This window comes from Pistacia vera, unplaced genomic scaffold (genome assembly GCF_008641045.1).
Source record: "Pistacia vera cultivar Batoury unplaced genomic scaffold, PisVer_v2 Contig400, whole genome shotgun sequence".
NCBI lineage: Eukaryota > Viridiplantae > Streptophyta > Magnoliopsida > Sapindales > Anacardiaceae > Pistacia > Pistacia vera.
This window is the reverse complement of record NW_022196225.1, coordinates 1,733,854-1,805,942: the sequence shown is the minus strand read 5'-3', so window position 1 is coordinate 1,805,942 and position 72,089 is coordinate 1,733,854. Positions and strand designations below refer to the sequence as shown.

Here is a 72,089-nt window from a genome sequence, read left to right as displayed (position 1 = left end):
ATAGTGGGAGCTTCATTTAATAAAAGACCATATTAAACAATAATAATGAGCATGGTAATAATAGTTATTTTTCTACACTTGTAGATTCACTTAAATTTAAGCAAAATGATCCCAACATCACTGCGACAAATCATCGAACTGGGAGAGAAATAGAATGGTGAAAATTTTGTTGACTGGTATAGTATAAATATAATAATTCAATCAAGCGATAGATTATACACCATTGAGCAAGCTCTATCACCAGAGCCTGCTGATAGTTCTATCCATGAGTCTGGGTATATATATGTGAAGCATACACATGAGCAAAAGCCGAAATGACATATACATTGTGCTTGCATCAATGGCACCATTACTGCGACAACAGTGCCAGAAAATGGATTTAGCTTTCATTTTTATTTTTCTCGAAGAAATGAGAAGCATATGGGTCTCGGTCGTTATTCGATGTAGGATGGAAGAGGGTACCAAAATTGGCGATCATATACTCCAGTGGATCGAGTATATGAACAACCCGAGATTTTGGGATATGGACTTAATGAAGGTTTAGCGAAAACCTAATATTACGTCTTTGCATTCTATTCGCCTATGATTTATTGAGGAAGATAAGAAGAATACCCTTTCCGAGCTTCTGGATTTGTGAAAGGCTACTAAGTCAGGCATGAAAATGTCAGAAACATTGAGTTGGTTGAAGCCAACTCAAGTGAAAGGAAAGGGCTCAGAAGTGATTGGAAAGAACAGTTGTAGAAAGGAAAGGCATTGTCTTCACTGTGGGAATCCCAACCATGGAGGAAACATTGCAAGGCTTTCTAGCAAAAGGGAAGAGAAATGTTACTTATTCGTCAGGTACATTCTGAGATTAACTTCTCCGTAAACATCTAGTTGACAAGATGTGGTTCTCAATTTGATTGATGTGTAGGAACTACGATAGAGTAGATTGCTCGTCGAGGAGAGGGGAACCTACCAATTGGAAATGAAGCAGTGTTGCTGCATTCCTGTAGGATCTTATCGTTGATTTAGCCGATGGACTTGTTTCTTGGAACTTGTGGATTATTATGGTTTTCTTCAGTTTCTAGAAATTATATTTGTGTCCACTAGGACAAATGAGAATATTAGTTTACTTATGGATTAATGCTTGAGTAAAATAATATTCTTATGGAGCTATTTCATAATAATATGTTCTTAAGAAAGACAACAAGGATAATCTCAAAATGACAACTATGCTAACTTTGGCAGTTGGCTAGACATAACTGAAGTACCTGAAGGAATGTGGGATAGTATCACAACTCGGCCCTCCTTATACACCCCAACACAAAGGAGTGTCAGAAATGAGGAATAGGACCTTACTTGACATGGTTAGGTCCATGATGAGTTTTAGTGATTACCTGCATCATTCTGGGGTTATGCCCTAGAGACTGCGACTCACGTTTTGAACCGTGTGCCCTCAAAGTCTGTAGATAAGACTCCATATGAGCTATGAGTGGGTGAAAGCCCAACTTGTCTTAACTAAGGATTTGGGGTTGCAAAGCTTATGTTAAGAAATTGACTTCTAATAAGTTGGGCCCAAAATCTTGTAAATGTATATTTGTGGGTATCCAAAGGAGACCAAAGGATACTACTTCTACCACCCGGAAGAGCGCAAAATTTTATTGCTCGTTCTGGTGTTTTCTTAGAAAAGGAATATTTTCTAAGAAGTACTAGTGGGAGAAAAGTAGAACTCGTGAAGTTCTAGAACCACAAGATTACTAGACGAAGGACGGGATGATGTGCCACATGAAGTGGTTGAACATCATGAAGAGGTTACTCCCTAACTTGTGGATCAAATGAACCACCTCAAGTAGCACGGAGCTACGTAGATCTGGGAGAGTACGCCATGAGCCCGAGAGATACGGTTACTTGTGACTCAATATGGTGACGTACTAGTCTACCAAGACGATGAACCCATAACCTACGAGGACGCATATAGGATCCAAATTCCGTAAATGGCTCAAGTCATGAATCTAAGATGGACTCCATGTACCAGAACCAATTTGATCTCTAGTGGAACCACCTGAAGGGTAAAACCCATAGGGTGTAAATGGGTCTTCAAGAAGAAGACTAGCATGGATGGCAACATGCATACTATAAAGCACGTCTGGTTGCCAAAGGTTTCAAACAAATTCATGGCATTGACTATGAAGAAACCTTTTCACTGGTTGCCATGATTAAATCCATCGGATGATGCTTGCAATTGCTGCATATCAGACTATGAGTTTTGGCAAATGGATGTCAAAACTGCTTTCCTGAACTGAAACCTTGAGGAGGTGTGTATATGACACAACCTGATGGTTTCTTTTTGATAGTCAAGCTAATAAGGTATGCAAGTAGCAGAGATCCATTTATGGACTCAAGCAAACTTCAAGGAGCTGAAACATTCGTTGATAAAGCCATAAAAGAATTTGGTTTTATCAAGAACGAAGGTGAGCCCTGTGTTACAAGAAGTGAGTGGGAGCGCAGTCAGCATTCCCATGTGTGTATATCAATGACATACTTCTGATCGAGAATGATATATCGAACTTGCAGTCGGTAAAGACTTGGTTATCCAAGTACTTTCCATGAAGGACTTAGGGGAAGCAGCCTATCTTGGAATAAAGATCTATCATGATATCGTGTAGGTTGCTCAAACTAAGTCAGAGTACATAAACAAGGACTAAACACATCAGTTAGAAAAATCCAAGAAGGGATTTCTTCTGAGGCATATGGTGTCTATCTCTGTAAGGATTGTCCTTAACCACACAATGAGAGAGATAGTATGAAGAGGATCCCACATGCTTTAGCAAGTGGATCCATCTTCTAGCTAAGATGATATCTAATGTGCATTCAACACTTGTAGTGGATACATCAGGCTCAAGTGAGCAATTGTTATGTACTTAGATTGATGTTTATGTGCATTCAGCACTAGTAGAAGATATCAACTAAATCCAAGTGAATGACACGGGTGAGTGTCAATGGACATTCTTAAGTACTTGAAAAGGGCTTAAGAATATATATTCTTGGATTATGGAGGAAAGATGAGCTCACTGTAAGAGAATACAGTGATGCATTTCCAAACGGGAAAAGGGATTATAGTTCGCAATTTGGGATTACACAATTTGTCTCAATGTAACTGCAGTGAGCTGGAAGACCTCGAATTAGGTACTGCAGCGAATTCTACAATTGATGCTAAGGTGATCGCATTTTATGCTATCGGTAGGGGGTTTGGATCAAGAAGTTCATTTGAAATTGATTTGATTTCAAGCATTGCTAATCCAGTATAGTTGTACACAATAACAATGGACGCATTGTTGTGGCTAAGAAATCACGGTCTCACCAATAATCAAACACTTACTTAGTTGATTCAATATGATCTCAAGGATCGTAAGAAAGGGAATGTGCAGATTTTCAAATACTACCAACCCACTATTAAAGTTTCTGTTGTAGCAGAAGCACGATGGGCACTTGGGTCATTCAATGTTGAGTGCATGAATGACTGGCTATAATGCAGGCACTTAGGTCATTCAATGTTGAGTGCATGAACGACTGGCTATAGTGTAGGCGCTTGGGTCATTCAATGTTGAGTGCATGAATGATGACTAAGTGCAAGTGGGAGATTTGGAGTAGGTGCCCTAGAGCCAATCAATTATTTGGAATTGACTCTTTGTAATAATGTTCATTAATCAATAAAAGGAATTTTATTCTATATCACGTAAATCATTATTATTGCAATATGTATTGATATATGTCCTTATAATGGTAGAACCGTGACAAGGGTATCAAGTGTTTCAAATCTGATAATGAGAACCCTATGAGCCATATGGTGCCCATTCTAGAATGTCCATAGCCATAGTATTATTCTGAAGTAAGGGCACAGATAATACGGTAAGGCTATCATGGTGTTGAACTGTCGAAAGGCAGTGATGATCTCACTTGTCAAGGTTGTTTGGTGACAACCTAGTGCAACACATGGGTGCTTGCTGTAGGCGATTACACCACAGCAAGTTCACTAGACTGACTCACCAGAGGATTCCATATGGATGGTAACCCTAGTGTCTATGGAATAATCCTCTACGAATGGTGGTGATGTCATCCTTAGACTTGAGATCACCGGAGCGCCTTGTGGACGATTGATGTAGTTTGACACTAGCAACGCAGTTCTTTTCAGAGCGTCAATACGGTGGTGATTGGCGCATCAAGAAGTGTATCAAGACTATGGTGGAATGACAGAGGATTCATCACTCCCGGGTATGGGAGAAGTTATCTCACGGCGCAATTCAGTATATGGCAATGACGTTAAAACTGTGGCCACAGTGGGATTGAGTTGTTGCTCTATCCAGTTTATAATACGGGTCATTGGTCCAGAAACTGAATACAATACGAGAGAACCAAAGGTTGACATTTCTATGCCTTGTCTCGTCGAGATAACATATGATGAAAGGATCGAATTGCATGGTAACCATATCATGACAGGTAGCTCTTTGCTGAATCGAATCTGAATCTATGGGTGGCCATGATGCATTGCTAGGGGCTAATCTTGGTCTGTGATAGTAAGACGATTAATTGGTGTTAATCGCGATACTTACACTGCCGATATGATGAGAGCTATGGGTCACACACATAGAAGATAATTTAAGATCCAGAAGAAGAAAGAGGGTGTTTTCGTCTTTTAAGGCGAAAGGGATTTTGCTAATTTCACAGTGCAATTAAATTTGCTAAGGTTGTAGCTTTATTAATTTGTTAGAAAAATTAAAAGTGAAATTACGTTTAAATGTGTGTGCACACATATTAAATATATTATCATTATTGTTAATGTAATATATATTTAAATATATATTAATTGATTTTAATTGAAATAATGATGGAAAAAAATAAAAATATTAAATTGGGAGTGTTTGGCAACATGGGGCGTTTGGGTTGGAGCCCAAGCCTATTCCATATGGGATTAGGGCAACTTGATTATTTTACTATAAAAAGAAAAGTGTGTGATTATTCAATTAATTGATTTTCTCTTTTAAAAGAAAACACACACAACAACCCCTCTCAATACACTCCCACGGCATAATCAATATTGCCCAAAATCAATTCATTTGATTTGTCTTCTTGATTCTTAAGGCTAAGGAGGATCTAGCAAATCCCTCCTTAGTTCTTTTGAGATTGTCTTCATGTAGACTACGTGGGTTCGATCCTACACTTGGATCGGTAGCAAAACATTCGTTGACAAATTTGGAGGAGCCTCCAACGTGCGTTTGTTTTCTTTAAACTCTGATTTATTTTTCTGCAGATTTTGATTTAATATGAATTGTAAAATTGTACCCTTGATCTTGGCTCATGTAAACGATCTCTATATTATCTTTGTTTTATTTCTGCTGCGTATATAGGACCGTTTACTAACACACTATAGCCAATCATTCATGTATTTAATACCAAATGACCTCAAGTGTTGTTCATGCTTCTGCTGTGACAGAGCCTTTGTCAGTGGATCGGCGAGATTGTCATCAGTATGCACTTTATTGATAGCACATCTTTTCTCTCAACCATTTCTCTGATGAGATGAAATTGTCTAAGTATGTGTCTGGACTTCTGGTAAGATCGTGGCTGCTTAGCTTGAGCTATTGCTCCATTGTTGTCACAATAGACATCTATTGGATCAACAATCGTGGAGACCACACCAAGTTTGGTGATGAACTTCTTAATTCAGACTACCTCTTTGGTCACATCGGATAATGCAATATACTTAGCCTACATTGTAGAATCTGCTACAATGCTTTGCTTGGAGCTCTTTCAGCGCACTACACCCCCATTGAGACAAAATACAAACCCGGATTGTGAACGATAATCATTTTTGTCTGTTTGGAAACTAGCATCATTGTATCCTTGTACAGTGAGCTCATCTTCCCCTCCATAAACCAAGAACATATCCTTAGTCCTCTTCAAGTACTTAAGAAAGTTCTTGACAGCCATCCAGTGACACTCACCTGGATCTGATCGATATCTGCTACAAGTGCTCAAAGCACATGAGACATTAATTTGAGTACATAACATGACATACATAATGGATCCAATTGCTGATGCATATATGATCCTCTTCATCCTATCTCTTTCATCTTATGTTCCAGGACATATATCCTTAGAGAGAAACGTCATATGACATCAGAAGAAATCCCTTCTTGGATTCTTCCAGACTGAATCTTTTCAGTACCTTGTCAATGTATGTATTCTGACTTAGGCCAAGCAACCTACGCGATCTACCATGATATATCTTTATTCCGAGGATGTAGGCTGTTTCTCCTAAGTCCTTCATGGAGGAGCACTTGGATAACCAAGTCTTTACCGGCTGGAAGTTCGGTATGTCATTCCCGATCAGAAGTATGTCATCGACATACAACACTAGGAATGCCACTGCGCTCCCACTCACTTTCTTTTAAACGCAGGGCTCATCTTCATTCTTGATGAAACCGAATTCTTTTATGGCTTCATCGAAACGAATGTTCCAGCTCATTGAAGCTTGCTTGAGTCCGTAAATGGATCTCTGCAACTTGCATACCTTGTCATCTTGCTCATCAAGAATGAAACCATCGGGTTGTGTCATATACACATCTTCTTCAAGGTTTCCATTCAGGAAAGCTATTTTGACATCCATTTGCCAAATCTCATAGTCATGATATACAGCAATCGCAAGCATAATCTGGATGGATTTAATCATGGCAACTAGCGAAAAGGTTTCTTCATAGTCAAGACCATGAATTTGTTTGAAAACTTTGGCAACCAATTGTGCCTTATATGTATGCACCTTGCCATCCATGTCAGCCTTCTTCTTGAAGACCTATTTACACCCTATGGGTTTTACCCCTTCAGGTGGATCCACCAGAGACCACACTTGGTTCTGGTACATGGAGTGCATCTCAGATTTTATGGCTTCTAGCCATTTAATGGAATATGGATTCGATATAGCGTCTTCGTAGGTTCTAGGCTCATTGTCTTGGTAGACCAGTACATCACCATGTTGAGTCACGAGATAACCATATCTCCGGGGTCACGACATACTCTCCTAGATCTACGTAGCTCCTGTGCTACCTAAGGTAGTTCACTTTTATCTACAAATTGTGGAGTAACCTCCTCGCTATGTTTAACCACCTCTTATGGCACATCTTCCCGTCCTTCGTCTAATGTATCTTGTGGTACTAGAACTTCATCGAGTTCTACTTTTCTCCCACTAGAACTTCTTAAAAGAAATTCCTTTTCTAGGAAGACACCAGTACAAGCAACAAAAATTCTACGCTCTTTTGGGTGTTAGAAATAATATCCCTTGGTCTCCTTAGGATACCCCACAAATATACATTTGCAGGATTTCGAGCCTAGGTTGTTCGAAGTCAATTTCTTGACATAAGCTTCACAACCCCAAATCCTTAGATAAGACAAGTTGGGCTTTCGCCCATTCCATAATTCAAATGGAGTCTTATCTACAGACTTTGACGGCACATGGTTCAAAACATGAGTCGCGGTCTCTAGGGTACAACCCCAGAATGATGCAGGTAGATCACTAAAACTCATCATGGACCTAACCATATCAAATAAGGTCATATTCCTCATTTCAAACACTCCATTGTGTTGGGGTGTATACGGAGGAGTGAATTGTGATACTACCCACATTCCTTCAAGTATTCAAAAAACCTTGAGCTTAAGTATTCACCTCCTCGATCTGACTGAAGAGCTTTAATATTTTGCCTAACATATTTTGTACTTCATTCTTGAATTCTTTGAATTTATCAAAGACTTTAGATTTATGTCTCATAAGATAGACATAACCATATCTACTGAAATCATTAGTAAATATGATGAAGTATGAATATCCATCTCTGGCTTCAATTGTTAGTGGACCACATACATCACTATGGATGATGTCTAACAGTTTAGTAGCCCTTTCACCTTGTCCCTTTATCATTAGTAAATATGATGAAGTATGAATATCCATCTTTGGCTTCAACTGTTAGTAGACCACATACATCACTATGGATGATGCCTAACAGTTCAGTAGCCCTTTCACCTTGTCCCTTTATCATTAGTAAATATGATGAAGTATGAATATCCATCTCTAGCTTCAACTATTAGTGGACCACATACATCACTATGGATGATGCCTAACAGTTCAGTAGCCCTTTCACATTGTCCCGTGAAAGGAGACTTGGTCATCTTGCCTAAAAGGCATAATTCGCATACCTCAAATGACTAGAAGTCAAAAGAGTCCAAAACTCCATCCCTTTAAAGTTTTGCAATGCGAGTCTGGTTAATGTGACCCAATCTACAATGCCAGAGGTATGTCCAGTTTCGATCGCTATGTTTAGCTTTCTTGGTTTCAACATTGAGAATATCCTTATTGTTTAAATCAAGAACATATAACCCGCTATATAATCTTGCAATTCCAAATAGCATATCATTCAAACTAAAGGATAACAATCCATTAGAAATCTCAAAATGATATCCTATATCATCCAAATCGGATATTGAAATAATATTTTTGGAAATAGAAGGTACATAATAACAGTTATGAAGTTTCAATAAAAAGCCTGAAGGCAAAGATAAACAGTAAGTTCCTACAGCCAATGCAGCCACATGTGCTCCATTTCTAACTTGTAGGTCCACTTCTCCCTTGGCGAGAAATCTACTCTACCTTAGTCCCTGCACATCAATGCAAATGTGAGTACCATATCCTATGTCAATGACCCAAGATGTTGAAGGAGAGAAATTAATCTCAATCATGAACATACCTGAAGTCGAAGCCTCCGACTTCTTCTTGCTAGCAAGGAAATCCTTGCAATGCTTCCTCCAGTGACTAAGCTTGCCACAATAGAAGCAGGTTACTTTCCCGCCTTTCCCAACACCACTCTCAGGCCCAAGAGCACCCTATCCTTTGGGTTTGGCCTTGGCCTTTCCCTTGCCCTTACCCTTCCCTTTACCAACACCCACCAATAAAACAAGTTTGGACCTGTTCATGTCCTGCTCTACAGTCCTTAGCATGTTCAGAAGCTTTGACAGGGACTTCACCATTGTGTTCATAATGAAGTTCATTATGAAAAGCGAAAAAAAATCAGGTAAAGATTGTAGAATTAAATCCACTTTTAATTCTGTATACAACCCAAACCCCAAACCCCAAAGTCTCAAGCCTCTCCATGTACTCGATCATTTTGAGCACATGAGGGCCAATTTTGGCTCCCTCAGTCATGCAACTTCCAAACAGTGCTTTCAACACCTTATCTCTCATGTTGAGCATTTCCTTCAAAAAGCTCCATGAGGTGTAGAATAATGGCAGCAACGTCCATACTTTCATGCTGCTTTTGTAGCCCAAGTGTCATTCATGCTAACATCATTCATTGAACGCCATCAGCATCATTTAGCAACTTTTGATAAGTATCCTTCACTTCCTGAGTGGCATCAGGACCAAGTTCAGCCATATATGGCTTATCAAGGATATACAATTTCTATTTGGACTTTAATATAATCCGAAGATTACGATACCAGTCCGAGAAATTGGATCCATCCAGCCTGTATTCTTTCTCGATTATCGGTCGCAGGTTCATAAAGCTCATTTTGGTGAATCTACAATTGCAGAAAAGTAAAAGTCATTATAATGTTCATTAACATTTAATATGGTCTTTTATTAAACAACGCACCCACTATTTTCCTCAAGTCAATAGACTTTCACTATTAACTCGGGAAAGCCCGCTGGCTTTCCTAGTGGACTGAGATCTCAACTGGCCTATTTCAAACCTTTGCTGTGGCGAACAAGCCAAAATGGGTTGATTAGGTAGGCCAACAAACTTAATCCACACCAATTGATAGCTCCTACTATCAACTTCAAATGTGAAACAAGCAACAAGCCAATCACACAATCCAACGGCCTAGCCATCATCCTCAAGTGTGATTCCTAGTATCAGTAGAGTGGACATTACATGTCGCCACGTACACAACATGTGTACTTCTTTACTATGCCTATGAAGTGTTTATTAACCTTTGTTGTGGCAAGCTAGCAAAACTGTCATTTTAAGTCGACTCATCACCGTTAAGGAAACTCCAATGAAATTTAGCCTCCCACTGGTATAAGTGTGCCCTTTGCTGCGGCAAATAAGGTTCCGACGAACAGTGGTTTGATTAAACCCATGGTGATGGAAGGCATACATATGACTTAATATACTTTATTTGAGGGTTTTTATTTTATGTCTCACGATATTATTATCTTTGTTAGAATGACATTTATTGGCATGTTATTGAACATTCAACCTTAGCATGCATTCGAAACAAAAATATAAACATGCCGATACATGGCCCAACTAAAAATTGATTTCCTCGAGCCTAGAGGAATCAGTGGGTCACTTAAGGGTCCTGTAAAAACATCTTAAGTCTTCAAGTATGATTGCCTCGTCCTCACTCCGTCTTCAATTACATTACAAAAGATATCATGCTAAATTTACAGTGAAATTAATTACACAATAATTTTACATCAATAAATTTAGAAACCTCGATTTACATTCGAGGAGAATGAGATGAAAAGAGAATGTACATCGAGAAGGCAAGAGAAAGGCAGGGCGCGCAGGCCCTATTTAAAATTACAATCATACATACCAAAAAAATACTTTAAAACATTCACCATAGGTCCAAGGTTCATGTACCGAGCACCATGTAATTTTTCAAACCAGTACATTGCATACATTAAAAAACAATCAATTTTTGAATTGGGTGGGTGAATTATCAATTACCCTCTGACAATTTCCAAATCAATTTTCAAATCTACATTTGGTCCAAAAGTTTTGAAACTTTTCACTTTGGCCCCTATGTACTTGAAAGTATGCTCGCTAAGGCGATGGGTTATATCGCCACGGTGTGCACTGGTTATCGTCAAGCACACGTACCATGTGTTATCGCCGCGCGATGTGTTATATTGATGCAGCGAGTGCGCATTTTCGTCAGCGCCTTCTTTACACCACGATTGTTGCGATGATGGGTTATATCGTCGTGGCGAGCGCTGATATTCAATCAGTGATCGTACTAAAGAACGATTACCATGGCGATTGTTATATAGCCACAACTAGCACTAATTCCCAATCAAAGAGTACGTGAGACAACGATTGCCATGGCGATGGGTTATATCGTCGCGACGAGCATGCACCGATCTGTAATAGATCAATTCAACCAGCAACAAAAAACGCCAAACGGATTTTTGTAATCAATCTAATCATCAGATATCAACAAAAATCCAGATCTCAATATACCAATCTTACAGATCATCAACAAATTAAATTAATAGAGTAAATTAATTTCTTAAAACATGCTCTCAATGTAGGATTTATTCAGATTTAACAAAGTAACTTGTTATCAATCAAATACATGTCATCAAACATACATTAATCTGTAAAATCTAATACCCTAGGCTCTGATACCACTGTTGGGAAACGATCTAACTCATGATAGCAGAAAACAAAAATAAAAACAACGATCAATTCCTTTTTAGGCCAAGATTAGGGTACAGATATTACAGATAATATGTTAAATAAAAAAATATGCAGTAATATGAACGATCAGAGCAAAGATTAGAGTTTATACACACGTTTAGAGGGTCTTTCAAACTTGTCTCTGACTGGGTTCACTGCCGATTCAAAATAGAATCAAATCAGCAGTAATCCACACAAAGATAACCCAAAGAGTTGAAAAGGGATTTGCTATATCCTCTTTAGCTTCAAGAACCAAAACAAAATCAAAGAGACTTTGATTCAATGACCAAGGGTGGCATGAGATGTAGAAAGAAAAGAGGTTGTTTTTCTTTTAATAAAAATGAATTATCCATCTTTAAAATCACAAAACACATGCACTTATATAGTGCATGCATGTGAAACCCTATACCAATGAGGAATAGACTTAGGCTCTAACCCAAACAGCCCTTATGTCCAAACACTCCCAATCATGATATTTTATTTTAATTATTATTATTCCAATTAAACTCAATTAATATATTTATAAAATATATTAACATTTAATAATAATAATAATTCATCTAAATATATGCGTACATATATTTAAATATAATCTCACTTAGTTAATTTTAACATCAAACTAAATATAGGCAACAACCTCAGCAAATTTAATTGCATTGTGAGATTACCAAAATACCTTTTTGCCCTAAAAGACGATAACGCCCCTTGCACAAACTGATCTTAAATTATCTTCTATGTGTGTGACTCGTAGGCTCCTCATCATACTAGTAGTGTGTAGTATCGCAACTAACACCAATTAATCATCTCACTACACACAAATCAAGATTGGCCCCTAGCAAAGCATCATGACCACGAGTCGGATTCAGTAAAGTAGCTACCTATCAATGATATGGTTACCGTGCAATCAAATCTTTTCATCATCTGTTATGTCATCAAGACTGAGGTATAGAAATAGTGTCAACCTTAGTTACTCTCGATATGTTTGTATTCAGTTACTAGACCAATGACCAGAATAATAAATTAGATTGAGCAACAACTCAATCCCACTGTGGCCACAATTTTAGTGTCATTGTCATTTACTAAATTGCAATGTGAGATAACTTTTCCCGTACCTAGGAGTGATGAATCCTCTATCGATCTACCATAGTCTTGATACACTTCTCGATTTAGCCAATCGCTACCGTATTGACAGTTTTGAATAGAACTGTGTTGGGCTAGTGTCAAACTACACTAATCGATGCTCAAGGCGCTCCGGTGATCTCAAGTCTAAGGATCACATGCACCATCATTCGTTAGAGGATTTATTCCATATACACTAAGGTTGCCATCTATATGGACTCATCTGGTGGGTTAGTCTAATGAACTTGCCTACAACAAGCACTCATGTGTAGCACCAGGTTGTCAGCAAACAACATTGATAAGTGAGATTAGTCATTACCTTTTGATAGGTTCATTCAACACTATGATAGTCTTACTGTATTATTGGTGCCCTTGGTCAGAACAATTCTAGGGCTATGGACGTTTCTAGAATGGCCACCATATGTGCTCATAAGGTTCTCACTATTAAGATTTAAAGCACTTGATACCCTCGTTACGGTTCTACCATTCTAAGGACATATATCAATACATATACATATGATTTACACGATATAGAATAAATTTTTTTTTATTGATCAATGAATATTATTACTCTAACAGATCTTGTCACATTCATGAGTGATAGACAAAAGGTTATTTTAAATGCATTAGAAGAACATTGGCCGAAAGCAAGGATGAGGTATTGTGCTAGCCATGTGTATGCCAATTTCAGGCAAAAATTCTCGAGTATCCACTTAAGAAATTTATTTTGGGTAGTGAGTAAAGCTTCAAATAAGGCTGATTTTGTTGCAACAATGGGTAAAGTGAGGGAAGTTGACAAAGCTACATACAAGTGGCTACTAGACAATGAACCTGACAAATGGTTAGTCTAAGCCTTTGATCCAACAACCAAGACAGACCATGTAACCAACAATATGAGTGAGGTTTTTAATGCATGGTTAGTTGACAATAGAGAGCTTCCCATTATGAGTTTATTGGAGCTATATAGAATGAAGGTAATGAAGAGGATGCAATGTCGGTTCCAAGATGGTAATGGTTGGGTAACTCCTCTTCCACCTATGGTGCATAGAAAAATTAACAAATTGATTGAGGCAGTTAGGTCTGTTGAGGCTCTTTACCCTGGATCTGATGAATATGAGGTAATGGATAGATTTTGGGTAATGGTGTGCCTAGAAAACATACTCTTGTTCTAGGGAACCAATGATGTGATTGTGGAGTATAGAAGATCTCTAGTGTTCCTTGTGTGCACATTGCTAATTATCTGTTATGTAGGAATGTGACAAACTTTTAAGATCATGTGGATGAGAAGCTGAGAATTCCAATATGCAGGCAAACCTATGCAAACATGATCCATCCAGTTCCAGACAAGTGCACTTGACCAGATGTGACTGACGAAAAATTATGGCCCTTGATAATCCGTGGATTATACTGTTTTTATTAGACTTTTTAGTCGGATTTTAGATACTTTTTAGTTCATTTTTTCCTGAATTGCTACTTAATTCTTTATATTTTGTGTTTCAGGCTAAAATGGACATTTTATGCAAATAATGAATGAATTGGAGTTTTTGGACTCAGAAGTGAGTGGATCTCAGAAGTTGGGGAAGTTCTGAAGCAGAGTGGAGCACTATGAAGCTTGTTTCCATGAGGAGAGCGTCGAAGATCGAAGATTTAAGCAAAGAAACAAGTGGAGAGCAATTATGTAAACTCAGAATTCCATATGAAGGTTCGCCGCAGCAAGAGAGTTACGCACGAGAGCTTTATTTCACTTCGTCGCCGCGGCGAAGTCTACGAATTCCAAAACGCACAGTTTCATTTTTTATGCATTTTCTTAGGGTTTTAGAGAGGTATAAAAGAGAAACTTAGTCATTTTTTGACGGGTTCGTTTTGTTTGAGAGAGAGAGCAACTATTTTTCATTTCTTAGGTTTATTTTGGGTGAACTATGATTGAAAAAGGGTGAAGATTCGAGATTAAAACCAGTGGATTCGTCATTTGGGGAAATCTCTTGTCCTTTCTCTTATTTTCATTATGTTGAACATTGGGTTTTTCGTTTCTTTTATTTCTGTTGTTGATTTAGCTATGAACTAACCCATTTTGGGTTAGGGTTTTGAGGTAGTTCAGATTCTAATGGGTTAAAGAATTGATGATTATTATTTTCATATGATTTTGCTTTGATTGTGTGATTATTTTGTATTTATTGTTTTTATGTGATGAACATGATGAGATTGAGAAATAATTCATGTTAAGCTTCTTGGGTAATCACCATTGTAGTATTAAATGCTAGAAATAGATTTAAGAATCAATGAATTCAATCTAGGATTCTTTGTGCTTAATGAGCTTTGAATTATTACTCTTCAATTTGTTGGGTGCGGAAGTCTAATAGGGAAGAGTAAGGAAATATAGCCTGAGAAGGTATATTTTACACTTTAGAAAGTTCGATTTACAATCGATGCATGTAAATATGGAATTAGTATAATCCTTAGGTTTAACCCATGGAGTCCGAATAAAGTCAAAACCCTGCCTGTTTGTTTGAATTGATTATATCCTTGTTTTTGATCTTGCTTTCATAATTTAGTTTTGAATATTTAGAAATTTTGTTTAAGTTTAATTTTCCTCCCTTCAATCTAAACAACTCGATTGCTCCAACTTGAAAACAATAGAAAAACTTAGCGCTTAGCAACCAATTCTCGTGGGAATGATACTCACTCATCACTTTATTACTTGTGCGACTAGTACACTTGCTACATTTACATGTTTATGAAAATACGCATCAGCCCCCTTACAAGCATGTCAAGCCGGACAAACCAACAAAGGTAAGAAAGCGAGATCCAAAAGAGGAACCCAAGAATAAAAGGGTTTCCACGCATGGGTGTACTATTTGCAATGCCCTAGGCCATAACAAAGGGTCTTGCAAGGATAATCCAGCTAGAGTAAATAACAAGGCAAACCAGAAGGTATTATTAATTAATTCATTTTATCTATTTTTATGTTGCTGATTTTCTAACTAATATTGTTTCACTTTTCTGATGTTGTAGAGAACATTTGTAACAACTATGACTACATCATCCTCAAGGGCTAGGTTTCCATCTTCTTCACCTCAAAACAATGCTCAACAATCTCACAATATATGTGACAACAAGATTTAAACATTCTACTTTGTCTAAATTAATTTTTAAATAGTCATGACTCTATAAGTTTTAAACATTCTACTTTGTGTAAATTAAGTTATAGTTTAATCTGCATGTTCATAGCCTCTTTAAGTAATGTGAGTTTGAACTTCCAAATGCATCGCAAGAAAAGGTAGTTTTTGCAAAGGCAACTATGTGTGTTAAGGTTTATTTAGATTATATTTCCTCTCTTTCTAGTTTTGGTCACAACCTCTTTGGAAATTGTTGATTTGTTTTGGTATGATGTTGATTGGTTCTTATTGTGGCTGAAGCCTAAACTGATTTTTTTTATTCTTCTTCATTGTCATTGTCACTAGTTTGTGGAAATTGTTGCTCTGTTTTGGTTTGATGTTGATTTCTTATTCTTGTGGCTACACAAGTTTTTTTTTTCTTTATTGTCATTGTCACAAGTTGTTTGTGGAAATTGTTGCCCTGTTTTGGTCTGATGTTGATTACTCATTCTTGTGGTTGCACCCTAAACTGTTTTTTTTTTTTTTTTTTTCCCTTCTTTCTTATCATTGTCAGAAGTTGTTTGTGGAATTTGTTGCTCTGCTTTGGTCTGACGTTGATTACTTCTTATTGTGGTTGCACCCTAAATTGATTTTTTTTTTTTTTCCTCTTCTTTGTCATTGTCACAGGTTTTTTGTGGAAATTTTAAACAGCAGCATAACCATCTTTGCCAACGATGGCAAATCTTTAACCGATCGCATTTTGCTCATTTTTTATGTTGTACACTGGAGAATGAATTTGTTTTGATGATATTGAATCAAGATTCTTATGTTTAAAATATAAGTTATTTTTACCCAAACTTTCTATTCTCCTTTTTTAAAAACATCTATAAGGTGCGTTTGTTTCAGTATTTTTGCATTATCATATCCCTATCCTGTCCAAAATACACATTTATTTTCCTATTATGAAAATCCTATTATATTTTATTCAATTTTTTTAAACCCCTTAGGTTTGTTAATTTAACTAAACACCCTAAAAAAAGTTTAGAAATTGACAAAAACACCCCCATCCACCCACATTTACCAAATTTCGGCCACCACTACCGGAAAGTGGCCAAAATATAGTATAATAGCACACTACTGACCGGATTTGGTCGGTAGTGCGTCGATCTAGCATTTTCCAACCAGATCTACAGCCAAAGATCTAGTCGTAGCTAATTGTCAACAACGGCCAAGATATGGCTGTCGTTGACGACCAAACGCGGCCAGATCTGGTTGTCAACTACTAAATCTAGCCGTAGATTTGGCATTTTCTTGGAAAAGGCCATATCCAGCACGACAGACCGGATCCAACCGGTTGTGTGGTGATACGGAAACTCCAACTACCCTCCGACAGTGGTGGCCGACTGTTGGTATTTACTGGGTGGGTGAGGGTGTTTTTGTTAATTTTTAATGTTTTATTACAAGGGTGTTTAGTAAGTTAACAAACCTAAGGGGTGTTTTCATTGACGACCAAACGCGACCAGATCTGGTCGTCAACGACTAAATCTAGCCGTAGATTTGGCATTTTCTTGGAAAAGGCTATATCCAGCACGATCGACCAGATCCAACCGGTTGTGTGGTGATACAGAAACTCCAACCACCCTCCGATGGTTGTGGTCGACTGTTGGTATTTAATGGGTGGGTGAGGGTGTTTTTGTTAATTTTTAATGTTTTATTACAAGGGTGCTTAGTAAGTTAACAAACCTAGGGGTCTTTTTTGTTAATTTTCAAATCTTACATCGAAATAACCACCCAATTCTCACTTTTAAAAAAATTCTATCCAAAAAATTTTCAAATGCTTTTATTGTCATTATTGCATGTTTGCTGGTTGAAGAGGTCTGATGAAAACATTTCCAAATATTATTGGGTTTGGGGTGACTAAAATGCATTGTGATTTTACAATCTTATTGACAAAGTAGACGTGATACAAATATCAGCTCAATACGCAACACATAAACAAACAAAATAGTAATTTCATTTGTGTCAATTTTTCATAATATGAGGGTTACTCATTTGCTCTGTTTTAAAAACCGGACCGGAGGACCGGCCAGTCCAACCAGTTGGACCGGGACCTGGGGCTTTCTCCAGGTCAGGTCACTCTTTTTAACTGTTTCAAGTTTAAAATATAACAAACACACCTCTAATTAATACGCATCAGTCCCTGAAGGTTTCAAATCTAGCAAACACACCCTCTAGCCAAATGCAAATCGGCAATGACCTCCCCTTTTCCAGGGACCTTCCACCTTCCACCTTCCTTTACTGTCGGAAACCACCTTCTGACTTTCTTTGGCGCTATCACGCTTCATCTCCAGTCGCCGCATGATGTTTCGTCGTCCACCTTCGCTGCGTGATTTTTCTTCCATTTCTTGGCATCGATCGGCCTTCTCTGGCATCGACAAGCTTCCTCAGCCACCAATCTAGCTTCTCCCAAGCTCTCTTGCCGTCGTCCACGAAGATCCAGTCATCTCACCAAAAAAAAGCCACTGCGACCATTAACTTCCACCACCGATCTGCCCTTTTTTGGCGATGCCTCTACTTGCTAGCTACCGATTCGCCCTCCCCATCATCCGATCTACCTTCCCTGGTGTGTCGCCGCTGCTGTCCCAATCGATCTCCGATTTGCATTTGACCAGGGTTGTGTTTGCTAGATTTCAAACCTATAGGATCTGATGGTATTTATCAGGAGTGTTTTTGTTAGATTTTAAACCTGTCAAACCATCGGTTCAACCGACGATCCAACTGGTTGGACCGGTTCAACCGTGACCCGGCCATCAGAGCGGGTTGCCCTCTGGTCCCGTTTTTAAAACAATGCTCATTTGTTAAAAAAATTTGAGACATAAGTAATTATTGTTAAAAGATAGGGTATCTCAATAGTTTTATTATTAAAATAAGGGTACATATGTATTTCACTCACATATAATAAAAAAAAAAAAAAAAAAAATTCAGTCAAACAGTTAAGGGTTTTTCGTCTTTACAATAAAAATATATGTTTTTAATGGAAATTGTTAACAGAGTTTTTATTGCAAGTAGCAAAAAGGTATTTGAATAGTGGACGGGTATGAATTTGTCAATGGGTCATTTTTCAGGTGGAAACATGTCGTTAACTCTAAGGGTGTATTTGGTTCAAAGAATATTGTATTATTGAAAATATTACATTAAGGAAAAGATAAATTACCTTGAAGATTATAAGGAATGTTTAAAAAAATGTGTTTGGTTGATTAGAATAAATTGATAGGTACGTTATATTAATATGTTTGGTTAGAAAGATTAAATTGACGAGTATGATATATAATTTACTAAATTACCCTCATTTTTAAATACTAATATAATATTATTTTTATAATTATTTTTTAACCCCCTACGTTTGAGATATTGTTAAAACATCCCAACAACAAAAAAAAAAATTTTAAACTTAACAAAAACACCCCCATCCATCTCCCAGCCACTACCGACCACCTACCAGCACCGTTAGTAGCAACAACAATGGCCGTAACAGTGCCCGACCAGATATGACCGATCGTGCATCGATATGGCCACCAAATCTACAACCAGAACTAGTCGTCAACTGTCAAAGTTCTAGTAGTTGACGACCATAATCTAGTCATTCGGCCATTAAAGACAGCTAGGGATCTGGTGGTCGTTAATAGCCCAAAGTCGTAGATCTAGCCAAAACTAGCCAAAATCGATCTAGCCGTTTTTTACCAGATCTACGACGATTTGGCAGTTTTCGACCAGATATATGATTGGAAATAGCCATATCAACGTACGACTGGCTAGATCCGACCAGTTATACGCCGTTAAGGCATCAACGTCTAGTGGCTGGTGATGGTGGCCGACCATCGACCACTACCCTTGGGTAAGTTTTTCAAAGTTCAAGAGCATTTATGTCCTAAAAATTTTGTATATAAGGATAAAATAATCCATTAGTATTTTTGTAAATTATTTTTAAAATAAAGACATTATTGTTTTTACAGTTCCTAATGCAAATGAATGTCAGGGAAAAAAAAAAAAAATTTGCTAGGCATTGAAAACTATACATTTTATATGAAGATGGTTTTTGAGCAAAAATGTGATACTAGAGACCAGTTTTCAGACGTTTCTTTCACAATTTCTCTTGCTATTTCTTATAAAATCTACCTACTATACAAGGGAAAGAAAAGAAACGAATGAACAGTACAGAAATTATTCAGCAAGAGTATTAGAGTCCAACTGCTTACGGCTTACAAGAACACCTTCATCCCATATTTCAATGCATCTGCAAATACAATCATTTGAGCAAGCTGATCAGGTTTGTTATACAACAATGTTATTACACCTATATTTTCATTGGGAAAATAATGAGATCATGAAGCAAAGAGGAAAAATAAATAGCTGGTGATCTTAGATTCAAATGTCTGTAATCTGCAACTACTCCATGAACAAATGAATGTTAAGAACCTCAATACGCACAAAAAAATCTAGAAACAATATTGAAGATAAAGATAGGGCAACAGAGCAATCAGACATAAAGACTTAGAACCAAGCGCAAAAAAGAGGCTTGGCTTCAAAAGGAATTGAATATACACCAAAACACGGAAACCAACTGAACTGTTTATAATGTTGATACATAAACCTTTCTTTATCTAGTCGAAATTGAAGCTGTCGAATTGATGTAGGAAAACTTTCAGAATTTCATTAAGTTTAATATAAGTGACACCACAATGCCATGCTAGTCGCAGCATGGTCATATACAAAACTTGTAAACCCTCAAAATTCCTAGCACTTGAGATATTGAAAAAACAGCTATGGCGTTGAGATTTTCAGACGTTAAGCTCCTTTCATTGAGAAGTGAGACGTAAATTGGGGAGGAGGATGCATCAATAAGATTAAAAGAATAATGAAATCAGGCTCAGAGAAATTTGAAGAAAAAATGAGGGGCATACCCCCAAAGCCTAAATCCTACCAAAATAATCAATACAAACTGCTAAACTCTATCAGTGTTAGCCATACCAAATCTTACACCCAACCACTGTAGGAATTAGTATGCACCCGGAGGAAGAAATGCAACTACGCAAAATGGCAAGTAACAGTAACTTTATAATATCAGCAACCCATTGACAATAAATTAACTGAGAAATAGCATTGATTGCAAGTGTGGAACTCTAAATTTATTAGTGATATTTCTCTTTTACCTCCTGCAACCACCCAAATCAGGGGGAAAAAAATGAAAAATAACAAAGAGTTGAAAAGCTTAACGAAAGTGGTCTACTCTGATGCATACTTTCGGAAGGACAGTAAAAAATCTTCTTTCAAATTGAATTCTTAATCACAGGAAGGCATGTAGCAGATAATAATGTTAAATTCAGTACACTATTGCAGCAGACAATGAAGGTAAATAATTGTCTGTTATTTCTAGTAAATGAAAGATAGCATATCAGGGTTTAAAGAGAGTTTAAAGATTGCCTATTTGTTAACATTCTGATTAAATTTCATATTGCTTCTGAAATGAAAATTAACAAAGAGTTGAAAAGCTTAACGAAAGTGGTCCACTCTGATGCATACTTTAGGAAGGACGATAAAATATCTTCATTCAGATTGAATTCTTAATCACAGGAAGGCATGGAGCAGATAATGATGTTAAACTCAGTACACTATTGTAGCAGCCGATGAAGATACATAATTATGTCTGATATTTCTAGTAAATGAAAGATAGCATATCAGGGTGGAAAAGAGAGTTTAAAGATTGCCTATTTGTTAACATTTTGATTAAATTTCATATTGCTTCTGAAATATGAAAAGGTTATATAGCAAAAGGAATACACACCTTTCTCCAGCAACATCAATGCAAAGGAAGTGGCCATGTCGCCATCCATCTTGGAAATGACCGAAAAAAACATCACCAGACTTTGAATAGAAGCGGCCCTCACCATTGGCCTTCCCCTTCCAGAAGTTTGCAAACCATCGATCCCCAGTGTGGAAATAGAACCAACCCTTCGTGACCACAGATAATAAACACTTCAGCATTATCTAGAAAGACACCCCCACAATTCCATCATATATGCTGGTTACTTATTGTCAAGAAAAAGAAATCCAATTCTATCTATTTTTGTCAATTACAAATGGAAGATGCAGTTTGTAATGCAGTAGTTAAAGAGAAATAATTGCACATGATATATGTTAATATTTAGACTTGAGAAACTGACAGTCATATATACTTGCATGAAACATAAACAAGATAGGAGAATTATATGTTGATTGGTTGAAACACGAGCAAGATGTCTCTTTGAAACAAGATTTCAAACAATTTCATAAACTATACACATCCTAAAGTCATCAGTGCTACAGCTAATAGTTACTAAACAGAGCTTTACTTCATCAAAACATCAAGGTGCTCCAATGGGAAAAAGACTTTGCTGCTGATTTCCATATAAAAATTTACACAATAATTTATGTGAGTTAAAGATCTATATCCATCATTACTATAATTCGAAACATTGTCCAGTGGCCATGGTGCCGCTCTCACCCCTCCACACCCCCCTCCACAGGCCTGTACCTGGCTCCATTACCACTTGACGTTTAACTGGTTTTAGTTCATGTCTCCAAGCATTTTTATACTATATAACAAACATTTATACTGTTCTCATTAAAATATCCTAAATGCTTGTAAAACGTTAATGTTAACAAGCAAAATGTGTTGAGTAAATTCCACAATTTCACAACCAAAGCAGTATCAAGATGACAACTTCAATTGAATTACTAAAAAGGAAAGTTCTTGTCAAAATCAACAATTGAAACTACAATAAGACCGTACATGAGGTAATTTCACTAAGGTCTCTAACCTTTAGTTTAAAGATAATAAAATCTTGTGGTTGAGGGTTCAAAAATCATCATAGAGGTCCCTAATATTAGAAATGGTTTAAATCTGTTTTCATGTCCCTAATAGGATCAGCAGTGATTACTAGATTCAAGCTTAAATGAGAAAACAAACCTTTCCATGCATGACATCATCTCTCCATGAACCCTGAAATACATCTCCATTACTGAAGTAATATGTACCCAGACCTGATTTCTTACCATAACGCCACATACCATCATATATGCTTCCATTAACAAGGATCAAACAACCCTGCATCCAAAATCTGGCATTTAATTCTTTTACTGACAACAGAACATATGTGGTCCAGAAAAGGCGTTCCAAATACCTTTCCTTCAGGAAGACCTCCTTGGCATCGTCCCTGATAGACTCCTCCTCTGTACTGCATCTCTATCACAGGAGTCCACTTTTTTGGTGAATCACGTTCAGCCTCCTGCAGTGAAATTAAACAATCAGGATCAAGTCTGATGAGAACCCACTCCCAACTGAGCCAACCACAACGGAAACAGAAAGCAAAATACAATAAACCCAGAAAATAAGCAGTAAACAGTAGCCAAATAACCCAGAAACTAATAGACTTCTATATTAATATTTCATCAAGCAAATACACTTGTAATGAAACTAACAATTACTACCTAACAGCACAATGGCAGCAAACAACAAAATATACTCAGCACATCAACCCAAAAGGACAAAATCAAAATATGAAAGGAAAAACAATGCTGGATTTCGAGGGCCAGCTCCTCCCTAATTGCTAACTTCGAGGGTTAGCTCCTCCAAAATTTCCTTATATTCTTCCCTCTCCTAATCTGCTCTCTCCCTCTTTTTATGCTCCAGCTCTCTCTCTCCCCCAACTGAATTCCTTTGCTGTTCCAACCCTCAATCGCCACCTGTCCCAGCCTAGACCCATGGAAGTTTCTTGCCAACATCCCCTCAATCCACTATTTGCTACCTTATTTCACTTTTCCTACACCGTCATTGTCCAGGTCCCATCCAAGTCATTGCGTATTGAATTGATAATTATGAAAAATAGATCAACTTCAAGTAACCAAACAGTTAACAGGGTATACCACTATATTAGGAGCCTCCAATTACAGAGGCACATTTGAATTTTTTTTGTTACCATCATGTAGAAAGAAACTGAGACAATAAAATTCCGTCTTGTGCTAGACCCTAAAAATTCTAGAAAGTTGAATAGGTTTCTGTTTTAATGGATTAACCATGTGTTCAAGATGGCACGAACTAAAATATACAAAGCAATTTGTTGGCAAGCCAAGTCCAAAAAATAACGCACTAGGAGCAGATATTCAAAGCTACTATTCACCACAAGACATATATTACAACCATGGTTAACATATAAATTAATCAAGTTTAAGAAAATCTACAATTTTCTTTAAAAAAAAAAAATAACAAAAAAAGCAGGATATTTGCTTTGCCATCTCTATGAATGGGCTCAACATAGCAGAGAGCAAAATTTATGGAATGTGATAGAAAGACCTTAAATATCCATAGTGTCTGAATGCTTCTGAAAGCAATATGATTTTGAACTTGAAATTGACCCAAAAAACATCATTCATACATGATGCAACAGCTTCTTAAGATTTTGATAAATTTTGGGAAATAGCGCCAAAACATAGAGGATATCACTGTCTTTCAAATGGACAAATAGTTATAGAGAAATTAGAACCAAACCTAAAATTTATTAAGACTATTCAATAATCTTGTTTGGCAAATTTCTTTTTTGTTTTTTTTTATACGACACATTAAAAAATTAGGGTTGCATTTGTTCAAGTTTTTAAACCCCATCCTATCCTATTATCCTATCCAATCTAGTGAAATACATACTTGTTTTAATATTGACTATTCAATAAAATCCAATCTTTTTCTATTCAACTAAAAAATTTAACAATTACTTTTCTCAATAAAAGTTTATAAACTAACAAAAACATCCCAACTCACCCAATTATTGCCGACAGTTGGAATGGCGCACGACTGGCTGGATCTGACAGATCGTGGGCCGATCTAACCGTTTCCGAGCAGATCCACCATGGATCTAGCCGAAACGGCCAAAGATCTGGCCGTTGACGACGGCCATATCCCGGCCGTTGTCAATGGCCAGATCTTTGGCCGTAGATTTGATCGGATAAGGCCAGATCGACGCACAACCAGCTAGATCTAGTCGGTTGTGCGCCATTCTGACGACTTTCAGCCACCACCATTCAACGGTGGTGGTCGGCTGCCGACAATAGTTGGGTGGGTGGGGGTGTTTTTGTTAATTTATAAACTTTTATTGTTGGAGGATTAGTTAAATTAACAAATATAAGGAATTAAAAAATAATCTAAATATTTTTCAAAAATGTACCAAACATATTCTCAAAATCCTATCCTATTTGATTAAATCCTATTCAAAATAAAATACTATTCTAAAAACTTAAACAAATGCAGCCTAGGTATTTTTATACGTGTTAAAGAAACTTTAACCCATTAGTGTAGTTCAAAGACGATGTGATTCAAAAGAATCAATAATGCATTGTACTTTCTACTATGCAAACAGGAAAAGCTGTAACTTTCTCTTATAAATTACTCAACATACTTAGATGATAAACCCAACAAAATTATTTCAAATTCCATTTTTGCTGAAAAAATACTTATTATATATTTAAATACGAAACATTTAATTTTTCTCTCAGAATGTTTGAAAATTATTTAGAACTAGATACATTGGCATAAGAAAAAATAGCTTTTCAGAAGACATGTATGCCTCAAAACTAAATTGTGCACTGAAAATTACCAGCATAGATGCTGCACGACTCGAAAGGCCTCCTTTTTTCTTTTGACCATCAGCAGTTCTTCCCTTCAAAAGGGAAGAGGCGGTGCTATATAAGTCCCTAACTAGTGGTAGTGCTTTAACATCATCTCCAGTCTTTGGCTCTTGCAGTTTTGAAATATTTAATATACTGGCCCTGTCTTTAAACTCCTCTGACAGTCTTACACCAACAGGAAGGCAGAAGATACTCAGGTTATCAAGTGTTGAGGTAGACCCAGAGTCAGCTGCCCTTTCTCTAGCCCACTTTTGTGCAGTCCGATATCCAGGTCCCAAGTTCCAACCATCGAGCGGTTCTCTTTGGAAGGAAGGAGTTCCTAAATAATGCATTTTAACCATGATTGCCAAATAAAAATATTGGCAGGATTTTACAACTGTCCAAATTGGTAAATCAATTGTAACAATGGCAAGAAAGTTTACATAGCTACCTTCCGTAATTTGATCATAGAAGTTGGAAGGCTCAGTCCTGGGATCAAATAATTCAGCTTTGCTTTGTCCAGACACACTATTATGAATTCCAGAATAGCAAAAAATTAACGAGACTTTTAATGCGTGAGAAACATAAGGGTGACTTAATCTAAAAGGAAAAACAATTAACCTGGAATCATTATAGTTGTCATTGCCCAATACTGTCTGTGCTTCTTCAGAGTAGTTAAATCTTTCCATGACAGCAATAATATTTTCCATTTCACCAGGTTCTGGTGAACTAATCACTTTAGGAAGGCATGCATCCTCAATTGCATTTTTTCCTTGAGTATTGTTTGCTTTTGGATGGGATCTCCGCCATAAATTAGAAACAAAGGGAAAATGAAGAGCCAATCTAGATAAAATGCTGCTTTTGTGCGAGGCCTGCTGTTCAAGAGAACTGTTAACCACAGGAAATTATGTGAGACATTAAGATATAAAAGCATAAGCAAAATTAGATTCATAACTTAAAATTGACCACCACCCACTACTCTTCTTCTTCATTTTATCATTTCTGGCAATCAAAGTGTTCATGACTGTTACAGCACTCAAGTTTAAATGCAGTCTCCCCGTCTCATAAGCACTAGCAGATTACCAAGAAAAATCTGTAGGACACAGTAGCCCTGAGAGACAAGCAGCATGATACCACTCAATCCCATGATTACTAGGGGCATGAACCCAAGTCAAAACCACTAGGCCTAATGCTGTGTTACATTAGTCATTTAGTATAACTAAAAGTTGTTGCAATAATTAACACAGGTAAAATGACACTTAAATTATAGCAGATATAACCATTTGCTTGAACTTGTATGAGCTCTTGGCATGCCAATGCATGGCTAGTGTGGGCTCATGCGTGAGAGAAACTGTATATATCAAATTTCCTGCCTCTGATTATGAAGGGATTCAAATGAAAAGCATACATATTCACATATATTTCCAAGAAACAGAAAATCTAAACGAATGAACTCAACAACAATCAAAACCGAAAAATCCATAACAACAGCACAACTTATCATTGAATACATAGAAAAATCTTCTTACACAATTTGGTTTCAAGGAGCTCTATTTGTAAGTTATGATTGTCGAATAATTTAGTGTTTTTCTTCTTACAATGAAACAGTTCAGCCTCTTAAGGAATACCGATTTCACAGATGAAAAACAACTTTAGAATTAAGGGCTATATAGTTAGCATTCCTAAAATCAAAATTAAATACATACCCTAGTGTAACAACTGTTGTTATTAGCAGGTTGGACTCCAGATTAGGTTCATGAACAGAAGATATAATGATTTCCCTTGTGTATTCAATAGTTTGACGGAAAGTATGCAAATAGCCTAGTATATCATCCTCATCAATAAGCTCTGAACTTGCAACGATGCATATCACCATGCCATTCAATTCCTGTGCACAAAAAAGAAAATAATCAGCATCAATGGATAGCCATATAAACACACAGCAAAACAAGGAGATTCATTTATATTAAGAAAAAGCTGAAAGTGATGAATTTATTCTAAAAGTTTCCAAAAGCAGTGGAAATGGGGTAAAGAACAGAAAACCTGCACAAGACAAGCATGCACATGCACAAATGGATGGGTACAGAATGGCTTTATAAACTGTGCATCTAATTCATGTTTATCATATCTTTATAGTAGCGGCACCAATGAACAAAACCAAACAAAAAAAATAGGTACACATTTAATCAATCCAAGTGGGAACTGTATAAGCAATGCACTTATATTCCCTTAGATCATACCTTTAAACCAGCACCAATGAAAGGGCAGTCATATATAGCTTGCAAAATTGAAGTTTTGATGTGGGAACCAGCTCCAAATCCAATTTTAGCTTCTTTGAAGTTTCCCAGAATCTGTACACTGTTACATTAGCCTTGAAAGGACAGATAAAAGAAATAGAAAGAAATGAAACATAATATTAGAACATGGGAATGAGAAAGTAAAAGTGTCCAAGGCTACATTCATGTATGCACCCAATTCTCTATTTTCATTTTTTGGTCCTTGAAAAATGCAAAATACTTGTTCCTTTATGCTTTTGCTTTTTATTCTTACGAGAGAAGGAAAACTTATCAATTTTTTTGTTAAAAACAAAAATGCCCTCTTTTGTTTATAGACATTTCCTCTCTCCTAAAAAAAGCTTACATGAAACTTAAACCTTGATTGATCTGTCACACATTATTTTTTCATTCTATTACATCTCTTTATGTAGATCATTAAGAAAAATTTTGACTACGTTTGTTGCCAAACGTTATTTCAAGTTATATTTTGATAATTTTTAAAATATTGTTTTCAGACAAACACATTGGATGTGTTTTCATCTTTTGTAAATCAATCATTTTCGATATTTTCAAAAAACACAATGAATTCATAAAAAGTTTCCTAGTGTCTACCATGCTTAAATGGAACATTTTGCAGGCACAAGGCAGCAGTAAACAAACAAAATTAATCATGAAATTCATGGCATGTGATAATCAAAAATAATTTGCGCTAATCATGAAAGTCAAGTAAGCATACTTTTAAAACTTCTGAAACTTTGAGTTCCCTCACATTATTATGTGGTACATCAATTAGCTTTCTCTGCAAATCCTGTAAATGTCTCAGATATTAATAAGTTAAGAGCGAGGATAAACATTGTTAAGCCAATTATATTAAAGAGATTGTATGCTTACAGATGTTAGAACAGAGACGGCATTTATAGCCAACAAAACAGCATCATTTGCAGTGTTTAAAGCCTCATCTAGGGTAACCAAGTCCTTTTCAAGTAGTCTGTCAGCTTCAATATCTGTATATGACAAAGAAAAACATTACGTCCCGTTTTAAACTTATCAAGTCCATTAGTGCAATAGCTGAAGAATAGGTATTGCACTTTTAATGTTGAAGTATAAACAGGAGAAAAATAAAAATAAAAATTGGAGACCGCAATGTAGCTGGGAGAGAGCTAATAACTTCATATAGACATTAGACAGTGTCTCATGCCGAAAGCAATTCTAAACTCAGGTTCCAAAAACTATTGGTAGTACCTGAAGCAACTCCTTTACTGTAACTATTAGAAATCGGTAGCATTGTGATTGTTCGGGTCTTTTTTACCAAATTGATTAGGCATTTATCCACTTATTAGACGGGGGTGCTACTCTAATTTCACCACTTAATTTGATTTTACAAAAAGTAAGAATGCACTTTTTGTTATAATGCCATTACGGTCTTTAGTTTTAACAAAGTAAAATAATCTCCACATTTGGTGTACATTCTCTTACAAGAGTTACGACTTTCGACATCTATGGTTTTGTGTGACACAATAACTGACTATGGGTAAGTTGTGAGGTGGTATAAACATCAAATTGATCGAAGCATTCTTCAAACATGACTAAGCCTATAGACTAACACCTACCAAAGTCATTTGTGCTATTTTTAAGAGTTGTAACAACCCCAACCACACAGTTTAAAGCATTGGTGGAGATGCTCAGTATACTGGATTGACAACTCATTTACTCATTGATTGTAATTTTGGACTTTGGGCTAAGCCCAAACTGTACAAAATCTAAAATAGATTATAGCTATTGTTATCTTCTTTCCATCCAGTTTGATGGATTGATGGGCTTGACACAAGCGCAGCTTATTTATGGGTCAACTCATTAACTTACTTAAGCCCAGCCATATTGGGTTCCAGTTGGCTTGCTCGCCGCCCTTTACCAGTACCATTTTCAAATGAGAGTAAAACTGTTCAAATAAATGACAGCTATAACACAATAAAACTGTTCAATTAAATGACAGATATAACACACACCTACCAATACAAATTTGTGATCTTGAAGTTTTGCTACCAACCTTTTACCTGCAAATCAAATACGAGTACGTTCTGAAAATTGAAATAATTTTCCAAGTAATCTGGAAGAATAAAAAAAAATATATGTACAGAAATGAAAAAATATGTCAATATGAATTCCAGAGATGGAGATTTGCAACAAAATGAATTGGAATACTATAATATGCCACCCAGTGTTGAAAAAAGCTGTTTCTCTCCCAGGAATAGAACCCTTATGAACAGTGATTCAGTACCTACTTTGCGAAACATATATTGGTGCTTTCTTGTCACAAGGTTCTCTAGATATGTGGTCATAAATTAGAACTAAGCATGGAGGAGTAATTAAAATGAAATTGAAAAATAAGAAAAACTATTCACACTTATTCACTTAAAAAAATACAATCTACATTCTCTAGTTAGGACTAACTGCTAGATATCTTGATAACCTTAAGTTAATTATCCTAATTTAAATTTAACAATACTAGAAGGCCTAGAACGCCTAAGTTTTCATCATTCTTATCTAGGCATTCAACCTCCCCCTCAAGCTGAGAAGAGATTCTAGCATCCCAGCTTGAGGTAAGCAAACTATCAAACTTTGTTTAGACAATCCTTTGTAAGGATATCAGCGGTATGCTGGCTTGTAGGTAGATAGATACACACAAAGCTTATTCTCTATCTTTTCTTTGATAATGATGTGCGATCATTCCACATGTTTGTTTCTATCATGATGAATGGATTGTGTGCAATTCAATTGCGCCTTGTTGTCACAATAGAGCTTCATAGTTCCTCCTTACGGACCCAACATCACTAATATCTTTTCAACAGACTCATTTCACAAATACCTTGTGCCATCCTAAACTCAGCCTCTGCTAATACTCCGCTACTAACAGTGTGCTTCTTGCTCCTCCAATCACCAAATTTCCCCCAAACAAATTACATATCCTGATTAGACCTTCTATCACTGTGACCTGCCCAGGTCTGCATCTCGTGAAGCTTCCACACTTCTTTGAGCATAGTCCTTCCAATAAAAGAAAGTTCCTGTTTCAGGAGTTTCTTCAGATATCTTAAAATTTCTATTACCAAAGCCTCAAGATGCTTCTCTGTGGATTGTGCATTTCTGCGTTACTACAACACTTAAGAAAAGCTATGTCAGCCTATATGAGATATATAGCCCAATCTCCCAACTAGTCTTTGATACCTCCCTTTATCAACTGGTGTAGTCTACATTTATCTCATTACAGTTCACCTTCTGTCAATGGAGGCTCCAGCAGGTTTTGCCAACCTAACATTCCATATCTCCTTCAATAAATCGAATATTTCCTCTGAGACACGAAAATTTCCTTCTTAATTCCTTGCATCTCCATTGGCCTGAAAAAAAAAATATCTTAGTGCCCCAAATCTTTATCTCAAACGTCGCAGTAGACTTTTTTTACCATATCCCTTTCTTCAGATTATCCCCGTAAGACTAATACAACAACAATATTACTATTAAGATAGTTAAATCTTACCTGCCTTAGTCTAGAAAACGTGTAGATCAGCTTGTCCTTGAATAAAACCAGTAACTCCTGTAGCTAGTAATTTCTAACCAGGCCACTAATGAGAGTGCTGTCAAAAAGCCATAACAAAGATTGTTTCAGCCTGCACACCTTTTGTCGCTCGATTTCCTTCAAAACCTGGTGGCACGTCAATATACAACTTCTTCTGGCAGATCACCATTCAAAGAAAGCATTCACTTACAATCCAATGTGGCAAAGGGCCCAATCTAATTTGTAGCCAAGAGATAGAACCATCTATATAGTGTTCATTGGCAACAGGAGCAAGTCTCCTCATAATCTATCCATAGGTTGTGTGAAACCCCTTAGCTACCCCCAATCTTGCCTTGTATCTCTCAAACTGTTCCATCTGCCTGTATTTCACTATAAAACCATTTGCAGCACAATCGATCTCTTTTTTCGGTAAGCCACAGCTCCCAAGTCCTATCTTTCCCAAGGCCTTCATCTACCTCCATTACAGTCCTTCTTTCCAGTTAGGATCATCCAAGGCTCATCTACTGATTTTGAACTTCTCATAGTTGAAAGATTAGTAACAATGCACGAAAAACATAGGAAAAGTTACCATAGTGACCAAACTGTAAGGCAATAGGATGTAAATACAAATCGACATCCTTTCTAGAGCTGAAGGAGTCAAACTCTTGATATAATTCTAGGAGACAAAACCTTTTCCAATGATGACTGTGAGTCAATGACTTCTTCTGCGGTTGGATAATTGCCTTGCAGATCTTAGTATGCTCATTACTTTGACTGATACAGCTTGCCGAGAATAACAATTTCAGTCCTGGGACGTGAGTCTTGGCTAATCTTGCTGTCTTTTTGTGTTTCTGATCTACCACCCTCATGATTTCTGTTCTGATAGAAAGGTGGACTTCTACCCTCAGATTGGCCGTAGTTAGAAGAGGTTGAGTTAGGGTAATTCAGTTAGTAGCCGTGTTGATGTGAAAGTGAGGATTAGAAGGTGCTTATAAGGAAGTGTTATTCCCCAAAAACAATCTTCATTTAAGTTCCCCCCTGCAAGGAAGATGGGAAAAATAAGGATGAGACTCAAAGAAGTCACATCCTTAGAATAACCTTTTTCCCCTAATGGGAACAAAAACACTTATAGCCTTTCTGTGTGGGGAGGTATCCCTACAATACACACATTTAATGGCCCTAGGCCTTCTAACTTGCCTCTATTGCGAGCTAGGATGGGCACATGCACATATGCAGTACACCAAAGTTTTCAAGGAAGAGAATTGAGGGCTATCTAAAGGTAGGTAAAAGTTGTCAAGGAAGACAGCAAAAGGATATTGAACTACTAACTCCTATAAGGCAGCTATTGATTAAATAGGTGCTTGTGAGGACTTGCCTCACCCCAAAACATATTTAGCATGTCATGGTGACACTCAAGGCCGGGAAACCTTATAGGTGCCTATTTTTCTTCGACAATACCCATTCGCGTTGGGGTATCTACGCATGACGCTCGGTGGATATCCCACTGGCTGATAGTAATTTCCTAGTATAATTGAAAATACTCTCTTACCACTGTCAGTCCTTAATATTGAATCTGTGTTTGGAATTGGTTTTAACCATGGAATGAAACTTCTGAAAAATCTGGACCTGCTTCCATTTTTCTTTCAAAATAAAATATCCCAACTTATTCAGTATGTCATCAATAAGTAATAAACCACTTAGATCCTCACCAGTTGTAAACCACTAGAGGGTCCCAAATATCACTATGTATTAAAGAAAAAGGTCTAGACTCTTGTAGGGATTGGCGGATACATTGAACCGTAGTCTTTGCAATTTGGCAGATTTTCACCATTAAATACATGATGATTTTTATTTCTGAATAAAATGGAAACAACCTTTTCAAATCAGGAAACCTAGATGGCCTAATACTTCTATGCCACTAACATTATTCTAAATTACCCCAAAACTGAGGCAGAATTACACTAGATGCATAGCTGGTGGATTATTCTTCATTTCAAGCCTTCTCATCAAGTAGGTAGAGCCCTCCTTCCTTCTTAGCATTGCCATCATCTCCCCATAGAGTAAGTCTGACAATTCACAGTGGGAAAGAAGAGAATTTAGCACCATTTTAAGTCTTTGGTTAGTTTGTAAATGGATAATAGATACAAAGACAAGGCTAGGAACTGAAGGACAGAATCTCAACAGAGATTTCTAAGATTGGACTGATCCTTTACCAAGCGATTTACAAGGAACCGTCAGCTGTTTTTGACCTTAAGATTACCAAACAGGACTGTAAGACACAAACACACTTGAGTTACCTGCATGTGATTGAGGGCTCCTGAATCTATAACCCCAGGTTTGTGTTGTTCCCAAACTAGTAGCAGAGCTGTGAGGGAATTACCAGTCCTACAAATGAACTTGAATACTGAATAGAACCAAATGAACCAACTGGACGGATAACAACTCATGGTAGGGGTTTTTGGGGGGGGGGTCTAATGCTCGTTTGAGAATGTCAGGCTATGGATGATCCTCACTTTCAGCGATGTATTTTCCTCCAATCAGCAGGAATCCCTGCCATTAGGTTTATTTGTCTTCCATTGATGTACTGCCATTAGTTTCCAGCAGGCTAGCATTGTATGGCTTTGGCCCGTGACAATATTCACCGATTGCCTCCACAGCGAAAAAAGAAAGAATATCGTCGCAGCAGTTTTTGATCTACAATTAGGAGCTGGGCTATGTGTCTCCCACCAGTGGGAAAACAAAGCAAGCTCAGGACTATCTGAGTTGGGCTGTGTACACCAAACTCGCTAGTGTCCTGCTAAATCAACCCATCATCACTTGCCTTCTGCTTTCGTATCTCTTGCTCATTACTTTCTGCACACACTTCACGGAATAGAAGGTAACGGATTCTTTTCCCCAAACACAGCGTAACGTCTCAACTTCATCTAGTTCTTTCAGCCCTGACAGGGAACCAAACAAACTCTCCTTTTCCAACAGCTTACTTGTACCTTTACATGTCTTGAGAGCAACTCAATTTGCCACATAGATAAATCAACTCTGTGCACAACTTAGCCAATACACTTAATATTGGTTTACGACATTTACATTGATTGGTCTCCTCACCTTGATTTGAATCTTCAAATATCTGTGCTGAATCCCGCATGTTCTGAATAGGTTCTTTTGCTATTTCCCAACATTAATCTTTTGCAGTGGGAAGAACAAAATAGGCCGGCCTATCTCCTCCCTCATGGTAATTGATCAACAGGCCATACTGTACTGTTCTCAGCATCCCACTTCTCATATGTGGATCATCTTCCTTCGGAGCTTTGACTGCTCCAGTTCAGGAGTAACCCAATTTTCCTCTAACCTCGAACCATCAAACTCATGTTTTGAGACCATGGGATGATAATTATGTTCCGTTCCAATTGTGAACACTATTGAACGGAATTATTATACACTTTAACGAGGTTGGACTCCTCTTTGCGAGAGTGTCAGAGATTGCGAAGGATCTGTAATGAGAATAGAATGATGAGAGGTAGCAGTATGACTGACGAGTATGTACGCAACCCTTCGTGACATTGGTGAGACCTGCAATGAGGTCCCCCTGTACTAGCTCACCAGCCTGCTGTTTTAACACCCATTCACTATGGCAAGAGCGACCTGGGCTACTTGATACATTTAAATCAGCGGGTCTGGGGCAGGATTTAGAAGCAGGAGAGCACCAAAAGGCCTAACCTCTTAGGTGGAGGGACTCCTCCCATTTCATAACCCAAGACCTCCCCAATTGTATGTGGGATGTGGTACATTCCTCCCATCCAATCACTAGTGACGCCCTCTCACGGGGGGTCCCTGTCTACCCATCCATTCTCACTCTCGTGTAGGGACCACAATACACAGGGTACGCCCATCGGTGGGCCTTGACAGACTCGAACTACAATTGGTGTCTGCTCTGATACCATAACAAATAAGGAAAAATTATTCCACACCTACTTCACTAAAAAAATACTATCATACACTTAGTTATAGGACCTCCTGTATCTGATACCGTGATTAGGATACCTAACTTTTATATTGGTCTTTTTTAAAACCTAGATATGGTCATAAACTCTAAAGCATGGAAGTATTAAGGAATGATAAATAAGCTCATCCACGTGACATAAGAACAAGCACATTATGCACAAAAACACTGACATTAACTTGTTCCACAACATTTTTCTTATCAATAACAAGAATATGAAGATTAAAACAGCTTATAAATACTTCTCTACTTGATTTTTTATCATACTGAAACACTGGAGAGTTTAAAAATGAACTTTTAAATGTGTCTTTAGTGAGCCAAATAGTTCATGAAGTAACCAGGTGCTCCATAGGAGCTTACTGCCAATACAATAGCAATCAGCATCCCGTATAACATACAGATTTATATACTTTATCAGACTTACATGACTTTTGACAATTTCATGCATCAGGAATGCTGCAGACACAATTGTGGCCATACCACGCAAAGAATCAGAACTCAGCAGGCATGAACCAACAAGGAGAGATAAAATGAGAGTTTTTAATCTTCTGGTACGAAGCCATCTTCTTGAAATCAAATTTTAGAGCTTTTTCGACTTTAAGCAAAATATCTACCCAGGTCCTAATAACCTCTCTAAGTCAGAAATTATCCTAAATAATTTCCATCAATCAAACTTGCAAAACTATTTATCAACATAGGCATTGCAACATAATCATATCACATCTCAACTAGTATGTATATTTCTTGGCATGCAAACTACTGAAAATTCCTCATGTATGAAGCAACCCAAAAACACTCTCAATTGCTAGTACTATCCTATCTCAAATCTCAAAATTAAAAAAAAAAAAAAAAAAAAAAAATGACAACAAGATAATTGTCATTTTGTTTATTGTTTGACAAGTATTTGCTAATTCAGGGAAGCATGCAATGCAATTGTTCCCTAGCACACAGTACCTCGTCAATGCGCCTTTGTCCTTCAAAGCTGAAAGGCTTTAGAACAATAGCAATGGCAAATCCATTTATAGATTTAATAGTTTTGAGAATTTCAACAACTGCAATGTGATCTAGGCCATATCCTGCACTAGCGACCTACAAAAGAGAAAAGAACAGGTTTTTGTTAATCCATGTTGACAACAAATTGCAGAAATAGAAAAATTTTAGGAAAGACGTGTAAATTGCAACAAAAAATTTGAAAACTAAAATTTTCACTAAAAATATTCTCCTTATCATTGTAAATACATTTTACAACATACAGTGCCCCCAATTATGTTTCTTTGCTACCACCAATTATTTCTTCAAGGATAACAGACACTAGGAGACCAAAAACAGGTGGAAAGACAGTTCCAAGCATAATAAAAGAATTAACACATGATAAAGGCAAAGTAGAACATGGAAACCATATTTCACAAAATAAAATTTTCTGATAAGACAAGTTGGAGGAGGCAAACTACATATTTTTCAGTGTCGAGATGATTCTTCGTAGAGTTGAACTTATATTTAGCCGACACACCTATGTGCTTATCAGTAGTCTCCTACAATCTATAATATTGTAGTTTACACCCTCATGTAAACAGATAAGAGCAAAGAAGAGCATAAAATTGATCCTCTAGAAGAAAAAATAAATTTGTAAAACCAATTGAGATGAATAAAGAAGAAAGAAGACTCCTAAAACCCCTTTTTGGAAGAGTTTGATAAAATCTGCCTAGATAACCAATGGTGCTTAAGAAATTATTTAAACTGTATTATTTATTCATTCCTATAAATTAGGCTATCAAATCCCCAGAAATTAGGTTTCCTAGTCTAATCCTGGTTCTACGTATTCTACTCAAATCCATTAATATATGAAAAAAAGAGAGAATCTCCCTCAAATAACATCCCTGGCAACCAAGCCCAAAGCAACGCAAGAAGCAGCATCTATCAATTAGCACCACCGTTTTCTTCTCTTTCCTCAACAAAAATCCTGTTGGAAATTCAAATTTAATTGAAATCCCAGGATTCTTGTATTTAGCAATAATTATAGGGATAGCAGTAATCATAAGGAGTAATTATAATCATTAGCTGTAAATTAGTAGTTAATTGTTTCATGATTTATGGGGATTAACTTCCTAGAATAACAATTCATTACTGTATAAATTCTTTGTATTTAGTCATGTTTAATAAGAATTAAGAATTTCATAATTCTCTTCATGTATCAGAGCTTTAGGCTCTTTTCTGGGATTAGAAATCTCATCCTACAGGCCTTCATCGCCAAGATCCTTTGTGCCCTGCTTGCATCCTGTATTTTTCTTATTCTTTTTCTGTTTAGCCTTCATTGCTAAAGTATGTCTTCCACAACCAAGAAAACCACAACCTCCCAGTCAAAAGTAGTGACTCTTAATCAAACAACAGAGAGCTACCTACTATTCAATCTACTTACAGATTGAATGGAAAAAATCATAGGAAGTGGTCTCAAGTGGTGCGGACCTTTCTGAAAGGGAAGGGAAAATTGAGTCATCTCCTTGGTATTGGACCCAAGAAGGGAGATCCTAAATTTGATGCTTGGGATGAAGCGGACTCCGCAGTCATGTCTTGGCTATGGAATTCCATGCTGCCAGAAATCAGTGATACGTTTATGTTTATGCCAACGTCTAAAGAAATATGGGAAGCGGCAAAGAAACTTATTCTAAGGTAAGAGATTGTGCTCAAATCTATGAGATTAAAACCAAAATTTCTGGCATCAAACAGGGAGATCGCTCAGTCATGGAGTATGCCAATCTCTTGAAGAATCTATGGCACGAGATGGATCATTATCGATGCATTGAGATGAGGTGCAGCAACGATGCAACTGCGTCAAAGAATTTCATTGAAGATGATCAAATTCATGATTTCCTCGCTGGTTTAAATGTTGAGTTTGATCAGGTGAGAGTTCAGGTATTAGGAAAAGAAGATTTACCTTCATTGAATGAGACCATCTCTATCTTCAATGCTGAAGAAAGTCGAAGGGGAGTTATGCTTTACTCTCAACCAGTTGAAGGATTAGCAATGTTGGGAAAATCCAATGATTAGAACCTGAAGTTTAATATTGAAAAGACATCTACCTTCAATACTGCAAATTCAGAAATTGGCAGAATAAAGTCTCGATCCTCAAACAAGGATAACCTCCGATGTAACTACTGCAAAAAGCCTCGCCATACCAAAGAGCAATGTTGGAAACTTCATGGAAAACCACAAAGTTCTCAGTGGAATAAAGGTCCTAGAGGAGGAACACAGCCAAGCTAGGCGAATATGACTCAATCTAGAGAGGACAGGTCACATGATTCCAGTGCTGAAGAGCAGCATGAATTTAACAAAGAAGACATTGGAAGGCTGAGGTCACTCCTTAATTCATTAGAAAAGTCTACAGGTACTTGCTCCCTAGCAAATTCAGGTAAACTTTATTCCTTATATGCTTTAAGTGCCTCTAGTTCAGATTTTTCAAATTCTTGGGTTATTGACTTCAGGGCCACCGACCATATGACCCATTCTTCTCACAAATTTCTCACATACCATCCCTGTCCTAGCAACCGAAAAGTATCTATCGCTGACGGATCTCTGGCCACTGTTGCTGGCTAGGGAGACATTATTCTAAGTTCATCCATAACTCTTAAAAATGTATTATATGTACCTAAGTTGTCTACAAATCTTGTGTCTATTCATCAACTTATAACAAATTTAAACTGCAGTGTGGTGTTTTCTCTTATTTCTTGTATATTTCAGGACCAAGTTACGAAGAGAATGATTGGACATGCTAAGGTGAGACAAGGTCTTCATTATCTTGAGTTACCCAACAGCCAAGTGAACAATGGGAATAGACCACCTTTCTCTTTCTTGTCCAGCAACCCTCATTCCAACAATGACCAAATCTGGCTTCATCATCTTAGACTTGGACACCCTTCCTTTAGTATTCTTCGTGTTATGTTTCCATCCTTGTTTAAGAATGTTAATGTAAACGAGTTTTACTGTGATGTTTATGAATTTGCTAAACATCAACGTGTCTCCTTTCCTTCGAGTAATAAAAGAACTATGGTTCCTTTTTCATATTATTCATCTAACAATCAACACATCTTGATAATTCCTATCAATTTTGGAAGAAATTCATGAAGAGTTAATTTGGGCCAATAACCTTTTCCTTAATCCACAGTGATATTTGGGGTACCATCTCGGGTTCCCACATCATCTCTCCTATTTTTCATAAAATGGTAAAAATTCAATTCAATGTTGGAATTAAGAGGTTGAGAACAGAAAATGCTAGAGACTATTTCAATCAAACTTTATCTCCATATCTTCAAAAAGAGGGAATTATTCATGAATCTTCATGTGTGGACACACCCCAACAAAATGGGGTTGTCGAAAGAAAAAATGGTCATCTTTTAGCCTCTGTTCGTGCTCTTTTGTTTCAAAAGAATGTTCCAAAAACTTTTTGGGGAGAAGCTGCCCTCACTGTAGCTCATCTAATAAATCGTATCCCCTCTCGAGTACTTGACTTTAATACTCCAATGGAAGTGTTGTCTCAGTATTTTCTAGATTTCAATATGTCAACTAAGTTAGCCCCTAAAGTTTTCAGATGTGTCTGTTTTGTTCATGTTCACTCTCATGGTCGGAACAAGCTTGATCCTAGAGCTATCAAGTGTGTCTTTATAGGATATTCCCTACTCAAAAAAGGTACAAATGCTTCAATCTTACCACTAGAAAAACTTATGTGTCTGCTGATGTCACATTTGTTAAACCAAAAAGTTATTTTTCTAATCCTTATTTTTAGGGGGGGAGACATCATCTATGGAAGATAAGGATTTGTTTTTGAGAGAACCATCCATGTTAGTCAAAACATCTCCCATGCAAATTGAACCCAATCCTAAAACTGAAACTGAACACATATCTGCACCCATTTCTGAAGCCAAGCCTATTGAGTCATTTATTGAATGATCTCCTAATCCTTCTAAAGAGCCATCAAACCCTACACTCACACAGCCAGTACAGGTTTACTCAAGAAGAATAAAGCCCGTGATCAATCTTGTGCAAGTTCAAGAAACCGTATCATCACTTGGGAATGAGGTAAGTCCTTCTACTAGAGTATCACCTACTGTTCTTGATTTCGATCTGTCCATAGCCACAAGAAAAGGTGTTAGAAAGTGTACAAAACACCCTTTATGTCCTTTAAACAATTATCTGCCCCACATAAAAGCTTCCTTACTCATCTAAACACTCTAGCCACCCCACAAACCTTATCTGAGGCACTTGGTAAAGAGGAATGGAAGCATGCAATAAGAGTAGAAATGGAGGCCTTGGAGAAGAACAAAGCATGGGAACTAGTGGAATTACCAACTGGTAAGAGACCGGTAAAATGCAAATGGGTCTTCACATTGAAATATAAGTCAGATGGATCCATTGAGAGGTATAAAGCGAGACTAGTAGCCAAGGGGTATGCACAAACCTATGGAGTGGATTATCAGGAGACATTTGCACTAGTGGCGAAGATGAATACAATAAGGGTGTTGTTATCTCTTGCAGCAAATTATGATTGGACTTTACAGCAGTTCAATGTGAAAAATGTCTTTTTACATGGAGATCTTGAGGAGGAAATTTATATGGAAGTTCCGCCTGTCTTTGGCATAAATTTAGGCAAAAACAGAGTGTGTGGATTGAAAAAGGCATTGTATGGGCTCAAACAATCTCCTCAAGCATGGTTCGGAAGATTCACTAAAGCAATGTTAACTATGAAGTACAAACAGAGTCAACGTGATCATACATTTTTTATCAAGCGTTCTACTTCAGGGGGAGTCACTGCGTTGATAGTTTATGTGGATGATATTATAGTGACTGGAAATGATTTAAATGAAAAGGAAGCTCTTTAGAAATATTTGGCAAAAGGATTTGAAATCAAGGACCTTGGGAAGTTAAAGTACTTCTTAGGAATAGAAGTAGCTCGGTCCAAGGAAGGAATCTTTATTTCACAACAGAAATATGTTTTTGATTTGCTAGAAGAAACAGGTAAACTCGATTGTAGACCATCAGACACACCTATTGAGACAAATCATAGACTAGGAGAGTCTATGGAAGGAAAACCAGCTGACAAAGGCATATACCAACGACTTGTTGGGAGGTTAATCTACCTGTCACACACACGGCCTGACATTGCATCTGCGGTGAGTGTGGTAAGTCAGTTCATGCAAAACCCTATGGATGTCCATCTCCATGCAGTATACCGAATATTGTAATATTTGAAAAGCAGTCCAAGAAAAGGGATTCTCTTTAGAAAAAGCACACATATGGAACTAGAAGCCTACATGGATGCTGATTATGCTAGCTCTGTTACTGACAGAAGATCAACATTTGGGTTTTGTACCTTTCTTGGTGGAAATTTGGTAACCTGGAGGAGTTAGAAACAACCGGTGGTAGCAAGATCTAGTGCAAAGGCAGAGTTTCATTCGAAGGCACAAGGTATTTGTGAGTTGTTATGGCTCCAGATTATCCTAGAGGACTTGAAGATTAAATGGAAGAACCCAATAAAGCTTTATTGTGACAATAAGTCTACAATAAACATAGCTCATAACCCAGTTCAGCATGACAAAACTAAACATGTGGAAGTTGACAAACATTTCACAAAGGAAAAGCTTGAGAGCGGATTAATTTGCACTCCCTACATCTCTACAGAGCGTCAATTAGCAAACGTTTTAACTAAAGGATTGACAAGTTCCGCATTTCAAAGGATTATAAGCAAGCTAGGGATGAAAAATATCTACTCCCCAACTTGAGGGGGAGTGTTGGAAATTCAGATTTAATTGAAATCCCAGGATTCTTGTATTTAGCAATAATTATAGGGATAGCAGTAATCATAGGGAGTAATTATAATCAATTAGCTGTAAATTAGTAATTAATTGTTTCATGATTTATGGGGATTAACTTCCTAGAATAACAATTCATTACTATATAAATTCTTTGTATTTAGTCATGTTTAATAAGAATTAAGAATTCCATAATTCTCTTCAAATCCTATTATTACTTTCAAGCCAAGTCAACCAAAGAAGAGTTGAACAATACATCCCTAACGAGCTTTGTCTTTCTTTCCTCTCCCAAACTCAACAGCAATCTCTCACCCTTAAATTTGGGTCATTGAACTATGAAGGAATAGATTATTAGAGGTCTCAACACTTCTACAAATCACACACCACACGAAGAAGACAGTTCCTAAACAAAAAGATTTCCACGGATTACTTCAACAGTATTAATTTTGCCTCGAACCATAGGCACACAAAAACTTGAGCTTTAAGAGGACTTTTAGCCTTCTAAATCATATTAAGAGGTCCGAAATCATCAATGGGAGGATCATTAACAGCCAACTAAAACATAAATTTACAATATTAGTAATCCAAGGCCTCCAACTTCCAAAATCTTCCATTTTTCTTTGTTTCAGCATTTACACATTTTCTCCATAAGCATTATATATTATTGAAATTCACTATTATTCAATTCCTTTTGAAACTGAAATTCCAATTCCAACATTGGGAACAGGAGAGAATACCATACTAATATAATTAGAAGCATTTATAAAGATAAGGGAAGGACTCACACATGCAAATGTCTCCTACTCGTCATCCCAAAATTGGATATCCTTTCCATCCTCTATGGTTAAGCAAGTGAGAATGATAAAAGAAGTTTATTCCTCACAAATATCTTTCGAAGGCATTATAAAATTTTGTTACTAACCACCTTAGTGTCCCACCCATTTAAATCAAGGCCAATTACCACTAAAACCTCATGCCATAGAGAATTATTTTTCAATACATAATATCAAAAGCCATAAAGCCAACCAAAAAAAAGAAAAAGAAAAGAAAAGAAAAGAAAAGAAAGAAAGAAAGAAAGAAAATCCTTTCTTTCTTCATATTCCCAATACCAAGTCCCCCTTTGCCCTGAAAGGCCAAGAACAATGTCCCACCAAAGAAGATGAGAACCTCTTCCCGCATCATAACCTTCCCACAAGAAGTCCTTATAATTTTTTTTCTGTTCTCTTTGCAAACCCGATAGGAATCTTAAACAAAAAGACGAGATAAATTGAAAGAGTTGACAAAAAGAGTGGTATTAGGATGAGTTCAACCCCTTTAGAAAGAAATCCTCCCCTCCCCCTCTCCCTAACCGAAACAAAAAAATAAAAAACTTATTTTCAACATCATCGAATCCAAAAAGGTATAAGATCTAGGATTATTTCCCAAAAAAAGACATAAATATTTAGCACAAACTGCCCACTAACAAACCAACTAAACTAGCAGAAGTGTTAACATTCATTTTCAAGGAGTTAACCCCACAATTATGCTTAAACATATTAACTTTAAAGCTAGAAAAAAGACTAGAAGTTTCTAGAACTTTTAGAAGGTCTCCAATGTTTTGTTCATGATCATATGAGACAAGAGAAGAGTAAAATCAGCAAATTGTAAATGAGAAACTTCAATCCTCTCTCTACGTACCATGATATCCATCACAAGCTTAGTCCCCAAAGCATTATTCATCACTCTACTCAATCTGTCCACAACTGAACTGAAAACAAACGGGGTAGAGGATCTACTCATTGTCTCTTTAGAAGCTCCAAAATGTACAATTGGCCAACCATTAACTGAAATTGAGATGTTCAAGGAGTGAAGAGAGTCCAAGAAATTCTATTCCACATAACTGTAGGCTCTTTAATAAAATCATTTTTTGTTCTTCCTTTTTTTATTCCAACACTCCTCTACAATTTTATTTGCTATCAACACTGAATAAAAATCAGTCTATCTTACATAAAGACCGACTGGGCTGCAGAAATGATGGTTTTTATCGAACAACTTTCAAGCAACAGGGTAATAATTTTTGCTATAAATTTATAGAGGCTAGTAACAAGGCTGATAGGTCTAAAGTCACCAACACTGACTGCTTATTGGCAAATGTAATTGGCATTGGTAATAATATTGGTACTCCATTTTCATATTATTCATCTAACAATCAACACATCTTGATAATTCCTATCAATTTTAGAAGAAATTCATGAAGAGTTAATTTGGGCCAATAACCTTTTATGGACAGCATTTAAAATGACCTTCTTAATTTCCTCAACCTCAAGTCTCCTTTTCAAACAGCTTGCATACTCTTATTAATGGAGGCCCAATAGAACCTGTGCACTAGAGGTATAGGGATATTTCCATTAGAATACAAATTGGAGAAGCAATTTGCAAATTCTTCATCTACTTTTCTGTAATCAACAGTCAACTTTATTTGGTTTACAATTTCCAAATCAGATTTCCAATATTTCTGTCCTTAACAATTTTATGAAATATCTTAGTATTATCAACACCTTCCATAGTCCAAGAAGCTTTAGCTTTCTACCTCCATATGATTTCTTCTTTGACCACTAACTCGTTTTTGCCGAAGTTCTTCCTGCATAAGTTGTTATTCGACAAGAATACATCTTGATGTAAAAGTCCATACAATAAGAATGTAACACATATTCAAGAAGTATCTAAGCTTTTAAAAAAAAAAATCCATCTATATCATTAACTACTGCATTTGATAAGTACCAATGGTCAACAAAAATTCCACCATCTTGTTCCCAGTAGACTTAACTAAGACTTTTGCACACACAAATAAGTGAATGTATGGTAGAAAGGTTGTCTAGCAACCTAAGCAACCTACTGAAAATCTATGAAAAGGGCCCCTAAATCAACTTCTCCTAAATGATATCTTGTATGTTTTTGATTTCTTACCCTTCTAGGGGCTCGCAAACAAACCAAAAGGTTACGTAAATTATGATAATTAAACAATTAATCTATACAAAATATCACCCATAATGAGTGTTAAAACACCATTTTAATGAATATGTATAGCATTGTTTGTAATAATTAAAAATCACTTTATACTGAAAAATGGCACAAGCAATACAAGAGGGGATAGTTAAGGGATGTACAAACAAGGATAATAGCCTTTGAACGTGACTGTAAGAATAGTGAAGCTTCCACAATCTTTGGTGTTAAGTCTGCAAAATGCAAAGAGCAACAGGAATGATGTTAATTCCATATATCTATGTACTATAACAATAGAAGCCTCACTTTGTAAATATTAAGATAGTTGTTTTCTAAGTCATCAAGTTAGAACATCTAAAATAATTATCAAGCTTTTCATCTTTGTAAATACTTGTTTGTAAGAGGGGCTATACTACTATTTCAATTGCTTTTGATGTTTGTCTCTCGTCCTTGTCACTATAACATAAAATCTTAATAAAATCAAAACAAAATCAAAGCAATAAAACTTGACCCATGATTCATAATCGAATGAAAGAAGATGAAAAATTTTACAAAGCTAGGTACTTATGAAGAAAAAAACATAGGCATGAGACATGTCAACAACACAACACAACAAATTTGAAAAATAGGCCACAAATATTGAAAGTACACAGTAATGAAAATATACAATTCATACGTTTATTTTTAACAAATTTTAAAACCTTCTTACATTTGAATAACAAAAATGTATGAACCAAAAAACTCTTATAACATTGAAACAACCATTTTAAAATTAAAATTAGTACATCCACTTTAATAATCTTTATTTATTATTTTTTTTTTTTCCCTCATCACAAGGAAAGCAAAAAATAATTACACTATGTCAAAATCTGTCTAAAGTATCTACATGCTTTCTATTCTAGGCATGTCCACGATGGACAGGCATGTACAAGTTCAGATTTTAAATTTATGTTTAGATCTACAGGCATATGTTCCACACAAGGTGTTTCCATGCTTGATAAGTGCAATACATTAGGACATTCATCACTTAGACCTGTCCAAGCTTCACAATTGTGCACTCAAGGATCAAGAAAACTTCAACTAGTTGTATAAACTTCAAGAAAACTTTTGATAATAGAAAAAAAATAACCCCAAGCTGACAGTGCACATGTATAATATACCTACTTTGAATAATTTATATTCTGTGACCTAATGCCTGAAGAAATAAGTATCACATAAACTTTTCATGTCTGAAATGGAGGAAAACCATATGGTATATTAAACACTGCCAAACAAAAGCCAAGAATTTCAAGAAAGTAACATAATTAAGATGAGAAGATAATGATAAAGGAAATGTTGATAAAATATACAAAAAAAGAAGTGTTTTCATCAAGTACAGAAGCAAAGCCATGCAATTGAAACAGAAGGATGAGAAAGAGAAATTCTTATCTTCTTTCCAACCTTGATCTAACTAATATTTGCAACAAAATCATGATCTTTAATTGGCCAATTCCAAAACTATATGCATTTGATTTGTCTACAGGTCTTGACTTGAAGTTCTGTCCTATGTCATTGATCAAATTGTATTTAGCTGCCTTTAAAAGAAGCTGACTTCTTTTTGTAATTCCACTAGTTTCCCATCTCATCTCCATAAATAGCTTTATTCCAACCAGAAATGGCCATGATACAACCTCCAAAATCCATGTTATGCATAAGCCTCAACATAATCAATGGCTCTTGAATTCTTTCTCCGTGAGTGCTAATATTATCAATCAGGGGCCTCGTAGAGATACGTCTCGCTGATCACTATTGACTTCTAAATTACAAATCCATTACATAGTTTTTACAATGCACGGTTTTGTTACTGTTATAACAATAAAAAATATTGTTAAAAAAAATCTAGATTGGACAAGGTTTAATTTTGATGTTCACACACTTAAACTAGATTAATATAATCCATGTTTCAAGGCCACTAATAAATTATTGGAACACCTATGATCTTCACTAATCCGATCACCACTATGGTCCCCATATCACTAAGCATTTAAATGAAAATTAGCACATGAAGTGAGAAATAAACATAGAAAAGTTTTACGATAATAAACTATTTCAAAGGAAAATATACTACAATAAAAGTATAATGATCAAGGTATAGCAGAAAATATGAACTAGAGTCACAAAGACAAAACCAAACCTTGTCCAAGAAACCTTTGTCGTAATCGCACATCTGATATATCATTCATTAAAATATTCCTGCAAAAAAGAAGTTGACCAATAGCCAAGTAAATGACATCCAAAATTTCTCAAAGAAATGCAGGTCTTAGCATCGTTATGCAAAATTATGCAAGAATGATTTTTGAACTACAAATTTTAAACCATTTTAAGATAGTTCACACCGATTTCTCAGAAGTTGTGAAACCTAAATCACTATGCAAAATTTCCAAGAATGGTTTTGAACTACAAATTGCACACAAAGCAACATTATAAAAAAAAAATTGCAAATTCAACAAATTTATTAAATGGTGGATTAAAGCGCATACCAGAAGCGAAGGGAGGAGGAGCGGAGAGGAGATTCTAAACAAAAGTCGAGAAGCGCGTCCTTTCTACTGCCAATGCCAATCACTTCTACAAATTCAGACTCAGAAACATTTTCACGTTCATTTACAGGATAGTTTTTGTTTGTACTCATACTCACTCGAAGACCAGCCCTACTCCACTTACATTTCAATTTTTTTTTGCCACAACAAAACAAGGAATTGTACAATACTCGTTTTGACGAACAAGGCAACAAAGACGACGAACCAAAACTCCTCAAAACCGGAAGTCCTACAGAAATGGGCATCCTATTGCACGAAAACATTGCATTCAAATGCCAATTACACAAAACCCTAGCGGTTTTCGATTTTTTGGGGTTATATTTAAATAATTAACAAACAAAAAGCCATCTGAACCGAGAAAGGGAAAAGAACACTAAACTAGCTGATAGTTGTGCTGTGAGTGTGTGGTATTTGTTGTGGTCTAAATGAGAAATAGCTCCAAATCTCCGACGGCTCATCATGAGCTTCATATGAGGGCATATTATTTTGGGCCTAAATAAAACCTCACTAGGCCCTTCCATATTGTCCTGAGTTTGTAATTGAGTTTTTAGGGCCCATTAAATCTCTTTCGGTAACCCCATTTTTTAAAATTTATCAAAAGAATTCATTTACAAATATAACATGATTTATTCAAAACTTATCCATTTCAAAAACTTTTTTGTAAACCTCGTCATTTGTGCACTTGTGTTTATTCTTCATAACTCCATGACTATTAGACACTTTAAGGCTCCGTTTGGTTTACAATTTTGTAATTTTGGAAAAAGCTTTTTAAAAAAAGTTAAATTGGGTGGGTATTACGATGTAAGATTTATAAATTATTAAAATACCCCCTATGTTTATTTTTTTACAAAACACCCCCTATAATAAAATATTAAAAGTTAACAAAAACACCTCCAACCCACCCTCAAATACGAACAGCCGGCCACCACCATCGGAGGGTGGCCGGAGTCGCCATATTGGCGCATGATCAACTGGATCTTTCTGGTCGTGCGCCGATATGGCCTTTTCCGACCAGATCCACGGTGAATCTGGCCGGCAAAGGCCAAATCTACGGCTAGATCTGGCCAATGATAGCCAGATCTGGCCGTATTTGCTCGTCAACGACGGCCAACAAACGATCGTCGTTGATGGTCAACAACGACCGTTTGTTGGTCGTCGTTACCGACTGGTTACGGCCAAAGATCTAGCCATCAACGGCCAGATCTTTGGCCTTAGATCTAGCCTTTTCTGACTAGATCCATTGTGGATCTAGCCGAAAAATGCTAGATCGATGCACTACCGACCAGATTAAGCTGGTAGTGCCGCATCCTACCAGATTTCGGCCATTTTCCGGCAGTGGTGGCCGGAATCTTTTAAATGTGGATTGTTGGGGTGTTTTTGCAATTTTTAAAAAGATATTTAGGGGTATTTAATTAAATTAACAAATTTAGGGGGTTTAAAAAAAGTTGAATAAAATTGAATAATATTGTGAGTTTTTGGGTATTTTACTATTTAACTTTTTTAGGAATACTAAAAGTAGTATTCCTAAAAACCAACCAAACGAATCCTAAAAAGTGAGAATTAAGAGGTGGTCTATTTCCCATTTTATTATTGAGAAAAGGTCTCATGGTGAAGACATTCAAGCAGGAATTGTTGAAGCTATATATAAAAGGATTATAGGAGAAGCCTTTTACTAAATTGCCCTTATTTTTTAATATTATTATTATTATTATTTAGATTATTCCTTTAACCCCCTAAATTTGAGAATTTAGCTAAAACACCCCAGCTACAATAAACGTTTAAAATTTAACAAAATACCCTCAACCACCCAAAACCATTGCTGACCACCACCAACAACCATGGTCTACAATCATCGAAACGGTGCATGATCGGTTGAATTTGGCTGGCCGTGCGTTGATTAAGCCATTTATCTGGTCGGAAACGACCAAATCAACACACAGTCGGCCAGATCCGGTCGATCATGTGCCATTCTTGTGACTGCCAGCAGTGGTGGATGGCGTTCGGTAGTGGTCTTGGGTGGCTGGGGTGTTTTGGCTAAATTCATGTAAATTGTTTTCAGAGCAAAGGCATTACTGTCCAAAAATTTTATTACTTAAGGGTCGTTTAGATCAAGGGTAGATAAGATAACGGGGGTAATATTCGTTTATTTTGCAAGATTCCTGTGTTTGGTTTGCAAGTAATAAAATATTATGGTAATCTTTTATTGTAAATAGTGTTTACTGCTCGTAATGTGGAGGGTAATCTTATTACCTTGTTAAGGGGTGTTATTAAAACATTACCAAGGTAATACGATTTTTCTTCCCATTTTGGCCTTAATTAAAAACCATTTCAAACACAATTGCCCTCAAATGTCTACCAAATAACAATTACCCAACCCCCTTACATTTGAGAAATTAGCTAAAACACCCCAGCCACAAAAAAGTTTAAAAGTTAATAAAATACCTCCAACCACCCAAGACCACCGCTAGTCACCGGCGTCAGTCGTCGTAATGGTGCACGACCGGTAGAATTTAGCTGATCGTGTGCTGATAAGGCCTTTTTTGGCCATGGATCACAGATCCATGGCCGGAAGCAACCAAATCTGGTGTTTCTATGGCCGTTTCACAACCAAAGATATGGCCATAAAACGGCCTTAGATTTGGCCGTGAAAAGGCCAGATCTTTGGCCACGAAATGGTACGGCCAGATCTGTGGTCATTTCACAACCACATCTTTGGTCGTGAAATGGCCATAGATTTGGCTGTTTTCCGGCCATGGATTTGTGATCCATGACCATTTTCAGCTTTACCAACGCACGACCAGCGATATATGGCCAGTCATGCGCCATTTCGTCAACTATCGACAGCGGCTGGCAATAGTGGCTGGCTGCCGGCAATGGCTTGGGGTGGGTGTGGGTGATTTTGCTACAAATTAAAGTTTTATATGGCTAAGGTATTTTAGCAAAATTTCAAATGTAGGGGGTTAAAAGAAATTATTCAAAAAATAATAATAAAAAATACTATTATATTAATATTTAAAAAGGAGGGCGATTTAGTAATCTATATAATACACCGACCAATTTATCCTCCCAACCAAGCATATTATTCACCAATTTATTTGAACCAACTAAACACATTTTCTAAACATTCCTAGTAATCTTCAAGGTGATCTTTCTTTCCATTAATATAATATACCCCTATAATAAAATATTATATAATCCAAACGCCCCCTTAGGGGTAAAATTATAACAAAATTAAGATTATCAAGTAATATTAGAATACTTAAGAAAATTGTGGTATTAAGATTACCACTTATATAACATATAATGATCCCTATTGGTATTTGTTGAGCCCTTATGTGTTTTGATGCGTCAAAACTAATCAAAAGTTGATTGAATTCTTACTAACATGCAAAGGTATACAAGAGTCATAATCATAATCAAAACAAAAATGTAGTTTTTCCCAGATGATATGACCATGCAAGAAGAAGGAACGACCATTCCTAGTTTCATAAGCTATCCAGATGAACATTCCACATAGAACAACCTTGTCCTGAGAGCTCATTCATGCTTCTGTCCAAAACCAATTCAAGTCGCTTGTAGTGGCACAACCAAGTTGCACGACCATTCCAAGAAAGTCAAAAGTCAAGATGTTCAAATTCAAATGATTTCATGCTTTTGACAGGTTTTGAAGATCAATCGTGAAGATTAAAATTGAAGTACAAGTGTTTCAACCAAAACGACCACGCCGTACAACCGTTCATATTCAAAAAATCATTCCTTGGGAGAACGACATTGTTCCAGGAAGCTGTCATGCTTTTCAAATTTTTATGGATTTTGAGGAGCCAATGGATCAACCATATATGGTGGAATGACCGTTCGCGGTGGTGGAATGCCCATTCGTGATGGTGGAATAATCATTCCATAAACCCTAGAGTTGAGTAAAAGTATTTGTTATGTTAGGAACGACCGTTAATGATGGTAGAATGACCGTTCCTCTAGGTACTGTAGCTTTTCAGAGGTGCATTAAATGCAGTGAACGACTCTTTATTTCAAAGGGGAGAGATAAACAATAAATAGAGTGATTTATTGCAAGAAAGACAGAGATAATATCAGAGAAAGAAAAGTCTTATTGATGCGTTTGTGAAGGCTTAGAGTGAGTTAAAAATAACATCAAACAACATCAAAGAACAACACTTCAAGTTGGGCAACAACTACTCCCCAGAATGGATTGAATCGACAACAACAACAACAACTCACAAAGATAGCAAACAACTACACAACAATAACACAAGATAAATTAAGGCAGATATCAATGATTTCCAAGTGTAAAGGCTACGCCACCAGCTTTGGAAGATGACTAACAACACAATCAACACAAGATAACATAAATGATAAAAACCTAACAATCCACGGCTTAAAGGTTACACTACCAGCCAATGGAAAATAGACACAATAAATAACAACTTACAAATTAAAGATACATATCAATGAACTCCACAGCATAAAAGCTAAGCTACCGGCTATGGATATCACTAGCAAGCCAATATCTCCAAGACGTAAAGGCAAAGCCACTGGTCAAGGAAGAACCACCACCAAATCTTGGCTGGAATTTGGATAAAGGATAAGAGTGAACAACTCTCACTAGAGCTCTCACATTTCATTTCCAAAAATTTAACTCTCAACTTGTATTACAATGAAGGAGAAGACCCCTTTATATAGGGTTACATTGGATGCCACATAGGAGAGAGAATTACAAAGTCAAATTCAAGATAATAATAAACTATGGGACACATTTTAATTAGCCACCCTAAATGTCCCCTAAAAGCCAAAATGCCTACAAACATAAGTAAGAACCTTTGACCTAGAAATTTCCCAAAATGGTAAGGAACATGAAGCCCCTAAGGATGACAACCTTGTCTTTGCCAAATCGGGAATGTCTTTAGCCGCCCATGTCATAATCTTGTCCACTCAATTAAATGTCTCCATGTGCATATGTTTGACTAGCCTTTGTTCCCTCCATTTTAACTTGAAAATCTTGGCTCCAACTATTCAAACTACACCTAAATAAATGGATTGGGTGTATTGGATCAACAATTTGAGGGGCTTGGACGAATTAGGCTTAACTTGAGCTCATCTTGCTGCATTCTTTCTCCTTGGGCCGAATTGACTATGGGTTTGGATTTGCCTTGCAATGTTACTTCAACTTAGGCCGATTTGCTTCTAGAATTATGAGTGGCTTTTCCCATGAACTTTGCTTGGCTCATATAAAGATTAATGGGCTGCCTCGAATGTGAATTCACATCATTCTCCCCGAGTTGAAGAGGATTTGTCCTCAAATATGCAAGGTGATGAAACCTGGCCAAAATAAGATACAACCAACAAAGCACAATAACAAACTAGTGAGAAGAAAAAGAAGAAAACAAGATCAAAAGTTTATATTCCCAAATTTGAAGGGAGTTTAAATCCTTATTACTTCTTGGATTGGTCAAGTGAAATTGAGAGGGTTTTTAAATTCAAAAAGTATTCAGATTCTAAGAAGTGCAAAGTGGCTATACTGAAGTTTAAGGATTATGCCTCTTTGTGGTGGGAAAATGTTAGGAAGAAAAGGGATAGAAAGGGAAATGAGAAGGTGAAATCATGGGAGAAGTTGAAGAAATTGATGAGGAAAAGGTTCTTGCCCGAAAACCATAAGCAAGACCTTTATTTAAAGCTACACACTCTTAAGTAAGGGGATAAGAGTGTCTAGGAATACATTAGGGAATTTGAGAGGTTGATGATGAGGAGTGAGCTGCCAGAACAAAAAGAGCAAGCCATTGCTAGAATTTTGGGGGGCTTAAACTAAGAAATTGCTCACATGGTGGAGCTGTAGCCCTATTGCTCATTTAAGGATGTTTGTAAGCTATCAATCAAAGGTGGAAGCCATTAGGAGTTATGTCACGATCGGGGGTTATCCTCTATCTTGCCACCTTTAGGCTCAATGGCTTTCCCTGCGCTCCAAACACGTCCAAGGTATTGTCCGCTATGGGTCTTTTTGGCCACGGCTCATTCGGACCCTCACGGCTTTGTTTCGCTTTGTGGTCTTTTTTCTACCTTGCAAACGCCTCCCCTATGACTTGAACCTTGGACTTATACCTTGGCCAAGTAACATGAGTACTATTGGGCTATAGTAGCCCAATAGTACTAATGTTACTTGGCCAAGGTATAAGTCCAAGGTTTAAGTCATAGGGGAGGCGTTTGCAAGGTGGAAAAAAGACCACAAAGCGAAACAAAGCCGTTAGGGTCCGAATGAGCCGTGGCCAAAAAGACCCATAGCAGACACTACCTTGGACGTGTCAGGCACGCGGGGAAAGCCCTTGAGCCTGAAGGTGGCAAGATAAAGGATAGCCCCTGATCGTGACAAGTTTGCCGTAACCCACATCCATAACGAAGGTTAGGAGTTTCCATGGGCTTGCATCTTTCTATCGGAGCTTTGTTCCCAACTTTAGCACTATCATGGCACCCATCACCAAGTGCAAGAAGAAGGGTAGTTTTGAGTGGACTACGGCAGCCAATGAAGCATTTGATTTGGTAAAGAAGAAACTTTGTGAAGCACCAATTTTAGCCTTGCTCGATTTCAATCAAGTGTTTGAGGTGGAATGTGATGCTAGTGGGGTAGGTATTGGGGCTATCCTTACTCAATCCAAGCGCCCAATAACCTATTTTAGTGAGAAGCTCAATGACTCAAGAAGAAGGTACAACACCTACGACAAGGAATTCTATGTTATTGTGAGGGCTTTAGACCATTAGGGTCATTATCTAAGGTCCAAAAAATTTGTCCTTCATTCGGATCACCTAGCTTTGAATTTCATAAATGGGCAACACAAGTTGAATTCAAGGCACACCGAATAGGTTGAGTTTCTACAATCCTTTTCATTTGTCTCAAATTACGAGGAAAAAGTGCATAATGTTGTTGCGGAATTTGCCTACTACCGGTCTCCTAATTCTGTTAGTAACTGACCGGATTCGCGCAGCAGAGAAATGTAATATTTAAAACGAATTGATCAATTACACAAACCAAGATCCAAGTACAGATTATAACGTTTTCATGCATAAACTAAAACATAAAATAAAACTGTATTAAAAACAAATCCATAGAAGAATTTTGTTCATACCGACGTTTAGAGGCTCCTCCGTATCTCTGATTTCATCTACTATTCACCAGTTACTGTTCACCGTCTACTGTTCACCATCTATTGTTTATGTGATTCTTCGCTAATCGATCTAATGTAGGATCGCACTCACGGAAGTCTACACAAAGATAATCCGAAGAACCGACAATTGTTTTGCTAGAACAATTGCCGACATCAAGAATCAAGAACAATCAAAATTGAAAAATTTTCTTCTTCACTTGAAGAAGAAAACATGAGAGAGAGAGAGAGAACCTTTTGGGCAGCTAGGGTTTTAATTGAATGAATCTTTCTATTTGTTTTAATTTTAAGTTGCACTTATATAGTGCAACAATTAAAACCTTATTCCACTTAGGAATATCCATGGGCTCCAACCCTAGTTCACCCTTGCAACCAAACACACTCTTTATGGTATTTTAATTAATTATTTATTATTATAATTAAAGTCAATTAATATATGTAATAATATATTAACATTTAATTAATAATAATAATAATTCATTTAAATATATATACATAGATATATTTAAATATAATCTCACTTATTTAATTTTAATATTAAAATTAAATATAGACAACAACCTTAGCAAATTTAATTGCACTATGAGATTACCAAAATACCTTTTCATTCTGAAAGATGAAAATACCCTTCTCACAAATTGATCCTTAAATTATCTTCTAAGTGTGTGACCCATAGGCTCCTCATCATAGCGGTAGTGTATAGTATTGCAATTAACACCAATTAATCGTCTCACTACACACAGACCAAGATTGGCCCCTAGTAAGGCATCATGGCCACTCGATAGATTCGGATTCAGCGAAATCGCAGCCTGTCAATGATATGGTTACGGTGCAATCACATCCTTTCATCAACTATTATCTCATCGAGACTGAGGTACAGAAATAGTGTCAACCTTAGATATCCTCGACATGTTTGTATTCAGTTACTGGACCAATGACAAGAATATTAAATTGGATTGAGCATCAACTCAATCCCACTGTGGCCACAGATTTAGTGTCATTGTCATTTACTGAATTACCCAGTGAGATAACTTCTCCAGTACCCAGGAGTGATGAATCCTTTGTCAATCCACCATAGTCTCGATACACTTCTCAATGTAGTCAATCACTACCATATTGATAGCTCTGAATAGAACTACGTTGGGCTAGTGTCAAACTACACCAATTGGTGCACAAGGTGCTCCGGTGATCTCAAGTCTAAGGATCACATGCACCACCATCCGTTAGAGAATTTATTCCATAGACACTGGGGTTACTATCCATATGGAATCCTCTGGTGGGTCTGTAACAACTTATTTCTACTAATATACTTAGAGAATATACTATGAAAACATAAATACTTATTCAATGAAAAGTAGTTGGGCCTAAAATTTTTCTTTTTACTTATCATATAATTCTTTACAAATACAAAATAGCATACACAGAAACTTTAGCAACGGTAGACAATAGTGCCATTTCTCTCCGCTTCCCGACGTCCATCCGACCGCTTCTCACCTATTTCCTACAAAACATGGAAAATAACGGGGTGAGCACAAAATGCTCAGTAAGTAAATCCTCTTCTCTTCTAGCCCCGCAACTTCCTCTTTGGTTCTTTCCTTACGCTATTCTTTTCTTCTTCATTCTTTCTTTGTTCTTTTCTTTTCTATCGCTATTTCTAGTTCTCACTGTTCTTCTCTTTCTTTCTAATTCTCTCTGTTCTTTCTTTCTTATTCTCTCTAACCATGATAGAAGTCATGGTACATGCATGAATGAAATGCACATGCAGTAATGCATAGAAATGCATTTTCTTTTCTTTTTTTCTATTTCTTATTCTGTTTTCTTTTCTTTTCTTTCTACACTTTTCTTTCTTTCTTTTTCTTTTCTTGCTTACTCAAGCTCTTCTTTTCTTTTGTTTCTTTTCTTTTCTTGCTTGCTCAGGCTTTCTCATTCTTTCTTATTCTTATTCCTTCTTATTCTTATTCTTTCTTGTTCTTATTCTTATTCTTTCTTTCTTTCTTTTCTTTGCCGATCGGACTCGGTTGATGCATGGATTCGAAACCCTGGCCGTGTGAGTGAGTACAATCCTCATCTACATGCACTCTTGCGAATTGTACAAATTCTTTCTTTTTCTTAGGCCGCTCAATTAAGGTGGCATGCATGTAGGACATTCTTCTTGGTACAACCCTCATCCACATACACTCTTATGGGCCGTACAAATTCTTCTTCTTCTTAGGCCGCTCACTTAAGGCGGCGTGTATATGGGAATTGCTTCTTCTTATCACCCACGAGTTCCCCATCGCAACAACCTATTCTTTTCTCTTCTTTAGCACTTTTCTTTCTTTTATTCTTTAGTGCTTTTCTTTCTTTCTCTTTATTCTTAAAATTTTTTATTCTTTCTTTAAGTTCTTATGCATGTGGATGGCTCATGCTTCTAATTCTTTCTTAAGTGCAATTATGTAATGCAAATATGCAATGTTACACAAAATTAAGTTTCTCTACCCATGCACGTGCTTCTCTTAGATATTTCATCAAACAACAAGTATGCATACTGAAATTCTATTTTAACTATAAGTCTACTTGTTTCTTGGACCATCCTTAATTGGAGTAAAACCAAGTTTCACTTGGTCACCATCATACCAACTCCACTTCTCATGGCTTAAATCTACTCGTCAAATGCCATATACTTAACAATAGCATCATTCTTAACAATCAATCTCAAACTCATAAGCATATACATGCATATCAAATCATTTGATTACTTAAATCTTAGCTTAGGTTGAATTTACTTACTTTATGCTTGAGTAGTTCCATGGAAAGCTCTTGATCTTTGGTAATTTGTTATTTCTCTCAAACCCTAAGCATAAACTCTATAAGAATTCCATACTAACATAAATTAATCTCATAACTAGAGCAAAAATCCTTACCTCTTGATGCTTAGGATCAAATCCCTATCAAAATCCAACTAAAAGCTCTCAATTTCCTTAGCAAATTTGATGAAGAGTTGAGAGAAATGGAGAGTGGAAGTGATATATGGGGTGTAGAGAATGGGAGGGTTTATGAGACTAAACCCTTAGTAGCTCATATAAATAAACATTCTTTCCCATTTTGCCCTTGCACTTTCTTAGTAATTCCATCTTCACCCTTTAATTCTTTACGATACACCCTCATCTCCAATGCATTCTCCATCAAATTTTCTTACATTTCACTCTCCACTTTTCTTGCTAATTATGGGTAAAATGGTCACTTCACCCCTATGGAAAAGTTCTCTAGAAACTTCACAAGAAATTCAGCTGACTCTTCGCCTCGGCGAAAAAATACAGAGCGTATGTCGCCGCAGCGAAGCTTATTCTTCACCCCGACGAAGTTTGTAATTCCCAATTTTGCCAAGTCTTCACCAAATTCAGGGCAACCACACTACAATATCACCCTACCAACTTAACTAAGGGCTAACCAACAACATTTAAAGGCAATTAAATACATATAAGTGACGTATCTTAAAGTGGGCATTACATGGTCTGTCTAGTGAACTTGCCTCTAGCAATGTAATGCCCTACTTGAGGTACGTAGTTAAGATTTGCTGTATGGCTTAAATGTTCTTTGATTCAGCTTTAATCGAGTTTGTATGTTGAGTTAGTTGAGTGTTTGCCTTGAAATTGATTAAGATTTGAGGAATTTAGAAGTTGCAGGCGTCGCCGGGGCGAAGAGGTGTTACAACCATGGTGTAGTTGCTGTAATTTTTCGCCGAGGCGAAGAAATTTCTTTGCCGCGGCGAAGAGTCGGCTGAGTTTGATTTTTAAGTTTTAGACATTTTCTTCCCTAAGGGCAATTTGACCATTCTACCCCTAATTAGTAGAAAAGTGGGGAGTAAAATGTAAGGAAATTTCATGGAGAATATGTTGGTATGGGGGTGTGATTGTAATGAATCAAAGGATATAGATGGATTTTTCAAGGAAGAGTAAGGGCAGTATGGGAATGCTTGCCTATAAGTTGAGTTAAAAGGATTTAAGTCATTGCAAACCCTTCATTCTTCTTCTCCACCGCCATTCTCCTTTCCTACTTCCTCTCAATTCCTCTTTCATTAGTTCAAGGATTTTTTAGGGCTTTTTGGGGTGATTGGGGTAGAAAATCAGGCTAAGGCATCCTAAGGTAAGGATTCTTGCTTTGGATGTGAGCTTTTGTGTGTATATTTGTATATTAAAGGTGTATGGTTTCTTTGTTTAAAGGGTAGAGAAAAGTCAAGCAAGCAAGAGGAAAAGAAAGTACTAGTGAGAGTTCTCCATTACAAGGTAAGTAAATCCCCACCCAAGTTAAGGTTTGAGAACTTTTTGAGTAGAGATTTAATAGAAATTATGTATGTATGTTAAGTGCATGTTATATGCTATGAAATTGAGATTAATTACCCATGTTGTGATTGAATACACTTCATTTGAGAGAAGTGTTGATATGTGTTGAGAAGATGTAGTTGAGATGAGGTTTGGAAGGTTTTGAGTAAACCTTTTTAGAAGTGTTATTCCTTGGCAGGATTTATAGCTATGTGAGGGAGTTTTCTTCCATTTGGGATGGTTAGAGAAAGAAATAGAGCTATTGTTATAGTATAGTCTTTATATGCACTTGAGTTGTTTGATTAAATGCCTAAGAGAGGTTTGAGTATGAATAGAAAGCCTAAATACTTGCAATATTGCATATTGGCATCTCATAAGTGCATTAGTGGAGATGAACCATCCATATGCCTTAATTGTGCATTGAGGTGTGACCTCCACCCGATAGTTATGAGAAACAGGTTGATGCTTTGTGACCTCCACCCGATAGTTATGAAAACGGGTAGGTGCTTTGTGACCTCCACCTGATAGTTATGAGAAACGGGTTGATGCTTTGTGACCTCCACCTGATAGTTATGAGAAATAGGTTGATGCTTTGCGATCTCCACCCGATAGTTATGAAAGATGGGTTGATGCTTTGTGATCTTCACCTAAAAGTCATGAAGAGTGGGTTGGTGCTATGTGAACTCCACCCGACCGTGCCTCCGGCAAGATGAGGCCATGACTTATAGCAGAGGTTAATAAAAAGAAAGATGTATGAAAGAGAAACAGAAATAGAAATAGTGTAAGGAAAGAATTAAGAGAAATAGTTACGGGGATAGACAAGTAGAGGACTTACTTACTGAGCATTATTTTGTGCTCACCCCATTATTTTTCCTTTGTGGTTGCAGGATCTAGGTGATGTTGCAGTCGGTTGGACGTCGGCAAACGAGGAGAAATAGCCATACTATCCCCTATTTTGAATGACATTTTGTAAATGATACTCTTTTGTACAAAGAATGTATATACATAATACAAGACAAATTTTTGGGCCCATTTACTTTTATTATTCTACATGTATTTTATTAGTATACAGCAGTTATTACGAGCAAGCACCCATGCGTTGCACCAGGTTGTCTGCAAACAACCTTGACAAGTGAGATCAGTCACTGCCTTTCGACAGGGTCGTTCAACACTATGATAGCCTTATCGTATTATTTGTGTCCTTGGTCAAAATAATTATGGGGCCACGGACGTTTCTAGAATAGCCACCATATGTGATCATAGGGTTCTCACTATCAAGATTTGAAACACTTGATACCCTCGTCACGGTTCTACCATCCTAAGGACATATATCATTACATACACGATATAGAAGAATATGCCTTTTAATGATAAATAAACATTTATTACAGAGTCAATTTTACAATAATTGATTGGCTCTAGGGCACCTACTCTAACAAATTCCACAACCAACCATTCTCCATTTGAGGTAGTATATGGTATTAATCCCATCACTCCCATTGAATTAACTTCTTTGCCTATTGATATTCGAGTTAGTTTGGATGCTAAAGAAAAAGCCAAGGCCTTGAAGAAGTTACATGAGTCCATTCGGGCCCAAATTGAGAAGTCCAATGAAGCATACAAGAGAAGTGCTAACAAGGATAGAAAGCCGGCCCAATTCTAACCTGGAGATTTAGTTTGGATCCATTTGAGGAAGGAAAGATTCCCATCAAAGAGGAAGAGTAAACTTGTCCCAAGAGCTGACGACCCATTTGAAATCTTAGAGAGGATTGGTGACAATGCTTACAAGATCAATCTACCAAGAGATTTTGGAAGTGTTTCAGGAACCTTCAATGTGGGAGATTCGTCCCCTTATATAGAAGATGACAACCTTGAGGATTTGAGAGCAAATCCTCTTCAAACTGGGGAGGATGATAAGAATCCTGCAAAGCCTAACAAAAACCTTCATGGAAACCAAGTGAAGCCTATTGAAGAAATTATTCAAGAAGGTGGGATTATTTCGGCCCAAGAAAAATGCATAATGGAAGGCAAGAGCAAGGACTCGGCCCAAGGAGATATTATGGCTCAAAATTCGGCCCAAGTAGGTAGAGTCATTCAACCCCAAGTGGCCCAAAATGGATTTTGACTATTTGAGTTCAATGCCTTTAATTGGATGTAGCCTGATTACTTGGGAAATTTCCCACCAAAAGTAGTTCAAGTATTCAAACTTTGCTGGGAGAATCAAGGGAACACATGGGTGGCTACAAGTATTACCCGATTTGGAAGAAAACAAGGTTGTAAGGTTTGGGTGGCTCCATGTCCCTTACCACTTAGGGAAAGTTCTAGGATCTTGTGTTTTAGCTAATCCATGCATGCATTTTTCTTATTTTTTGTTTCTCCTATGCTAGAACCCCTGTATGACTAATTCAAATATTGGTCAATTTTCTTTTGTATGGCTTAGATTCACTAGGAGTTAGTGCATGCCACTTGTACGCCCAAGATTAAACCAAGTTAGGACAACTTTTGCAACTTTTTGTAAGGCTATTATATAAGGCCAGCTTCTCCTATTGTGATGCAGTTTTTGCATGAATGAAATTCGTAGTTCTAGTGAGAGCTCATTTTAACCTTTATCCAATCTTGCCAAAAGGGTTAGTGGTGGTTTATCCTTGGCTGGTGGTGATCCTTTAGGCCTTGGAATCATTTTGGCAACCTTGTTTTTCTTTGTTTTAAGTGTTATTTTTGCTATGGAGCACAAACACTAGAGCTGGTCGTAAATTGCAAGCTTGATTCCTTTTCAACAAATATGAGTTCTTCAATTGTAAAACTCCATTAACTCACTCTATTCACTTACAAATGCATCACTTATCAAGAACATTCTCACATAATCCTTTGATATGAAAATCCAAATCATTTTAACTCTCACTTTTACTCATATTGAAAACCTTTGAGAGTATTATTCTTCTTATTGTGTGTATAAGTCTAATTTGAAAGGCAATCAGTCACAAACTTTTATTCATACATCTTGTGGGTGAGCCTTAAATCTAGAGAGGAAATCTTGTTAAACTATTGTAAGAGGCGAAATCCTATCAAACTAGTATAAAGGGTGCAATCCGATTCTAGTAGAACTTCAAGGAGGTTGCTTTGAAGAATTGGATGCATGAGGCTGATATAGCTTCGAACCACTATAAATCTCTAAGCATTTTTTCTCTCTCAACTCATTTAATATTTCCTACACATTTATTGCTTATCATTATTGTTGATATTTGTTTATGACTTGTGTGGTTGGTGAAAGTTTTTATTCCCCGTTTATTTTCATTGATTCCTATTCTCCCCCCGCTAGGAATATTTTCCATATTTGGGTTTTACAGTATTGGGGGATTACTGAAATGTTCTATTACTTGACAACCAAACATGGTAATGTCAGTAATATAAGATAACATTACTGGAGTAATAAGGGATTACCCCCAACAAAACGTAGCCTAAGTTTAATGCGGTTTTTGGACCCTATACAAACCAGTGTTCCATTTACTTTGTTTTTTCTCTTGGATCACTATAGTTTCAACTATGTTATAGAAGATCAAATTTTAAAGGGATATTATTAATTAGGATACAAAATTTTCAGACTTGAGCAATGGAATGACAAAAGTTATAAATTGTTCAATTAAGGAACAATGAACATTACATAGAGTCGGATTTAACTTCATTAAAGTTAACGACAAATGACTGTTGGATGTCTCCTAATTGAAGAAATTGTAACTTCTATCCTCGTATTAATAAAGTCTAAAAAGTTTGTACCCTAATTGATAATATCCCGATTTCAAATGGTGGGTGCTTTTGCTTATTTGAATTGGTTTGATTTATTTTATTTTATTTATTTACTTATTATTATTTTTTTGAGGTTTGGTTTGGACATTTCCATTTTCTTGATAATCATTTTGGTGATTTGGACGGTCAGGTATGAGAGGTGGAGTTGGTGAACTTGGATAATTTATTAGTTTGAAATTTTTTTAATGTAATGATTATTCATTTGTACTATAAAGTAATAATTATCAATTTGTATGGTAGAATAAATATTCAGAGATAATTTAATGAAATATTATTTCAATAGATTATTAATTGCATCTTATTATTATATAGTTATTATAAAAAAATATTAAATTTACAATAATCATTTTAATAAATATTTTAAGGACTATATTGGACTTTTTATATTTAGTTGTGTTAGATTATGCGTTTTTTTTTTTTTTTTTTTTTAAATATATATAAATTCTTGAAATTTTGTTGAACTGTCAAGAATTCTTGAGACAGACACTTATCACTCTCGTTTTTTACAACCTTTGATTGTCAAGAAAGCTAGTTTTTCTCGTAGTGAACTCCATTCTTTTGAGATGTTTTAAGAGTAAAGAATCCATGCTTAAATACCTAAACTATCATAATTGATGCAACATATAATAAAGAAAAAAACTCTAATTTTTTTTATTTGAAAAATACTTGAAATTAAATAGCCTTAGGATTTTCATAGATTCATTGAATATAGGAAATCTACTACTATTGAGGGAGTGTTTGGTTAGGGGTAATCTCTCATTACTGAGGTAATGTCATCTTATATTACTAGATTACCACATTTGGTTGTAAAGTAATATAAGATTTCGGTAATCTTCCAAAACTAATAGTAATTACTGTTGGTAATATAGGTGGTAATCTAATTACCTCTATTTTCTTAGGTATTTTTAGATTACTTGGTAATGTTAACTTTGTTACAATTTTACCCCTTATTAATAAATTTTTTTGGGCAATAATATCCTTATTTTGAAATTAATTTACATGAATCTATCATTACAATTTTACCCCTAATTAATTAAGTTTTTGGACAATAATGCACTTATATTTAAAATAAATTGTCGGCCACCCAAGACCATCGTTGCCTGCCAACAACCTCTGTCGGCTAACGTGGCTGAAGCGGTGCACAATCGGTTGGATCTTGCCTGTCGTGTGTCGATCTGACTGTTTTCGGCTAGATCCACCATGGATTTGGCTAGAAACAGTCAGATCTACCACTAGAGATCTAGCCAAAAACAACCATATCGACGCACAACTAGCCAAATCTAGCACGATCTGGCCGGTCGTGCATCGTTTTGGTGGCGGTCGATGGTGGTGACTAGAGGCCGACAATGGCTTGGGGTGAGTGGGGGTGATTTTTTTAGAAATTAAACTTTTATGTGACTATGGTGTTTTAGCAAAATCTCAAATGTAGGGGGGTTAAAAGAAATTATTCAAATAATAATAATGAAAATGATATTATATTAATATTTAAAAAGGAGGCTAATTTAGTAATTTACATAACATACCCACAAATTTATTCTTCCTAACCAAACATATCAATTTAACATACCCACCAATTTCTTCCAACCTAACCAAACACATTTCCCTAAACATTCCTAGTAATCTTCAAGGTAATATATCTTTTCATTAATATAACATTTCCAGTAATACAACATTCCCTGAACCAAATGCACCCTAAGGTTGTGTTTGGTTAGGGCTTTGGAAAGATAACTCCGGTAATCTATCTTTAATTTCGGACATTCCCTTGTTTGGTTGTCAAGTAATAAAAGATTTCGGTAATCTTTCAATACTAACAGTGATTACTGTGGGTTAAATAAGGGGTAATCAGATTACCTCCTCATGGGATGGTATTTAAAGATTACCAAGGCAATCTTAAATTGATAACCATTTTGCCCTTAATTAAATTCCATTCTAGACACAATTGCTCTCAAATATCTACCAAATAACAATTACCCAAATCCTCTACATTTTAGAATTTAGCTAAAACATCCTAGCCACAAAAAGTTTAAAAGTTGACAAAATACTCCTAGCCACCAAAGACCACTGTTGGCCACCGTGCGCTAATCTGGTAGTTTCCAACCAAATCAAAGGTCGAAAACGGCCAGATCGCTGTAGATATGGCCGGTAATGGCCAAAATACATCGACCATTTATGGTCGTTTTCGACTAGATCCACGACGATCTGGCTGTTTTCGACCTTCGATCTAGCAAAAAACAACCAGATTCGCATGGATCTAGCTGGAGTCGTTGATCTGGCCGTTTTTGGCCAGATCCATAGTGATCTAGTTGTTTTTGGCCTTTGATTTGGCCGAAAATAACCAAAACGACGCACGGCTAGCTTGATCTCGTCGATCGTGCGTCGTTTTGGTGACTGGCGCTGGTGGCTGGTAGTGGTCTTGGGTGGCTAGGGGTATTTTGTTAAAATTTAAACTTCGTTGTTAGCGGTGTTTTAGCTAAATTCTCAAATATAGGGGGTTAAAGGAATTTATTTAAATAACAACAACAACAACTACAACAACAACAACAACAACAACAACAACAATAATAATAACACTATTATAATGATATTAAAAAGGAAGGGCAATTCAGTAAAAGTCTTTGTCGATAATATTTTATTCTTCCCGACCAAAAATCTTAATTATTTATACCCACTAATCTAACCAAACATATTGGTATAACATTCCCCCGTAATCTTCAAGGTAATCTATATCGAAGGTAATCTTACCTTTTCAGCAATAAAACATTTCTCAAACCAAACGCACCCTAAGGGTTAGTTTGGGATTAATGTAGCTTTAAATTTAATTTGCTTTCTGCATCTTTAAAAATAATAAGCTTAAAAAATAATTTCAAGTATGTTTGGTAAATCATAATCCTAAAGTTGCTTTTGACTTCTAAAACTTTAGTTTGCAATTAATTTTTATGTCTATAATGACTTAAAAAGATATATTTTACTCTCAAAATATTTTTATAATCATAATTACGAAAATCCACAACAACCAGAGATACCTCGCTGACCACAGTGGGACTAGGTAGGATGTGCACATGATTACATATAATTAGCTAGGTAATAGAGTTTTTGCCAAATGACAAGAGACAAAGAGGATTTTTAAAGTGGTTCGGCGGGTTAAAACCAAGCTACATCCACTGTTATATTATTACTTGGACCTATAGTACATGCCAGTAGATTACAAAAAGGGGGAAGTCGTAATAGCGAGCTTACGGGGCTTCATTAAACAAGATTTTTGTCTAAGAATGTGTTCCCAGTGTTTTTTTTTTTATCGAGTTCTGCATGTATGAATGTGTATATCTATCTCTCCTTGCCTAGGAAAGGTTGCATGTGTAGATGAAAGGAAAGAGAAGCCCCCCTATCATGAGTGGGAGATTTGCTTATTTAGGCTGTCACAATGACAAACTTATTCTTGATGTTTAACTTGTGGTGAGCCTTTGACTTGTGGGCAATGCTTTACTTGCCAGAAGATGCATCGCAAGGTGACCTTTCAGGTGGTTCTCCTGTTTTAATGATGATTATGGCCTCCTGCGTATACTTTCGTCTGATAGTGGCTGGGGATTAGTGATTATGAAGAGATTTGCAAGCGTAATCCCCCTTAATCTTGATATGCATCAGTTCTTGACTCGGACTCGGGCCAGAATAATTATTTGTACAGGATAATTATTAGGCCAGGTGATAGGGTGTCTCAACTCTACAAAATTAATATACTTTACTCCTAATTATTAACCAGTAGATAGTGTGAGTAAGGGTGATCTCACAGGAAAGTAGTTGAATCTAAATTCCAATTCTTTAAAATTAAATCCTAGAACTTTCATGAAAAATAAATTCCTAAATTAAATTGACCTAAATAACCAAAATATAAACTAGGGGGTTTGTAAAACCAAGGAAACTAATTAATTATCAAAACGAAATTACGAATGAAAATCAATATAATAACAACTTTAGTTCTCAGTTCAATCTCACCCTCACAATCAATATATGCTCTCAATTGCAACGCAATCCTTCCCTTTCATGGAAGTATCAACCTTAGGTAGTAACAAGCTCTACTACCCAAAATTCCCCTTAATTCTTACTAATGAAACATGCTCTTCAATAGCCTCTAACCATTAGACAACCTAGAACAAGCTCTCCATATTTAATGTAACGATTGCTTTAAGTTCCAATGAAATAGGTTAATCTAAGTAACAATCTCACAAGCTCGGATTATTTATTTTAGGTTTTTTTTTTATTCAAGTAATAAAATGGAAAATTCATTAATTGCCACTGCATGATTAGGAATAGATCGATTACGTAATACAATCTCTAATTCTAGCAATCGTTATCAATTCAATCAATCTACCAAGCCTAAAGTAAATTAAATGAATCAAATATCATATTCCATTAAAAAAGACTAACATTAATCAAATCCATAGAAAGGTAAGAAATTACATTACTTTATCAATTATACCATCAATATGTGTCAGGAATTGAAATCCCCTCGAACAGAATTTAAAAAGTTTAGCTAAACATCTTAAACTGAGAACAAAAGTGTTTCTGAATGAATCTCTTTGTATGTGTGTCTCTTCTTAAAAGCCTAATGTTCTATTTATAGCCCCTTCAAATAACCCTAAAAACATGTGTACAACCTCCTTTAATGGTTTACAACTCAAATTCCTAAATTGTAGGCATTGAGTCATACTTTTTCCAAAACAGGCTGACTAATTTTCTACTGGAGCTTGTGAGTTGATTTCAAGTAAAAAAACAATAGAATTCGAGCTGGTTTTAGACAAAAAGTTGTAGCCCTAGTTATAAGCTTACCAAAGCATCTTCAATCATCTCAATTGGACTTCTAGAACTCAAGTTATAACTCAATTATTGATCTATACCTAAGTTGTGACATGATAGGATCTTTTGACTTCGATGTAAACTTTGAATACCCATATCTATTAGGATTGAAACATGTAAGCCCAATTTAAAAAGCTCATGACGTCTGCTTCAAACCTCAAGAAGACCTCTTTCTCATTATGGAACTCTAAGATTGTCAAAGTCTCCATTGAACCTTTAGAGGTCGAATTTGCTAATGTCTGAAAATTATACATTATGCTTTACTTTCGTTCCCATGCCTCCATTTATTTCCTAATTCACAAAATATATTAATCAGCTCAATTAATCACAAAATATATTATAAAGATTGATGTAAAGGGATTGAAAATATCAATTATTGAACACTTCTCACCAGGGTAATTATGCCTTAAACTGATAAACTCATTGGTCAAGTCACTTGCTAGGAGGGTGACACATGGGGCAATCCTGCTCGCTCAATTTTGGCACAATTTAGGGACAGATGGCACGAATTTGATGGCTAAGAGAATCAATGTGCAACATTAACCCCCCCCCCCCCCCAAAAAAAAAATTTCTGAAGGTTGGTGTCAAACTTAAAAAATTCTCTCCTAGCAACCTGCGCATCAGATGAAGTGCGAATTGGTAACCGTGGCGAGCTTCGGTTGTCTTCTCAAGATTGATGTCCCTTATGATGCCCATATTTGACACCCTCTCGCCTAAGCGTCAGCTGTCTTGTCAAGATTGATGTCCCTTGTGATGCACCGCATTTGACACTTTCTCACTTACGTATCAGCTGTCTTGGCAAGATTGATGTCCCTTATGATGCACTGCATTTGACATCCTCTCGCCTAGGTAGCTTAGTCACATTTGGGGTCTTTTCACCTAACGCTTTGGTAGTGCAATGAATGGAGGGGCACCTATCTGCTTTCCCTAGGTGTATGGGTGTGCTAGAAATGAAAGGAGGTTGGTAAAAACGAGGAGCTGCCTATACCTCTTTTATGAGCACAATGAAACGACAATAATGATGACAGTTTGGGAATGGTGATCGGTTGGCATCGCCTTTTGCCTATAAATAAAGTCATTCTGGTTTGGTTGTCATCATCCATTGCTTCCAATTGTTGTGTTTTTAGGGAAAAGTTCTTGCAACCGCCATTGGTCTAATGTCTTTAGAAGGTTTTTCTTAGAAGTTATTTCATAAGGTACGTCTTCTTCCCCCGTTTGTCTTAATTTTCTGCATTGTTTGTTGTGGTCATAACGACGTTCACTTTGTCTCACAGATGTTGCCGTCTAATAGCTTTCATACTTGCGAAAGGGGAGAGGACAATGACATTGAAGTCCCACTTTGACCGTCATTGGTACATCTTCCCGATGAGGCGTGAGCTATGGCCCTTGATCGATTTGTGGGCTATGACAATGAGGTCATCTCCTAACCTATTTGTCTTGACCCAGCTAGGCCTTCCAATGTCGTTCTCTTTGGCAACCAACACCTTAGTCACTCGGAGGCAAGCATTGTTGATTGAGGGAAGGCTCTAGCCATTAACATTTCTAATAACAGTAGGGCAAGGAGAAGAATGGGAGATTCCCAAGCTTTTATTGGGAGAGTTGCTTACAAGAGCGAGCTTTTAGTTCCCGAGGGTGAAGAGATGACTCTTTTACGAGCGATGGGAGAGTTCTTGGATCACATTCGCGCCCCATTGGGCATTCTCCTTAATCGCGTCCCTGGGTCAGTTTGGGACGAACGCAAACAGCAGAGCCAAGCCGAGCCGCTCTGCTGACAAAAGCGGTTACAAATTAGGCCAAGGTTTGCCTTTCTCATTGAGCTTGTTGCGTTTGCACACCTATTATGGTAACAAATGATCTTATCTCAGCCTTGCAACTTCTCTTTGATGACCTTCCTCGTTTAAGAGGCGTACTTTGATCTCCAAGACCAAGTTGCGCTTTCCAAGCAGCTCCAAAGGTCGAAAGAAGAGTTAATGAGAATGAATGATGTTATAGTGTCAGCCCGTGTTGATCGTAAGAGGGAACTGGATGCGATGCATCATGCTCTGTGCTACAAGAATAGGCATATTTAGGCTATTATGGAGGAGTTGGGCAAGCTGAATGCAAAGAACGAGAGACTTGCTCAACTAGTCGTGGCACATCAGGATGCAAGTCCCAAGATTCTGCCTCTCCTTGTGAAGATTAGTATTTGCCCAGATATGTAGTCCCTCTTGCTTTCCTTCCTACAATGAGGGTTAGCGTTTGCCCAGACAGAGAATGTCATCCTTGTGGGAGGATGAAGGTGTTCGTGTCCATAAGATTTCTGGTGAGATGCTCGGGGACATCCCTCCTTGTACGAGGGTATCTACTCTCTTAATATGAGGGTGTTCTTCAAGTGAGTCGAGTAGACATGGGACTGCTTCTAATCTCTTTCTTTGCTTTGTCCACTTTCGTGAGCAACTTTTCACTTAGCTACCTCTCTCCCATATTGTTTATGTCTTTGGGAGCTCTCTTTAAGAGGTCGCTTAGCGTACAAAACCTTAGGAAATTTTGTAATAAACTTTGCATAGGGTTTCAGAAAATTTTGTAATTATCCTCTAGAATGAATAATAAAAAGAACTATTTCTTATCCTCACTCTTATTGATTCAGATGCCCTTGTACAAATTCTTAGGATGAATTGTATTTCACAAGCCTATGGTTTTTCCTTTATGCAATTTTATTCGAGTTACTTACTGTAATGTTAGTCTTGCAGTGCCTAGAGGCTGCTTTGGGGAATTATGAGTTTTGAAGATTGTGAGCTCCGAGAATGGCGGGGCTCCCGTGTTAGCTGATCAGGTATACGCAGCGGAAAAACACGGTTTCAAAACTAATAGAAATCGATCAAATGCTTAATCCCAAATATGGGTATAGATTATAGTGTTTATAAATTCTGCATTACAACAATATAATAAATCCATACAAGGATTCAGAATGCTTACACACGTTTGAAGGCTCTTTTAAATATCTCTGGATTTGATTTCGCTACTCGATTCAACATAGAAATGTACTCACACTGTCCATACAAAGACAATCCGTAGAACCCTTGATTATTTTGCTAGAATAACCAAGGGCTTCAAGAATCAAGAAAGATCAAGAGAAAAAGAATTTTTTCTCTTGCACTAAAGAGTGAAAACGTGAGAGAGAGCTTTGGGTGGCTAGGGTTCTTTTTAATTGAATGAATGTTATATCACCAAATGTTTTAATTTAAGTTGCACTTATATAGTGCAACTAATTAAAACCCTATTCCATTAAGGAATAGCCATGTGCACCAACACAAACTCACCCTTGCAACCAAACACCTTATAATTGGTATTTTAAATTTTAACTAATTATTATTACAATTAAAATCAATTAATATGTATACAATAATATATTAACATTTAATTATTAATAATAATCCATTTAAATACATGCGCACATATATTTAAATATAATCTCACTAATTTTAATATTGATATTAAAATTAAACACAGGCAACAACCCCAGCAAATTTAATTGCACTGTGAGATTACCAAAATACCCTTTCGTCCTAAAAGAAAATACCTCTCTTATAGACTAATTCTTAAATTGTCTTCTAAGTGTGTGATTCATAGGCTCCTCATCATATCGGCAGTGAGTAGTATCACGATTAACTCCAATTAATTGTTTCACTACACACAGACCAAGATTGGCCCCTAGCAAGGCATCATGGCCACCCGATAGATTCGGATTCAGTGAAATCATAGTTTGTCAACGATATAGTTACCGTGCAATCAAACCCTTTCATCATCTGTTATCTCATTGAGGCTGAGGTACAGAAATAGTGTCAACCTCAGATATCCTCAATATCTTTGTATTCAGTTACTGGACCAATGATCGGAATAATAAATTGAATTGAGCAACAACTCAATCCCACTGTGGCCACAGCTTTAGTGTCATTGCCATTCACTGAATTTTGCCATGAGACAACTTCTTCCATACCCGGGAGTGATGAATCATTTGTTGATCCACTATAGTCTTGATACAATTCTCAATGCAGCTAATCACTACCATATTGATAGCTTTGAATAGAACTACGTTAGACTAGTGTTAAACTACACCAATCGGTGCACAAGACGCTCTGGTGATCTCAAGTCTAAGGATCACATGCACCACCATTCGTTAGAAGATTTATTCCATAGATGCTAGGGTTACCATCTGTATGGAATCCTCTAGTGGGTTTGTCCAGTGAACTCGCTACAGCAAGCACCTATGTGTCGCACTAGGTTGTCGGCAAACAATCTTGACAAGTGAGATCAGTCACTGTCTTTTGACAGGGTCATTCAACACTATGATAGCCTTACCGTATTATCTGTGTCCTTGGTCAAAATAATATTGAGGCTACAGACATTT

At 36.7% G+C, this 72,089-nt stretch overlaps 1 protein-coding gene across 3 annotated transcripts; it reads right to left on the bottom strand.

Annotated features, from left to right (window-relative positions):
* Positions 1-19,731: 19,731 nt before the first annotated feature.
* LOC116141786 (protein ACCUMULATION AND REPLICATION OF CHLOROPLASTS 3-like) lies at positions 19,732-47,846 on the bottom strand. 3 transcript variants are annotated; one of them, XM_031427263.1, is made up of 15 exons: positions 47,524-47,846; positions 47,178-47,236; positions 45,173-45,237; positions 36,177-36,311; positions 28,567-28,650; positions 28,412-28,483; positions 27,640-27,750; positions 27,106-27,287; positions 26,021-26,287; positions 25,851-25,927; positions 25,390-25,739; positions 22,927-23,031; positions 22,713-22,850; positions 21,549-21,751; positions 19,732-20,000 (listed from the first exon to the last, which is right to left on the bottom strand). In XM_031427263.1, exons 1-15 carry the CDS (start codon positions 47,841-47,843, stop codon positions 19,928-19,930), a joined length of 2,241 nt encoding a protein of 746 aa, XP_031283123.1. In that variant the 5' UTR covers positions 47,844-47,846; the 3' UTR covers positions 19,732-19,927. The 3 variants fall into 3 exon arrangements, with proteins under 3 accessions (XP_031283123.1, XP_031283124.1, XP_031283125.1); XM_031427264.1 differs by having other exon boundaries at positions 21,549-21,715; XM_031427265.1 differs by lacking the exons at positions 45,173-45,237; positions 47,178-47,236; positions 47,524-47,846 and adding an exon at positions 43,700-43,816.
* Positions 47,847-72,089: the final 24,243 nt, after the last annotated feature.

What these genes read in the sequence shown, in the direction of transcription:
- LOC116141786 (XM_031427263.1), bottom strand. Translation starts at nt 47,843, where the DNA reads ATGTTTTCGTGCAATAGGATGCCCATTTCTGTAGGACTTCCGGTTTTG. An exon ending in TCCTCCTCCCTTCGCTTCTG is followed by an intron (nt 47,237 to 47,523) that starts GTATGCGCTTTA and finishes TCTTTTTTGCAG; the next exon opens with GAATATTTTAATGAATGATA. An exon ending in AAGTTTCAGAAGTTTTAAAA is followed by an intron (nt 27,751 to 28,411) that starts GTATGCTTACTT and finishes AACAGTGTACAG; the next exon opens with ATTCTGGGAAACTTCAAAGA.